Raw genomic sequence first — 72,089 nt, 5'->3', positions numbered from 1 at the left:
ATTGTAGACGTTGCCTTCGGTCCCTCCCATCCTCTCATTTTCCTTTGATTTTACAAAAGCGCCAACTCGTCATTGAAACAAGATGCAAGGGCCACTTGCAGTTGTCGGGGCATCGTTTTCTTCTGGACCGGAGTTTAGTATCGTTTCTTTGAGACTGGCTTTTCAGAATCTGGGATGTGAACCTACTTTTTCAAAAGTATGTTTGTGATCTATAAATATGTTTTAAAAATAGAAACACAAAATGAATGCAAAGGTGATCTCAAACATGTGCCCTGGACATGAGTTTCGTGACGAAAAAACCTTTTATTTTGCTTCGACAAAAAAGTGAAATTTTACAGGGCTATATATCAGACGTATTTTGTCTTTTTTTGATTCTGAAATAAAAAAAAGTGGTTTCTCCGCGAAAACTTTCTACGCACACATGGAACATGCATACGTACCTCGTTATTTTTATTTCAGAATTTTTTAATATTTGAAAAATGCATTTCCCACCTGGGTTCACGTGCACTCAGGTTCAACTGGGACTTTTCCCGTTTCTTTTCATTATCCACCGGTTCCTCCGCCAGCTAGGGACACGGAGAGGAAAAGAACCACGTCAACATCGCCGTGTCTTCGCTTCTCCTGCTACGGACGTTCTGCTTGGCTGAGGGCATCTCCAGCGGCGCGACGCATTTCGGACGTCCAAAAGTGGTCGGCAGCGTCCGTTTGTGTCGCCCAGCGGACATATTTTGACCGCGCGTCCGTTTGCGTCTGGGTGTGCTCCCACCGGGACGACCCATTTTTGAATTGCAACATAGTTTGATCTTCATACAATTCCTTTGGTTTTCTACCACGAGCGATTGATTCAAAAACCAAACATAGAAAGTACATAAAAACTATACAAGACCTAGACTAATTGGTTCCTGACGGGCCGGCACCGTCGTTGCGTCGCTCCGTGGCCTGCTTCTCCGCCGCCTCCCGCGCGGCCGCTATGGCTCGGTGCGCCGCCGCGTCCTCTTGCGGTGCCTGCTCCCGGCCTCGCGTTGGCGGCCTCGTCCTTGAGCGTCTCGAAAGACGCGACGAGGGCCCGTCGCTCCGCCGCCTTCTCCTCCGGCGTCGGCGCATCGGGGTCATCGGATGACCATGAAATCTCCGAGTCGAGTCCTCGGCTGCGGCGGCGGCCGCCGGCTGCGCTGTTCCGGCTCGGCGTCGACAGGCCGCATGGCCCGCCCGCTCCTCCTTTGCTTCCTTCTCCGCTTCGGCCCGGGGCCGCGGCGTCCCCGGCCGGGTGGAGGAGGTCGGTCGTTGTCGTCGGAGTCGAACCCGTCGTCGGAGCTCGAGGCCGGGGGAGGTGGAGTGGGAGGTGAAGGTGGAGGTGGAGGCGAGGCAGCCTGGCCGCGCCCGGCGCTGCTCATGGTGGATCTACTGAGTGGCGCTACGGCAGCGGCGGCTAGGGTTTAGTGCGGAGGAGATGAGATGCTGGTCCCCATGTTTATATAGGTCCGAGGCACGGCGACGGCCGCGCCACGCGGGGCATCGCCATTACTACGTGCGGCACGCGAGGCAGCCGCAGACTGCCGAAGCGACGCCTCGTCGCCGCGATCGCGGCGGAGAAGACGCATCGACGCTGCGTCCGCTAGCCGCCCACGTCTACTAGGCTGCGCACGCTCGCGGAAGCCGAGGCACGTCATTAACGCGGCCCTGCAAAGGCTGCAGCGCGCCGCCCGCAAGTAATGCCGCCGAAGACGAAGCAGTTGTGCCGCTGCCAGGCGGGCCCGTGCCAGGACCAAGCGGTCACTTTGCGCGTCCGCGCAGCGTTCGCCGAGACGCAAACCTGGCCCATTGCGTCTCTGCGGACGGCCCGGACACTTTGCGTCGCGCCGCTGGAGGTGGTGCACGACACATTTTCGGTCACGGCGGACACAAACGGTCGCTCAGCGTCCATTTGCGTCGCGCCGCTGGAGATGCCCTGAGTGCCAAGTTAAGTAGAGGGCGTGGTTCATGAGGGCAGCAGATTCAACTTTGCTTCGCGGTGCGGTGTTTGACTGTTACTCCCCTCCATCTAAAAATAAGTGTTCTAATTTTTTTAGATATTGATGTATCTAAAACTAAATTGTATCAAGATATATTCGTATATAGATAAAGTATAGAGATTTATTCTAGGAATGAGGTAGTATAATAATCGGGTGGCTGGATGACTCTGCATTTTATTCGAGAGCGACACTGCACCTACACCCAATGTCGATTGTATAGTGCAAGACGGCGATAATGGCAGCTCAACAAACCCACCCCTTTTTTTCTTTTCTTTGGGAAGAGCCTGAACTAATCCTAGCACCAGATTTGATCAATAATTGATGCTTGGCGATTTGAACAATGATTAATCATATGTTGACTAGATAAGGTCCATTCCAACTCGGTGTTTCCAATCTGTCTAGTTGTTCTATCTGGCGGCATATGGAGGTTGAATGTTGAATCAAACTATTATAAGCCTCCGAACTAGGACCAAGTTGGTGTTTCTGATGTCGTTGTTTTCCGTCGAATTTGAGTTTTGTCCATTCGATATTCCATCGACATGAGTAGCATTTCTAGTCCACACCTTTTGTTTCTGAAAAAGCCAGGCCCATCCATCCATGATGTAAAGGAAAATTCTTGATAGAAATGATTTAGATGCTCCACTAAGAATTGTCGAGCAACAAAGTGGAAATGATCTTTCGCACTACAATACACATCACCATGGCCATCCTCCTCCTAGCGATAACAACTATCTCGTGTAGCTTCATCTCGTCTTGTCCTGTTTTTCACCATCACTGGTTTAGATACTGTCTCGCGCGTTCATCGCTAAAATACAAAGAACTCTGAAAGGGAGTAGTAGCCCTAACACCACTTATAATAAACTTCTCTAAACTACTCCCTCCGTTTCGATTAGATCGACGCGAAGCGGAGGCAAGACTAGCATATCGGATTAGAGGTAGTAGTTCCTACATCTCATCTCTTTTCCAATCTCATCGCATCTCTTTTCCTTTGCCGTGGCGAGCTCTTGCCTGCCAACACGCTCTGCCCAAGATGTGGTCAGCTACATGTGCCACAAATCAATCTCAGCAAAAAACTGTTGTTCAACCACTAGTCTGTAATATCTAGACGACTGTTGTTTAATATTTTGTTGCAAATCATCGCGGTGACCAACACAAACCATACCTGCTGATAAACAGAAGCCTAAAAAACAATATTCATTACAACTACTGTAGTAGCGCATTTATGTCAAGTATGCTGAGCTGAAAACAAATACTCTTCAATGTCAAAATCATCAATCAAAATACGAAACAACCAGCGAAAGAAGATAATGCTGCAAATAGCTCTTCGCAAAACACATAACAGCATAATAAGAGATATACACACAAGAATTTCACAACAAGTTCAGGGCTCACTTATTACTTCATCACAGTTCATCCAAAGATGCTGCATCGCAGCACAAGTTTGTAGACGCAAGGTACCATAACACGACGAACACGGGCAACACACGACCAGACCACCCGAGACAGACACACCGAAGGAACCAGACTTGTGAACCCCAGAGACAGAAGCAGTGCCATGGTTAGGCACTTACTGACCACCACGGAGGCGGAGCACCAGGTGCAGGGTGGACTCCTTCTGGATGTTGTAGTCAGCGAGGGTACGGCCGTCCTCGAGCTGCTTGCCAGCAAAGATGAGGCGCTGCTGGTCCGGAGGGATGCCCTCCTTGTCCTGGATCTTGGCCTTGACATTGTCAATGGTGTCAGACGACTCCACCTCCAGGGTGATGGTCTTGCCAGTGAGGGTCTTGACGAAGATCTGCATGCCACCACGGAGCCTCAGCACCAGGTGGAGCGTGGACTCCTTCTGGATGTTGTAGTCAGCAAGGGTGCGGCCATCCTCAAGCTGCTTGCCAGCAAAGATGAGGCGCTGCTGGTCCGGGGGAATGCCCTCCTTGTCCTGGATCTTCGCCTTCACATTGTCGATGGTGTCCGAAGACTCCACCTCAAGCGTGATGGTCTTGCCGGTGAGGGTCTTGACGAAGATCTGCATGCCACCACGGAGCCTGAGCACCAGGTGGAGCGTGGACTCCTTCTGGATGTTGTAGTCGGCGAGGGTGCGGCCGTCCTCAAGCTGCTTGCCAGCAAAGATGAGGCGCTGCTGGTCCGGAGGGATGCCCTCCTTATCCTGAATCTTGGCCTTGACGTTGTCGATGGTGTCAGAGGACTCCACCTCAAGTGTAATTGTCTTGCCTGTGAGGGTCTTCACGAAGATCTGCATACCACCACGCAGGCGGAGCACCAGGTGGAGCGTGGACTCCTTCTGGATGTTGTAGTCAGCGAGAGTGCGGCCGTCCTCGAGCTGTTTGCCAGCGAAGATGAGGCGCTGCTGATCCGGAGGGATGCCCTCCTTGTCCTGGATCTTGGCCTTCACATTGTCAATGGTGTCCGAGGACTCCACCTCAAGTGTGATGGTCTTGCCAGTGAGAGTCTTCACGAAGATTTGCATGCCACCGCGGAGCCTCAGCACCAGGTGGAGGGTGGACTCCTTCTGGATGTTGTAGTCAGCCAGGGTGCGGCCGTCCTCGAGCTGCTTGCCAGCGAAGATGAGGCGCTGCTGGTCCGGAGGGATGCCCTCCTTGTCCTGGATCTTCGCCTTCACGTTGTCGATGGTGTCTGAGGACTCCACCTCGAGGGTGATGGTCTTGCCAGTGAGGGTCTTCACAAAGATCTGCATCTGTAAATACAAAGTAGACCAGAGTTACAGCAAGGTAAACGGATATCTTCAGAAGAGAAGCAATACATGAACCAATACGCCACGATCCAATAGGGAAATCGTAACTACGAACCAACAAACACGTCAATGTAAATATGAACAAGCCACTCATGTAACCATGTTGATCCAACTTCTAGCAGTTTTATGCTAAAATACACAACAAGCTTAGATGAATCAACAGTAGTATCATACAGCTCACATGACTTACAGAATAGAGTTGGATACACAACTACGGATTATACAAGCAGCTACAACCTGCTTATCAGTAAATTCCAGACCTACTAAGGCACAGTAAACGGATATCTTCAGAACAGAACCACTATGCCACGATACAGTAGAGAAATTGTAGTTACGAACAACCGAACATATCAACATAAAGAAGAAAAAAGCCACTCGTGTAACTAGTTTGATCCAACTTCTATCAGTTCTACACGGAAGTACACACCAAGCTTAGATGAATCAGCAGTAATATCATCCTACTCATATGACGTCCAGAATAGAGTCAGGTGCACAACTACGGATCCTACAAGCAACTACAAGCTGCCCATCAACAAATTCCAGGCTTATATCCCTTCACAAATCAGGCATGTAGGGAATTTAATTGCTACCTGAGCGCTACAAAAATCAAGAATCTACCGGAATACTGCAAATATAGAGCAGAATCGCCCATCTACACCTTAACAAATGAACAATTTCAGAGTTGATCGATGCACAGCTACAGATTCTACAAACAAGTACGAGGTGCACAAAGACTAGGCACGTAAATTAGTGAAAGTCAGGCATACTTGCAATATAACAGATAACCTGAGCGCTACAGAATCAGAAATCCACGAGAGCATCCCGCAAAAATACAATTCACGAAAACAGTACCGAATATTTGCCTACGAATCAGCCAGCCAAGTACACCAGGTATGTACAATAGAGCGACCCCAGCACCAATCGCGCCTCAAATCCGCAGATCTACTCGATAAAACAGGCAAAATCCAGAGGAAATTCACATCGACCCGAGCCGACTTGACCGCAATCGATCAGCAATAACAATACCTCCGCGGAACCGCCCGCCCGCGGATCTACTCCAAACGACTACGCAACCGATCGTAACCAGCAATAATCGAACGAAGATACTAGTACCAAACGGCCGCATAGCACGAACAGGAGAAGGACGGATCGGGAGCTCCCGTACCTTGAAAGGAGGAAGAGGGAGCCTTGGCTTCGATCGGGTGGGAGATTCTTGTGCGAGATCGGAGAGGGGAACTGGATTAGATTTGTGTGGAGAGGAGACGCGGAGAGGTGGGAATTTATAGGCAGCTCCGGTGGGAAGAAGAGTCCCGCGAGGCCACGGCACCGGTGACGACAACGGGTACGCACTTTTCTTTTCCGTGAAATCGTGACGCCTTAATTTTTTTTTTTTGATAACGTGACGCCTTAATTTGGTGCTTTACGCCGACGTGATCGGGAAAAAAAATGTCTATTCACAACCTCGTGTCCCCCACACATCGATGTGACCTACAATTCTCCTTGCAATGTGGAATTTTTTTTTTGACATTCTCTCGTGTTTACAATTCATAATTATAACTTTTTTTGTTGACATTCTCTCGTGTCCACACATCGATGTGCAGGCTGTCAGCAACATGGCAGAGGCAAGGCCTTTGCGCATGGGCTTTGGCGTGGCAAGCTTGGCTGTGAGCCACGATTCATGGAGCGAGGTCTCGCCTGCAGGTGGCCTGCACATCAGTCGTACCTAGGATAGCATCTTATGTCACACTTGCTTCGAGAAGGGGCAGGTGATGCGTCGTCTCTGGCTCCTAATCACACAGGACACACATAGTGTGTTGTGCTACGGACCGCGACGTTGCAAACGTTCGGCAGTACAACACATGTTCTTGTTGGCCAGCCAATGGAAGAATTTGACACGTGGAGTGCCTAGCTTTTCCAATTAGCTTCTATGCACTACGGGTGGTTGAGCAGGAGCGCGCTGACCGCCGAGTATGCGCCGCTAGGACTCCACTTCCAGATCAGCTCATCATGCAGGGTTGCTAGGGTGACCCCTTTTGTATTTGAGGTTATGATGAACATACAAGAAGTCATCAAATTACACACTTGTTAAAAAATGGGAGCCTCACATTTTTCTTTACAAAGTATAAGAGTACAAAAGAAGAAGTAAAGGGTATGTCAAACACAAAATAAACAATGTCTTCTATTTGTTCCTATCCAAACTATTCAACCGTAAATCATGGGATCAACTAAGAATATGATCTACATTATTGTAGTTCCTACCTACCGGAAGATCAGACCTCATGCAACTGACAAAGGGCGCTTGAAGAATTCCAATCTTCACCAAAAAGCTCACTAATGATACTTGAACCTCGTAGAGTGGGCTCACTTACACATGGATCTAATGTTAGATTGATTGAAATAACGGTCCTTCGGTTACTAAGTAAAATGGAAAAGAAATACTCCCTCCGTCCCAAAATGTAAGGTGTCTAAGGATTGGTCAAAAGTCAAATTTTACTAACTTTGACCGAATATTTAGGAAAAAATATTTACATCTACAATATCGAATGGATATATTAAGAAAATATACTTTATAGTGAATCTATTCATATTGATTTAGTATTGTAAAATAGACTTGGTCAAACTTTAAAAAAAGTTGACTTTTCACTAATCCTTAGACGCCTTACATTTTGGGATGGAGGGAGTAGCATACAAAAGCATGAGATGAAGCTAATATTGTTTGGCTATATTTAGGATATGAACTTATGTAGGAAGAAAAATTAGGTGCTTGAAAGCTTTGAAATAAAGGGTACCTTAAAAAGTTTCTGAGAATGCCCTTGCACACCATCAGATTTCTTGACTGTTTGAATATATTCATCGAGCGAACAATGTTTGAATGTATGGTATCTCTTTTGCCATGATTTATCGGTGAAAGCTCAACACAATTCCTAGTCATACAATAGAAACAAAACATAACAAAATATGTTGCAAGAAATGCATGATATAATGGCTAACAAGTTTTGTCGGTGAAACATCAACATAATTTCTAGCCAGACAAATAATGCATGATAAATTAGAGTAGTACAATCTTCAAAGGAAAAAATGTATCCTGAACTTACAGGATGTGTTGGCTTCCACCAACCAGCAGAACATCTGTACAAAAACATCAAATATTTTGAGGGAGTATAGGAAGTAACTAGCCATATCAGCTTCATGGAGGGCACTGTCGCTGGCAATCGGAGCTTCAATTGCCTTACATCACCCTTGTACCCTTCGAGGCGTTCGGGGCCTTATTAATGTAACGCTGAGCCTGGCCTTCTTTCTAGAAAAAAGTAGAAATTCAAAATATTTAACTCTGAGATGTCATATCAACTAACAACAAGAGTTGGTCTTCGATGGCGGAGAGAGCAGCGAAGCACAATACCAACTGCACCCCCTTTAGCGGGAGGAAAAGAAAGGAGTACGTGTCGCGGGCCAGAGTTCTCACCGGTGGCGGCGACGCGGTGCAGGTCTTCAATGGTGCGGCGGAGATGAAGAGCAGGCCTTCAATGATGCAGCGCTGGTAGCCAGGCACATGCAGAGAAGAATGATCCAACCGCGGGCCAGAAGCAAGAGGGAGGGGAGAGTTGCTGCACCGCCGCAGGAACTCCGGCCGCCACCGGGTGCGGCGACCCTAATTGTCGTGGTCATCGTCTTTCAATGTGCATCTTCTCACATCAATTTTGGTCATGGGCCCCAACCGCTCGTTTTGTGGAGTTGCAGCCCAGCAAGGAACGACGACTCCTCCAGGCTCCACCCAATCGAGCGAAGCATCAGTAACGACGTTTTGGGAGTACTCTGCTTGTGAAGGCCATTAGATTGGCTGATCGGACGGTTTAGGACTCAAAATCGCTGTGAAGGCTCCTAACTAAGTGAGTTTTACTTAATTAATCTATGCAGCCACACAAGATTTGCATGTTGCATCCAAAATAATTGTTGTGTTTTCTTTACATTTTTGTATCTTGTGTTTATTATAAAGGAAATCAAGCATATGTACCAGATTCTTTCGTCCATGTGGGTGAGCATAAAAATAAATATTGTTTGACAAAGTGAGGTATTAAATGTAGACGGAAAGATCGGGGTTAATCCTTTCATGGAACACAAACGTATATTAGGGAAAACAAACCAAACCATATCATTTTTACATCAAATTATTGACGTTCACACATTGCATACTTTTGCAGCGCTAAATCACCAATTCTGGGTAGAAGAGCCACGTTTTTTGCCCGAAAGATTTACACAATCGCGATGAGCTAGAAGTACCAGTCTTGAGGTTGAAAGCCTCACCGGTGTCTTCACGGGTGTCTGTGAAATAAATGACATCCTCCTCTACCTCTCCACAAGGTGCAGTTATAGACTTGGAGAAGTTGAGGCTGATAAAGAGTGCCTGACCGCCGCCTAGCCCACCAGTCACTGGCATCCAAGCACCGGCGTCAGTGTCCGCTTCAAAGATTTCCACTCCTGCAGTAAAACATGAACCATTTCGGCGCATTTGTTGATGATGCCTCACCATAAGAAGCTTCCCCCGTGATTCGATTAGATGGCGGCTAGTGATGTAATCATCACCATTTTGTGTCCAAAAATGACGTGACCTGTTGAGCCAAGTAACGTCATTTGGGTATGATGCCTGGTCATCCTCCTCTTCGTTTGGTGCGGCTGCCTCCTCCTCCTCCTCGTCATGGTCGTCCTCATTTGGTGCGGCTTCCACCTCCTCCGCCTCCTCTTCCTCATCATCATGATCACCATCATTGTCATCGTTGTCTTCATAATCACAATATGAAAGGGGCCACACACGGTGACCATCGTAATCCGGCGGTTGTTTGATGAGGTGTTTTCCCATGGTAACAACGGGTATTCCTTTGCCATCATCTAATGCGATATCAAAGGCGATGAGACCCTCTGCCCTGGTGATGGCATAGAGTTTTCCTTCGAGGAAAGCAAAGTCGATGATATAGATGTAGGGGCATGTGCGTGGTGGTGGCAACCACACGCCCTTCCCTGGGCTAATCACCATGAAAGCATGCATCAAGTTGTTGGTGATGACGGCGATGAGGTCATTGGCACCTGACCGCATGAGAAACTTGTTGATTTCAGATTTGTGGTGGCCGATTATGGCCTCCAGCTCGGGCAGTGGCACGGTGTGGTTGAGGAACGGGTTGTGCAAGAGATATTCCCTGGAGTGTCCGTCCTCGGTGACGCGCTTCTTCCTTACGCGGACTGCCAGCCAGTCGTCCGTGGAGCCGATGGTGTCGTTGCCCCGGAGAAAGAAATGCAGGTGGCGCCAGATCGAGTTTGAGATTGTGCTAGGCTGCTGCCATGGTTGGGGGCTGTGGCGGCGCACGGCGGCGTGCCATGAGCGGCAGACGGCGCGGGCGCGGGCGCGGTCAGCAGGGTCGTGGAGCCCAGCGATGACGATGTCTAGGAGTTCCGGCGGCAGGTCGGAGAGCTGGGCGATGTCGAGGTCTAGGAGTTCCGGCGGCAGGTCGGAGAGCTGGGCGATGTCTTCCGGCGGCAGGTCGAAGAGCTGGCCGATGCGGAGGTCTAGTTGTTCCGGCTTCAGGTCGTAGGACGGTCGTTTAGTCGGCGCCAAAGAGCTGCACAGTGCTCCCATTGTCGACCTGTTTGGCCCAGACCGTGTCCGCCGAGTAATTTCAGGGTACCGCCACGAAGACGATGATGTGGTCAAGCAATCCTCCGATATCCTACGGACGTGGGCAAGCTATCAATCGAGCGGCTTACGCGTGAATACTTATAGCAGGTAAACGAGCTGATTACCAAACAGATTAGGCTATGAAAACCGACTCGGATTACAACGTGGTCGGTGGATTTGATCTTATTGGTTGGAAACGAGTTCGATTAACGAGAGACGGAGAGTTCTACCGTGGCAAAGCAAGTTTCGGCTTTGCACGAGGTGATCCTTTTTGGGATCGGATTGCAATAGTATCGACCTTCTTACCTCAAGTGTTGACAAGCCGTAGTTCACAACAAGATTTTCCTCTTTCTTATTACGTGGACATATTAATATATATATTAATCTTTTTTTTGACAAAAAAATATATTAATATCCCGGAGATACCAACTACCCAGCCTCTGCAACAACATATTTCTCTAGCGACATTTCAGATGCACACAACAACAAAAAATCATTACAAAAAAAAAAGTTTCGCAACAGTGATCTATTCCTTGAAACAACGGTATTAACACGACCAAAATAGCACCAGAAGTCAACCTTCTCCAAAAGCGATGCCTTCAAGAAGGGAATAGTGCACAAGCTCCATCGTCGTCCGATCATAGATCTTAGGTTTTCACTCTGAAGAAAGTCATCACTCTCAAAACAATGTCGTTAACAAGACCATTCATGCACAACCAATTAAGGCTACAATTTGAATTTTCACCCTGAAAGGTTAGACTTTGAATTTCACTTGTGCAATTGCCTTTCCTTGCACACCAATGCTCCAAGTCAAGAAACACCAAGCCAGATCCTCATCGCCATAAAGCCTCGAACCACTATTGTTAGTTCTCAGATCTCGGCATCCCTGACATTCTCCGCCAGCACCATGGAACGAGAATATGCCCCATGATATTAACATCCAATAGATATTCGAATCGCTCCCTAAAACCAAACGGTCATAGAAAAACACGGGTGCGCACGACCGAATTCCACCCGATCCAGCAATCTCCAAGTCTGAAACGCCTAGTGGAGTTTGCTGGCGGAGTTTTTCGGAACACGACACTCCAGCCAGATCGATGTTGATTCACAATCAACAGATCTTCATCTTGATGGGAGTTGGGGCCCAAGGATAACCACCATTATTCAGCCGAGCCAGCATCGCCCTCACCGCCGGCTGGTTTCCGACGAACAAATGGAGCGGACCGACCCATTCTGTCCAAGATCGAGCCCAAGGTTGGCCCCAGATCGGGCCCACGTAACCGAGCTCTTAAACAACTTTATGTTTCATTCATATCATGCTCACTCATTTACGCAACCGAGCTCTTAAAAATATTTGTGCTGGAACATGTGGAGACTGGGCGTAATAATGGTTCACTTATAAAGCCTAGTGTAAAATTTAGCATTACTTAAATGCCTTTTTCATCAATTCTACAGTACATCAATATTTTCACCTTCATTTGTCCGCAACAGGGTTGTTCAGATGTCTCAAGTCACCTTGCGGGTGACCAATATATAGTACCAAAAAATGTAAAGTAAAACAAATACAGAAAAATACAATAGAAGGAGAAAAAAAAGAGAAAACTAACATGTTTTTGGGCCTGGCCCCAAGTGAGCCAGTGAAGGACCCTGCTTGAGGCGGTACGCAGGAAACAAGAGTGAATCCTATTCATGGCCCAAAGCGGGAGCTATCTAGTGCGCCGCACACGGCGCGTATGTCTTGGGCCTGGCCTATATACTCCCGACTTTTCTCTTTTCCTTTCTCATTTGTTGTGCTTCTTTACTTTTGTTTTCACTTGCGCTACGGTCTAACTCGAGTATGCATGGGTGAAACCACGTTTTTAATTTTTGGAAATGTGGAGTTACAACAGTAAGTTAATAGTAAGTACATAAAGGAAAATTGTCCATGTGTTGTACCGAGAGAGAAACGATTATGGTATCTATGTCACCTCAAAGAACTATGTCACGGTTGTTGTGAGAGCAGTGTGGGACTAAACCTTAGCCGTGGCACTTGTTTGGCCAATTTCTCTCGTGTGGGATCCGTCCAGGGTGTTGGGCTTTCTTGATGCGGGATCTGCGTGTTTATTTTTCCCTGACTTGACTTCAGAAAAATTGCGGTCCATGAAACATATTCACGTAGTAAAACCTGACTCCTGACCCAGCACGGATCAGCCTAACAGCGGAGCTACATGTCTCTGGAAGAGCGAGAACAGTCCAGAACACCACGTTTTTTTACTAAACGGTGGCATTTTCTGTAGTTTTGTCTATATATAAATAGGAGCAATTTTAAAACGAATGAAAAAGGAGAGAAACCCTACTTCCTTTATTAGTAGGTATAAAGATTTATTTCTCCTTAAGATAAAACTGAGGCATGATAGTAGCTGGTTCCAAATAAGTAATTATGGAACTAGGTACTCCCTCCGATCCAAAAAAAAACTGCAGGACAGTTAATAAAAAACATTTTACAAATAAATCCTTCTAAAATCAGAAAACCCGGTGGATCCTCTGGTTGTTATCGACGTGGTTGGTGAGAGAGCGGCGACCGTCGTACTAAGGGAGGAGGGGTGTTCAGGTCCGGCGCGGGCCACGTGGCACCGGAGAGGCCCAGCCGGAGCCGTTCCGCCTCCCGCCTCGTCGCCCTCGACGTGTTGCAGGAAGCCGAGTCGCCGGAGATTCATCGATGGATGAACTAAGGCGTGAGGAAGGAGGGCCCGATAGTAGGGAGGACAATCGGCGACGGTGGAGGGCTTAGGCGGCTGACGAGAAAGGGGCGGGGGGGGGGGGCAAGTCGGTCGGATTAGATCGGGATCTTGGTGGATTTGAGAGAGATAAGTGAGAATGGGGAACGAGAACGAGGGAGTGGGTCGTGTGTGTCTTCTTGCTTTTTTTCCAACCTCTGTTGTTGGTTGGAGACGAAGAGAGCATGGCCACAACCACTATCTAATGTAGGCAATTGTTATACTGTTAATTTTTTGTAATGGTCACTGGAGGGGGGGGGGGAGCGAATCCCCACCTGAATTTTTTCATTCATAGTTTCCTATGAGGCTTTGTGACCTCTACAAGATAGGGTTCAAATGAACCGGAGTTTACAGGGGGTACAAGAGGAGATAAAAGAAAAAATCACACACACACACCAACAAACTACAACAACTAGAAAAAAGGAGGTCACTCCGAGAATCCTCGGAGACGATTGATTGATGAGAAAACTCATCCCGACCCAAGCACAACAATCACACAGAAGAGTCCACATGATATGATAGCGGAGACTCAGCCGCGACACTGCATCGTCGAGTAATCGAAGGGCAACACGCATCCGAGGACACACAACGCGCCGACACCACTGTGTCATGAGTGTGGCCGAAAGGTCGCGCGCTACAGAGACGATGGCACGGCCCCTGCCACCAACATAAGTCAAAGGGCATCACACCCTCACCGCACGCGGGGGTCGCTGCCGTAGTCGAAAGGCATAGCACCGCCGAGGGCAACCCCAACCCCCGATGGGTTCGATATACCAGAAGGGTGGGCTAGCCGAGAGCACGCACGAAGACCACCCGCGCGGTCACACCATAGAGCTCTGACGAGGATCTGACGCATGAGCCTAGCAATCGGCAAGAAGATGCCACCACCCCGACTGCCATGGCTCGCTTCACATCGGAAAGGAGACCGGACCCATGGCCGCCATCTGCAAACCATGGGGCAAACCGATGGTGAGACAGAGGGGGCTCAATGCCCAGCCACGATGGGCCGCGTTGTACGTAGGGAGTGCGTCGCCACCATGGCCGTCATCCGCGGAACCACGACACCAGCCAGCCCCAGACGGCAACCTGCTGCAGGATGATGGCTGAGCAAAGAGGTAGAACTCTTGCAACCACCGGAGAGCACACCAACAACCACCATTGGTCACCACGGGCCATGCTACCACCGGCCGAACCACCGACGCCCAGCACCATGTTGCCACGGGAGCTCCACCCAGAGTCACCACCAAGGCCACATGACCAGGCCAAGAGGCGGAGAGACCGCCACCAGAGCCCGCCAAATCTACGAACAACACAAGGCTGAGACAGACCCGCCGTGCCACGCACGAGTACCGGGCGAGGCCAACCGGTGGTGGGGGTAGGAGAGACACGGCAGCACCGCCGCGACCGGAGATGAGGGACGGGGCAACCGCACGGGCAGGAGGGGGCGAACCTCACTAGATCGCGACGGCCGACACGGTTGATCTGGCCACCCCCACGCAGCAAGCCCACTCCCAACAGGACAGGAACCGGAGAGAGGACGGTGCCGAGGAGCAGCGCCAGCGAGCAGCGTCGACGCCGACACACGAAGCGGAGGAGCGCCGCCGCCATGGACGAGCGCGAGATCTCCCAGGTCGCAGGAAGAGCCACCACCACCTTAGGGGTAGGGCCCCGCCGCCACCGCGGCAAGGCGCCAGCGGCAGCGGCGGAGAGAGGGGCGCGGGTGGAGGGGGCCTCGCTGCCGGAGTTGGGGACGCCCCGGTGCCGCCCCTGGGAGCGGCACGGGAGCGGACTTCGTTCGAGCTTGTGCCTTGTTGTATTGTTATTGGATGTTGTGTCACAGCTCACAAGATCCTCTATGTTTTCACCAAGTTGCAGTGTGATGCAGGCACAATGTTTTCGTTAAGAACTTGTTTCAAACAAAATCACAACATCGTCTTCTTTCGACAAGATCCTTCTTTACTTTGTAGACATTTTTTTATTGTCATCTTGGTTAATTACAATGATGGATGCCACCTGGTACTTATGTCAAGCCCTATTATTTATGCAAGATAAACCATAATTGTGCAAGCTCAAGTCATTAACATCAAACACTTAGAAATGATGATAAACTCTAATTCATTCTGTCGCATCTTGTGGCCTTTTCAGTTGGATTGCTAGCCTGGTTCTCATGTCTTATACCTTAAATATTTCACAAAATTCAGAAATAAACGCAATAACCCTAGATATAAACCACGAGAAACAAACATTTTTCATTAAATTGTTAAATAGAAAGAACTGAATTGTCCTGGCAAAAGCAACTTTACTTGCTTCTGCAAGTGCTAACTGATCTACATTAACTTTATTTCTTTCTCCTTAAAATAAGACTGGGGCATAATAGTAGCTGGTTCTAAATAAGTAATTATACATGAGAAACTACTTAGCTTGTTGTGCTCTATATACTATTCTAGATCATTTATATCCAGACCATCAATTATAACCAAACAATTTGTGAATACGAGATTGTCAAATAGCAAAAGGACTCGGGAATCCGGTGTATTCAATGTTGCTTGTCCCACGACCGTTTTTGGTTGGTTAGAGATAGCACGTGTACCACGCGATGCTTGTCCAGTCGATCTTATTATGTACTTCCCTTTGAAAAATCAATTATCCTGCAGCTATATATAAGCAGTGTCATTGTTGTGAGACCATCACTGACAGCACATACATCTTTGAGGATGCAAGTTATAAGCTGACATTGTTGGGTCTAACAATAACCAAAACTGCACGCATATTTGTGCCGTAACATCTTTGCCCTTGCAAATAATTAGCTCGGCATGAGAGATATTGGGAAATGCAAATATACATCAGCTGTAGGTGGGCCACTCTGGTGCGACGGTCAGTGGGTGTGGAGAAGAAACATCGCCTCGCCTACACGAGCGCCATGGACATGATGTTCGAGGCGCCACCGGTTGGTGAGAGCACTATTGTAGTCATGCCCAGCGACTAACGCTGATGGCGGAGTAGGAGCTGTCAGCTTCTACGACGGGCAAGCTGCACTAGTTCATGGAGGTGAGCCGGCGCTGCTAGGCCTCCATGCTATTGCATGTACATGCAGAGGTGACCAAGGAGGACCGCCAGCACGCTGCGGTGGCAGGAGGTACACCATCGAGTTCCGTTTCAGTTCGTTTGCTGCTCGGAAACTGACAAAACTCGATCGGACTCATGAACTCGATCAGACTCATGATAAACGTCCAACGTAACACAAAATTGAAGGGAAAAGCAAGCTCCCAATTTCATTGGGGATGACTTTTTTAGATGATTTTCATTGCCGGAATTGAAAACGCATATTCAGGCTCTGAAGCAAAACTAGCGACCGGCGATTGCACTAAACTAAGGGCTCACTGGACCGTATGAAACAAATGGCACAACCAAACCAACACTGATAAACAGAAGACAGAACAATACCAAAGCTAGAAACAACAGAATAAAGTTGAGGTTCATGTTTAGTGCCTATCAACTCACCCGAGCTGACAACAAACTTAACTTCAATTATCAAAATGTAAAAGAACTGGAACCAGATAAGACTACAAACAAGTAGAACAAGACACAACAGAATTTGATACCAAGTTCAGGGTTCACTTATTCATTCATCACGGTTCCATCCATAGCTGCAGCACCACAGCAGAAGTCTGTAGACCCAAATAATATCACACTTACAACAAAACGGCAGGAAAAGATACACGACCAGAACAACAGTGGAGCGCACAGAGACCACGATTGTGAACCCTCAGAGCACATCCAAGACCAGACTTGTGAACCCTCAAGAGACAGAATCAGCTCCTTACTGGCCACCACGGAGGCGGAGCACCAAGTGAAGGGTGGACTCCTTCTGGATGTTGTAGTCCGCCAGGGTGCGGCCATCCTCCAGCTGCTTACCAGCAAATATCAGACGCTGCTGGTCCGGGGGGATACCCTCCTTGTCCTGGATCTTCGCCTTCACATTATCGATGGTGTCTGACGACTCCACCTCCAGCGTTATGGTCTTGCCAGTGAGGGTCTTGACAAAGATCTGCATACCACCACGGAGGCGGAGCACCAGGTGGAGGGTAGACTCCTTCTGGATGTTGTAGTCCGCCAGGGTGCGGCCGTCCTCCAGCTGCTTGCCAGCGAAGATGAGGCGCTGCTGGTCCGGAGGGATACCCTCCTTGTCCTGGATCTTCGCCTTCACGTTGTCAATGGTGTCCGAGGACTCCACCTCAAGTGTGATGGTCTTGCCGGTGAGGGTCTTGACAAAGATCTGCATGCCACCGCGGAGCCTGAGCACGAGGTGGAGCGTCGACTCCTTCTGGATGTTGTAGTCAGCAAGGGTGCGGCCATCCTCCAGCTGCTTGCCAGCGAAGATGAGGCGCTGCTGGTCCGGAGGGATACCCTCCTTGTCCTGGATCTTCGCCTTCACATTGTCGATGGTGTCCGAAGACTCCACCTCCAGGGTGATGGTCTTGCCGGTGAGGGTCTTGACAAAGATCTGCATGCCACCACGGAGCCTGAGCACCAGGTGGAGGGTGGACTCCTTCTGGATGTTGTAGTCAGCAAGGGTGCGGCCATCCTCGAGCTGCTTGCCAGCGAAGATGAGTCGCTGCTGGTCCGGAGGGATGCCCTCCTTGTCCTGGATCTTTGCCTTGACATTGTCGATTGTGTCAGATGACTCTACCTCCAGGGTGATGGTCTTGCCGGTGAGGGTCTTGACAAAGATCTGCATGCCACCACGGAGCCTCAGCACCAGGTGGAGCGTGGACTCCTTCTGGATGTTGTAGTCAGCAAGGGTGCGGCCGTCCTCAAGCTGCTTCCCAGCAAAGATGAGGCGCTGCTGGTCCGGAGGGATGCCCTCCTTGTCCTGGATCTTCGCCTTCACGTTGTCGATGGTGTCTGAGGACTCCACCTCGAGGGTGATGGTCTTGCCGGTGAGCGTCTTCACAAAGATCTGCATCTGTAAATACGAAGTAGACCAGAGTTACAGCAAGGTAAACGGATATCTTCAGAAGAGAAGCAATACATGAACCAATGCGCCATGATCCAATAGAGAAATCGTAACTACAAACCAACCAACACATGAATGAAAATGAGAACAAGCCACTCATGTAACCATGTTGATCCAACCTCTAGCAGTTTTATGCTTAAGTAAACAACAAGCTTAGATGAATCAACAGTAGTATCATCCAGCTCACATGGGTTCCAGATTAGAGTCGGATACACAACTACGGATTCTACAAGCAACTACAAGCTGCTTATCAGTAAATTCCAGGCCTACTAAGTCACGCTAAAAGGATATCTTCAGAACAGAAAAACTATGCCACGATCCAGTAGAGAAATTGTAACTAAACGAACAAACATATCAACATAAAGATGAAAAAGCCACTCGCATAACTATTTTGATCCAACTTCTAGCAGTTCTATACTGAAGTGCATACCAAGTTTAGATGAATCAACAGACATCATACAACTCACATGACTTCCAGAATAGAGTCGATGCATAACTACAGATCCTACAAGCAACTACAAGTAGCCCATCAGCAAATTCCAGGCATATATCCCTTCACATATCAGGTACGTGCTACAAGAAAAATCAGGAATCTACGGGAACACTGCGAATATTTAGCTCCAACCGAGCGGAATCAGCCATCTACACCGTAACAGATGAATAATTTTTCAGAGTTGATCGACGCACAGCTACAGATCCTACAAACAACTACAAGGTGCAAAGACTAAGCAAGTAAATTACTGGTAGTCAGGCATACTTGCAATATAACAGGCAACCTGAGCTCTACAGAATCAAAAATCCACGAGAACACTACGAATTTCTAGCTCCAACAGAACGGACTCGCCCATCTACACCTTAACAGATTAACAATTTTCAGAGTTGATCGATGCACAGCAATGGAAATACTGGTAGTCAGGCGTACTTGGAATATACAGACAACCTGAGCGCTACAGAATCAGCAATCCACGAGAAGGCTACGAATTTTAGCGCCAACGGAGCCGAATCAGGCAGCCAACTACACCTAGATATACTTACTATGGAGGGACCCAACATCAATCGCGCCTCAAATCGGCAGATCTACTCGATAAAATAGGCACGATCCAGAGGAAATTCGTGACAACCCGAGCCGACTTGACCGCAATCGATCAACAAAAACAGTACCACCGCGGAGCCGCCCGCCGGCGGATCTACTCCAAACGACTACGCAATCGATCGTAACCAGCAACAATCGATCGACGATCCTTCTACCAACGGCCGCATAGCATAGCACGAACAGGAGAAGGAGGGATCGGGGACTCGCGTACCTTGAACGGAACACGAGAGAGCCTTCGCTTCGATCTGGTCGGAGATTTTTCTTCTGCGAGATCGGTGAGGGGCTGGATTGGATTTGTGTGGAGAGGAGTCGGGGAGGGGGTGAGATTTTATAGGAAGAGTCCCCCGAGCCTACGGCACTCGGTGACGACGATGGGTACGGAATAGGGGAGATAAAAGCATACTGCGACCCAAACGGACGTCCGTTTTGAATCGTTTGGGTCGTCGCGCGGACACGCGGACAGCAGTACGCCCAACGTTTTGATCCAAATAATTATTTCTACTCCTTCTTCCTAGTAGTACTAGTTGCCACGCCGGAGGCCGCGCCTCGGCACGCCACGCCGGAGGTTGCCGCGCCACGCTGCACCACGCCACGCGGGAGGCCGCGCCGCGCGAACGGCCGAGGGAGTTCAGTGCGGCTGCTGGACGCCGGCGAGGGGGTGCCGGCCATCACACGCGGCGACGCTTCTCTGTGCTGTTCGCCCAGGCCGATTCCCTCCTTGGGCCGTTCACCATCCCGACGACGCAGGTCCAGGCCACCCCAGCGTCGCCGTGCGGGTGGAGATCTCCCGCTGCGCCTAGCGGCGCGGCTGTTGGGAGAGCGCTGCACGCCGGTGAGTGGCCGCCCTCCTTCCCCGCGTCCAGATGTGCCCGTGCCCACGCGTGCCCATCTGGAGCGGCGCTCACCTGGAGCTTCATCTGCGTCGTGGAGGGGATCGACGGGGCTCTCCCGTGGCCGCCGTGCCCAGGGATCGCCCATGGCCGCCGCCGTGCGCTGGGGCTCGCCCGTAGCCATCGTGCCCGGGGTTCGACGGGGCTCTCCCGTGGCCGCCGCCGTGCGCCGGGGCTCGCCCGTAGCCGCCCTGCCCGGGGCTCGAAGGGCCTCTCCAGTGGGCGCCGTGCCCGGGGCTCGCCCGTGGCCCCCGCCGTGCGCCGAGGCTCACCCGTGGCCGCCCTGCCCGGGGCTTGAAGGGGCTCTCCCGTGGCCGCCGTGCCCAGGGCTCGCCCGTGCCCGCGCGTGGCCGACTCCGCCACCGCACGGACAGCTCCGGCCCGCTACTCCCCCTGCTGCCGACGCCCGGGTTTCCCCGCCCTACCACACCCCGGCTTGCGCCGGCGACCTCCGCGCCCGCTCCAGCGGCACCACGACCATTGCGGCTCCGGCGACTTCTACTTGGAATGAAAAAAAGAGGAGGCGGCGGAGCCGGGAGTCTCCAGGCGAGGGCGACGACGAAGGTTAGCTAGGCGAGCTCCAGTCCGACGGGGAGAATGGAGGTATCCATGGCAAAAAAAGTAAAGAGAGAGAGATAGAGGAGAGAGATGATATGGGGACTTTTTTTGTCACTGACAAATGGGCCATGAACGGAGATGTGCGGATGAAAAAGGACGCACGCGCTTGTCCGGCTCGCCCCAAAAGCCACGCAAATTTGGTCCGGCTTTGGGTCGTTCCGGACGCGGCAGCTGTCCGTTATTAGTTTAGGTCCACGCGTTGGGAGCTGGTTTTACCCAAACGGACCAATCTGACATCCGTTTGTCCGTTTGGGTCTCTGCGTTGGAGATGCCCTAACGTCTGCTGCCGTTGCGGTCTGCCTGCTTGGTGGCCGTTTGGCCGTCTGCTTGCCTCCTAGCGGTTTCATTTTCGCCGCTCTGGCTCGGACATGCTCCTGCCTATCCTCCCATCGCTGCCCGTGTCGGCCATGTAGTTGCGGTGGAGGTCGAGGAAGTGGAGATGCGCACGGCGGAGGAAGAGGACGCGACGTTGGGCCCTTCCACGGCCTGTATATATACGGGTGAGCCTCACGTTTATCGGCCCCCAAGAAACTTTTACAGGCCAGCTCACTGATTCGGGCTCCGTTCTGCGACGCTTTCGCCTGAACCATAAATCCACCGAAAAAAATCAGTTTGGGCGGCATTTACAGGTTCGTTAGAGTTGCTCTTACATTGTGGTAGTTGGTTTGGGTCCTATCTTTTATTTTCCTTTGATTTTACAAAAGCGCCAACTCATCTTTCACAAAGGAAAAGAGAAACATGATCATCTGACAAACCGCTTCGTGCAAGGGCCATTTCCATTTCTTGGGCATCACCGTTACTTTCACATTATCTGCCGATTCCCTTGCCGGCAGTGGAACCGGTACTACTCTGGTATACTAGTTGTATTGTGTACTACACGCAGTTGCAACTCAACTGTATCAAGATGCTTACTTGTGCACCCAGTTCATCCCTCCAAAGCAAGGAAAGGATTTACGCCAGTCCTATTGACGGGCGAGCTTGGCGCGATGAGTGCGGCAGCGCCGTGTGTTTGACTTAGACTTTGTAGAATGTATCAGATCGATCGTATAGCTCGTCTGTGTTAATTAGATGATTAATCGGCGGCAAGATTGACGCTGCATTTAGGTTGGAAAAGAACTCTGCACCTAAACCTAATGTCGACCATACGATGCAAGACGGCGACATGGGCAGCTCAACTAATTCTATTATTTTGGAAGATGCTGAAACTAATCTTAGCACTAGCTTGAATGAATAGTTAATGATTGGCGATTACAACTACTTTTTCTTTCATGGTCTAGATACATCTAAATTTAGATTTAAAAAAATCCGCGACATCCTTTTCGAAATGAAGGAAGTAGTATGATTCGTCATATGGTGGCTTGATAAGATGAATTTGGTGGGCATAAGCTGACTAGCAAGTTAGGTGGTCTGGAACTCGGGAGACTGTCCCAATCAGTCCAATTGTTCTAAAATGAGTGATGATCAGAGGAGTACTATAACTCTCCAAACCGGGGCTAAGTTGATGTTTGCAATGTTGTTGCTCTCGGTCAAACTACGTTTCGTCCATTCAATACTCTATAATCATGTAGACTGTTCTAGGCCACAACTTGTGTTTCCTAAACAAAATATAGGTCCATGATTCTTTAGAAGGAAAATACTCAAACAGAGAGTTAGAGAAACTCCACAGGGTCTAAAAAGAAAATACCTTTCGCACTACAATACATAACAGCATGAGCATCATCCTTTTGTCTCTCTGCTCGGTCCTTTGACTATGGCCACAGCCACTATCTAATGTAGGCAATTGTTGTATTATTATTGGATGGTTTGTCACAGCTCACATGATCATCTATGTTTTGGCCAAGTCGCAGTCACAATGTTTTCGTTAAGAACTTGTTTCAAACAAAATCACAACATCTTCTTTCGACAAGATCCTTCTTTGCTTTGTTGACATTTTTTTATTGTCATGTTGGCTAATTACAATGATGGAAGCCACCTAGTACTTATGTCAAGACCTATTATTTATGCAAGATAAACCATAACATATTGTGCAAGCTCAAGTCATTAACATCAAAGATCAAACACTTAGAAATGATGATAAGCTTTTTTTTTCATTCTGTCGCATCTTGTGGCCTTTTCATTTGGATTGCTTGCCTGGTTATCATCTCTTATACACCTTAAATATTTCACAAAATTCAGAAATGAACATAATAACCCTAGATATAAACCACGAGAAACAGACACTTGCGTTTAACTAGTAAATAGAAAGAAATGAACTGTCCTTGCAAAAGCAACTTTACTTGCTTCTCTGCAAGTGCTTACTGATCTACATTAACTTTATTTCTTTCTCCTTAAAATAAGACCGAGGTAGAATAGTAGCCGGTTCTAAATAAGTAATTATGCATGAGAAACTATGTAGCTTGCTGTGCTCTATATACTATTCTAGATCATTTCTATCCGGACAATCAATTATAACCAAACACTGTGTGAATATGAGATTGTCAAATAGCAAAAGGACTCTGGAATCCGGCGTATTAAATGTTGCTTGTACCATCGACCATTTTGGTTGGTTTGAGATAGCTTATCACGTGTACCACGGATGCTTGTCCCATCGATCTCATTATGTACATCTAGTGCTTCTCTTTGAAATATCAATTAACCTGCAGCTATATATAAGCAGTGTCATTGTTGTGAGACCATCACGTGCAGCACATACATCTTTCAGGATCCATGTTATAAACTGATAGCCAAAATCAAAACCAAAACTGCACACATATTTGTGCTGTAACGTCTTTGCTCTTGGCAAATAATTAGCTCGGCATGAGAGATATTGGGAAATGCAAATATACAGCAGGTTCCGGTAAGGCACTTTGGTGCGACGGTCAGTGGCGTGGAGAAGAAACACCACCTCAGCTACGCGGCCGCCATGGACATGACGTTCGAGACACCACCAACTACTGAGAGCAGTATTGTAGTTCAGCTGTCAAGTGGTGCGGGACGGCCCGCTACGCCGCAAGGCCGCCCCGCGAAATTCGCCCGCGCAGCGCCACAACTTCGACCGCGTTGGTAGGTGCGGGATAAAGCGATCAGCCCGCTAGGCCTTGCACTGTCCCGTTAGGCCTGCACTGTCCCGCAAGGCATACGTAATCCAGGGAAAGAAGAAATCCAGGGAAAGCGCGACGGAAACTGGCGTAACACGCGCTTCCCGTTAGTAGTTAAATAATCGGAACATCAGCTTTAAGCAAAGAACATGCGTCTGAGATGGAATAATTAATAAATAAAAAATCACGCCCAGCCGACAACCCAATTTTAATTTGACGCCTGAGCGGTCCAACAAATTATCCGGCGCCCTCTTCCTAGCGCGTCGGATGGGCGCGAGTTGGCGGGAAGCAGGGTGAGAAGAGCGCGCGAACTCATCGATCATCATGAGCAACCTTAGTCAACAACTACGGACCGGTTGTCCTCCTCCAAACCTTCCACGCTGCGTCAATGTCCTCCGCACCTACTTGTCTCTAGCCTTCGCAGCGGCGGCATGCAATGACACGTTCCGTCGATGAGGCGCGCGCTATGGGAGGCGCAGTGCCTCGTCCCGACGGACATGGATGGGCCCTCAACACCGGAGGGCTGCCGGTGTCGCCCGTGCCTATCGGGGCGGTGCGGCAGAAAGCCATCTACGACCACTTCTGATTGGCGCTCAGCCCGGAGGAGCGCAACGGCCCGTGATGGGACCCGACAACAACATCTCGTGGACGACCTTCTTTAACCAGCACCACGACGACATGATCGCCGCGTACAACGACAACGGCCCGCCGCCGAAGAACTACAACTTCGAGGGGCGGCGGCGGTGGTGGAGCCCGCGTGGAAAGACCCTCCCCTGGGTCCTCGACCACATCGTGGATGGGAACAACCCGCCATTCATGATGCCTCCGTCGCAGCCACACCCACCAGCACGCCGCTAGGGAGGGAGGTGGGACGCGCGCTGCCAACATGCGTCATCTTCATCACACTCCTCTTCATCGCGCTCGCGCTCCCGCTCCTCCCCCGCCCGCTACTCGTCTTACTCGACATCGACTTCCCACCTCCTTGCGCCGGTGAAGCAGGAGCCCGACGAGCACCCTCGCAGACGTGCGGGCGGCTTTATCATCATCCGCGGTAGGCGCACACCTTCTCCTCCCCGTGGCCGCATGTAGCAGAAGCGCGAGGTGAGGGAGTGGACGCCGCCGCCGGAGTACAAATCGGCAGCCCTCCATATAATGGTGGAGGAGGACCAGGAGGAGTTCCCGGGCCAGCGGATCGCAGAGCGGGCCTCGTTCGAGGAAACAACCGAGTTCCTGTTATCACCAGAATTTGACCGGATCAGAGGTGGGCCGCGATGGTAGATGGGCTTGAAGATTATACATAGAAGAAAGACATGAATCGGCCTTATATGCAAAAGTTTGGGCTAGTTTGCCCGTGTATCTGTAACATAGTAGGATACGTGTCGTTTAGACAGAGTTGGGCTCGTGCCCGGTTGGGATTATCCCACGTTAGAAAGTCTACGGACTATAAATATGTATCTAGGGTTTATGAAATAAACAACAATCACGTTCACCACAAACCAATCTAGGCGCATCGCCAACTCCCTTGTCTCGAGGGTTTCTTCCGGGTAAGCACCATGCTGCCTAGATCGCATCTTGCGATCTAGGCAGCACACGTTTATTCGTTGTTCATGCGTTGCTCGTGCTGAAGCCTTTTTGATGGCGAGCAACGTAGTTATCATAGATGTGTTAGGGTTAGCATTGTTCATCGTATCATATGCTATCGTCGTGCAACCCTTAGACGTCTAGCCGTCCTTACACCTATCTTGGGTGTAAGGGCGGCACCCCGCTTGATCATAATTTAGTAGATCCGATCCGTTATGATTGCTCCTTGTTCTTCAAGGATTAGTTTAATATCTCGCATAGTTAGGCCTTACAAACGGGTTGAAGGATCCAAGTGGCGCGTAGGGTGTAGTTTACTAGCCCTAGACGAGGATGTTCCGAGGATCAACTTCGTGTTGGTTTTTAGGCCTTGTCTAGGGTCGGTTTACGGTCACCGTGCGTGGCCGCCGAGCTCAATCACGAGTAGGATGTTCCGATTATGCGGTGAAAACCCTAAATCGTAGTAGGTCGTTTTAGCTTTGTTTTGATCAAGCAGGACCACCATCCGATCGTACACCTCGTACGGATCATGGGTGGATCGGCTCCTTGAGCCGATTCACGGGACAACCCGAGAGCCGATCGAGGCTCGTATTTAATGTTTACGTGTATGCCATGCAGGAAACTAAGCGAGGCATCATCCAACACCTTCCTGACCAGGTATAGGTCAGGTGGCACGCCCTTGCATCAGCATCGGACGTGCGTGTCGAGTCTTTGCGGGCCGTCGCTCGGAGGGACCAGGGCCAGCCGCAGTCCTGGGAGCCTCCTGGCTCTACGGTGTTGCCCGTCGCTGCCCGCCGGTGGGTTTCTGACCGCAACACATTCTGGCACGCCCGGTGGGACCATCGTCGACATCAACCACATCGCCATCTACATCTGAGATGGCGGAAGATACTCCGGTCACGTACGAGGATCTGACCGAGGAGCTCAAGAAGAAGTATGACGAGGTCAAAGCTATCCTCGAAGCCGATCTCATCGGCTCTTTCCAAAGAACCCGCTCACACAGCATCAGGTGGAAGGGGTTCTCGCCTGAAGGCGCGCTCGATGGAGTGGACCTGTCCGCCCCTTCAGAAGAACGCTCCCGGTCTCTGCGTCAGGAGATTAACTTCATGGTAGCTCATTCGCTGCACCGCCATTCTGAGAGCCTGGTGAACACTTTGGAGCGTGTCGCTCTGCGCGTGATCCAGGAAATCATGAGCCATCAGTATTCTCCGTCAGTACCAGCCCTGGGGACTCACCAAGGAGAGATGCCACTCCAGTCCCGTCCACCGCTGCCGTTCGCGTTGGCAGCACCAGAAGTGCCGAACTCACCGGCATACGTCGTCTACAAGATCGGTGGTGACCCTAGTGACTACCAATTCTTGCATGAGGCGCCTAAGGAGATCCCCCACGGATACACGTGCACATACGTGCCAGACTGCAAGAATCGGGCACTCTCGAACCGAGCCGCAACGAGCAGGGACTTCCGGAACGGCAGGAGGAACTTCGGGAACGGATCTCGAGAAGCGTACGTGGCTAGCTAAGTATGCCACTCCGGCAAACCTCCAGAGCTCAGCTCCTGCAGTTGGCTCAGATTTGGAAAAGCAAGCATGGCTGGCTAAGTACGCCACTCCGGCGAATCTTCAGAGTTCGATTCCTACAGCCAGCACCGCGGATCAGATTAGTACCATCTTAAAAGACCAGTTCGGCATGGTGCCGAAAAGGAGGACAATCGGCTACTCCAAGCCGTACCCCAATGAGTACGAGTTGATCCCGTTACCACCCAAATATCGGCTCCCTGATTTCTCCAAGTTTAATGGATCAGATGGTTCCAGCTCCATCGAGCATGTGAGCCGATATTTGGCACAGCTGGGCACGATCTCGACATCGGATGAGCTGCGTGTGAGGTTCTTCGCACGATCCCTCACATGATCGGCTTTCGGGTGGTACACATCGCCGCCACCGGATTCAATCCGGACTTGGAAGCAGCTTGGAAGAGCAAGTTCCACATGCGGTATCACTCGGAGGCTTCCGAGGCCGGCATTGCCGATCTAGCACAAGTACGACGAAGCGCGGAGAAACAGTTTCGGAATACATCCAGCCGCTTCAGGACCGTTAGGAACCGATGCTATTCGGCTCGTGTGACCGAAAAGGAAGCGAGCCGAGTTGGCGGTGGTGGGTCTCGCATCACCGATCAAGGACGTGGCCTCCCAAGCAGACTACCCTTCACTGGCGCACATGGTGCAGAAGCTATCAGCATATGAACAGCGCCACCCAGATGTATACCAGGATAAATTCAAACGTGCGGTGGTCTTGGTTGAGGCAGATGAAGACGAAGGTTCTGCGGGAGATCAAGAGGTAGCAGTGGCTGAATGGACTCGGGGGGCAAGCCCCGTGTCCTGTAAGTGGGTTAAGCCACAGGGTCCTCCAAGAGGGTTTGACTTCGATGTCACCAAGGCTGAGCAAATTTTCGACCTCTTACTCAAGGAGAAGCAGCTAAAGGTACCCGAAGGCTACAAGATCCCCACGGCTCAGGAGCTGAACGGAAAGCCATACTGCAAGTGGCATAACACGTTCACCCATGCCACCAATGACTGCAGGGTGTGGCGCCAGCAGGTCCAAATGGCGATAGAACAAGGGCGTCTAATTTTCAGCCAGTACGCCATGAAGGTCGACACACACCCCTTCCCCGCCGTTAACATGGTGGAGTGCACCTACCTTGGAGGGTGCCAGCCGAGATTCTCGTTCAACATCAACATGGTAGGACCCGGGCACCACTCTGGTAAGGACGGAGACGAGGGCAGCTGCTCTCATAGCAAGGACACAGAGGAAGCCGCTCCACGCGATCGGCTCCGTCACGATGGCAAGCGCTACATCACAGAGGGAGAAGTGAGGAACGTAAGATATCAGCGACCTCTCTCTGATCACCTCCTCAACAAATATGTGAGTCAATACGACCAACGCCGGCGATACAACGACGATGATGAAAGAGATCGCCTGGCTAGGGACGCCAGGAGACATCGTCGGCATGATCGCGACGAGGAGAAATATGAGCGCCACGCCAAGGAAAAGTCGAGAGAGCAAGACGACGTGGATAGGCACTGGGACTGCCCCTTCTTCAGACACTGCTGGGATTCAGGAATGAGCCGATTGCCTACAATCGGCAACTGCCCAGAATGTAGACAGAAGAAGAAGGATGCAGCTAGCGTGTCCGTGTTCAAACGTCTAGGGCCTCTCCCGCCTCGGAACAAGCACGCTGAGTCCTCTCGGGTAGAAGATCTCGAGGAACTAGAGGACGATGATGAAGAAGACAAGTATCATCGGCCAAGGTGGTGCCCTGATGGGCTCAGCCGTTCCCAAAAGCGTAGGGTTCAGCGACTACGTGGGTTGGAGGAAGCCGAAAGGTTATACCCGCACACGTTGAGGAAGGCGCGGCCTGATCCGGCCGCTAAAATTCAGCGAACCCCGGACGAAGAAGGTCGGCCACAAAGAAAAGACTGGCGCCCCGGACAAAAGAAAGCCGATGATGAGACATCGGCCGGCACAAACATGGTGTTCATCCTTCCAACGGAGTTTAGTGCTCCAGGATTAGACGAAGCACCCGTGGCACAACTTGATCGCGGCCCACGGCCGGTTATCTTTGAGAAGCCACGAGAAAGAAGCTACGGACATCCGAAGGCCCTGTACTTGCGAGGCTACATCAATGGGCAGCCTGTCAACAAGATGCTGGTGGACACCGGAGCGACAGTCAACATTATGCCATACTCCATGCTACGTCGGTTGGGACGCTCTAGCTCGGACCTGATCAAGACCAACGTGACGCTGAGCGATTTCAACGGCCAAGCATCTGACGCACAAGGTGTTCTGAACGTGGATCTGACCGTAGGAAGGAAAACCGTCCCTACGACGTTCTTTATTGTCGACAGCAAGAGCACCTATGCTGTCCTACTAGGGAGAGATTGGATCCACGCCAATCGTTGCATTCCATCCACGATGCACCAATGCCTAATACAGTGGGATGGAGATGAAGTAGAAGTCGTCCACGCAGATGATTCAGCCGAGATTTCAACGGCTGGCATGAACGTTTGGGAGACATCAGGCCAAGAGCCACTCTCAGGCATCAATTTGGACGACTGCGAGCGCATCGACGTGACAAAGGACGGGGTTAGGCTGGTTTTATCTACCAGCCTGACCGTGTAACAAGAGCAACGTCTATGGACAAACGTGGCGATGCCGATCCATGTGATCGGCCCCAAGGATCTATGGAGGAACATTGCAAAACCTTCATTGAGCAATTCAGTCAACATGGAGGCCGATTCCAGCAATCGGCCAAAATTATCCTCACCATGCATTCTGCCTAGGTTCAACGTCGATCTAATGGGCAATGGGTTTACGTCGGCTGATGAGCTGGAAGAAGTCAACACTGGTCCTAACAGAGCCGACGTTCACATATAGTGCCTTGGCTAACCACAGAGCCGATATCAGCAGTTACCTGGCAGAATCGGCTCGGGGGGCACCTAATCAGATGAACATGTGCGATGCATGCGCAGTAAAACATTGGGGGCCGATAGAAAAATCGGCCCGTAAAAAAAAATTCTCATGATATACAGCCGATGCACGGACATCGACTCTAGAGCTAAGGAAACAAAAGCCGATGTACGGCCATCGACTCTAGTACAATTACTCTAGTACGCGTGTTCAAGACGCGGATGGCCTGCTGCTTCCTGGGGGGAGTGAACAGTGAGAGCTTCCTCAGCGGCAGTGAGCTGATTTGGTGCCAGAACCTTCTCTTCAAGGACTTCCAACCCTTTGTCGATTAAGCCGTTGATGTTTCGCCTTCAATATCGGTTTTCAACGGAAGAAAAGGTGACCGATGGTGGCAAGTTTAGCTGGTTCCGCGTGTTGGTTTGCCCAGATTCGCTCAAGTTCGGGCCCATTTGTCTGAACTGCATATCTTCACCGCCGTTCTCGCCTTGACTGAGGCTCGGGGGGCAGCTGTTTTGGTAGGCACTCTGTTTTTGGAAGCCGGTTGGAGTGTCATCGGCTGACCCTGCATCATAAACCTCGTCGGAAGTGCTGGGTTGTTGCAGAAGGAGATTGCCAGAGTTGCTGGAAGGAGACCATAGCATGGGCATTGGGCGATGTTACCCTTGGGTCCGCTGCAGTTGCAAACCTGCACGATTGACATCTGAGGTTCATATGGCCGTGGGTTGGATCTGTTCAAGCGGCGATTTGGGGATCTGAGTTTTGCTCTTTTGGACCAATCGCAGATTACCATTTGAAAAGACGATAGAGTTAGCCTTGCTTGCGTTTTATGGCAAGGGCCGATGCGCTGCCATCGGCTTTTGATGTGTTGACTCACTTCAATTCGGCAAAGTTGGAAAAGGGGACAAAATCAGCTGAGAAATGTCTTCTTCATTAATAAAAGAGGATTTTTACAATGAAGAGCCGATTGCTCAAGAAAGGAAGAACAAAAGAAGAGCCGATTGCTCAGGAACTACTAATCCTACATTGCTAATCCTCGCTGGCCCCATCATCGGCATCGGAGTTGCCGTCGGCGCTACTTCCGGAGAGTTCCTCGTCGCTGCTGCCCCAGCCCTCAGCCGGAGCCTCTTCTTCCTCGTCATCATCATCATCCTCGCTGTCCGCCCAAGCGCGGAAGCGCTTCGCCGGCGGATACCCAGCGGAAGAGGAGGAATCATCCTCCTCCTCTTCCTCTCCTTCCTCGTCATCATCATCGTCCTCGCTGTCCGCCCACGCGCGGGAGCGCTTCGCCGGCGGATACCCGGCGGAGGAGGAGGAATCATCCTCCTCCTCTTCCTCCTATACTTCTTCTTCTTCCTCCTCCTTGTCGGGGGAGGTGGGGTTCGCCCAGGAGTGGAGGTCGTCTTCGCTCTCGCTCTTCAGCTCCCCTTCGATGAGGAACTCGAGGTCGTCCTCCCCATCGGTCAGAGGTAAGTCACCATCTGACCCGACGAGTGCTTCGGGTGGGCCATCTGGTATGTGGTCGAAGTTCCACTCCTGCTCGCTCGAGGAGGAAGATTGGAGGGAGAGGCCTGAGGAGATAGAGGAAGAGGAAGACATTGCTACAGGGGAAGAGGGTTTTTTGGGTGCTGATGGGCAGAACAGAGCAAGGGGATGAAGTGGCGAACCGTTCGGCACAGATAAATAAAGAGGGGATAGTGGAGATTTAATGCCATGACGGTTCTCGAGGACATGATGCCGAATCTGTCAATTCACGCAGAGAAGCTGAGGAGGCGAGGCGACATGATGAAATACTCTGCAGCGGTTCTGCGCTGCCACGACATGACCCGACGAAGGAAAAACAGAGTGATTTTGGAATTATCATTTCCAAAACCAGGGGGGCATGTGTTATCACCAGAATTTGACCGGATCAGAGGTGGGCCGCGATGGTAGATGGGCTTGAAGATTATACATAGAAGAAAGACATGAATCAGCCTTATATGCAAAAGTTTGGGCTAGTTTGCCCGTGTATCTGTAACATAGTAGGATACGTGTCGTTTAGACAGAGTTGGGCTCGTGCCCGGTTGGGATTATCCCACGTTAGAAAGTCTACGGACTATAAATATGTATCTAGGGTTTATGAAATAAACAACAATCACGTTCACCACAAACCAATCTAGGCGCATCGCCAACTCCCTTGTCTCGAGGGTTTCTTCCGGGTAAGCACCATGCTGCCTAGATCGCATCTTGCGATCTAGGCAAGACACGTTTATTCGTTGTTCATGCGTTGCTCGTGCCGAAGCCTTTTTGATGGCGAGCAACGTAGTTATCATAGATGTGTTAGGGTTAGCATTGTTCATCGTATCATATGCTATCGTCGTGCAACCCTTAGACGTCTAGCCGTCCTTACACCTATCTTGGGTGTAAGGGCGGCACCCCGCTTGATCATAATTTAGTAGATCCGATCCGTTATGATTGCTCCTTGTTCTTCAAGGATTAGTTTAATATCTGCATAGTTAGGCCTTACAAACGGGTTGAAGGATCCAGTGGCGCGTAGGGTGTAGTTTGCTAGCCCTAGACGAGGATGTTCCGAGGATCAACTTCGTGTTGGTTTTTAGGCCTTGTCTAGGGTCGGTTTACGGTCACCGTGCGTGGCCGTCGAGCTCAATCACGAGTAGGATGTTCCGATTATGCGGTGAAAACCCTAAATCGTAGTAGGTCGTTTTAGCTTTGTTTTGATCAAGCAGGACCACCATCCGATCGTACACCTCGTACGGATCATGGGTGGATCGGCTCCTTGAGCCGATTCACGGGACAACCCGAGAGCCGATCGAGGCTCGTATTTAATGTTTACGTGTATGCCATGCAGGAAACTAAGCGAGGCATCATCCAACACCTTCCTGACCAGGTATAGGTCAGGTGGCACGCCCTTGCATCAGCATCGGACGTGCGTGCCGAGTCTTTGCGGGCCGTCGCTCGGAGGGACCAGGGCCAGCCTCAGTCCTGGGAGCCTCCCGGCTCTACGGTGTTGCCCGTCGCTGCCCGCCGGTGGGTTTCTGACCGCAACAGTTCCTCAAATAGTGGTCCGCAGCGGAGCATCTCCGCGAGGAGGCCGAGCACGCACGCCGCCTTGGCCTATTCATCGACCTAGACGATGACGGTGATGCCGGCCATGGTTACAACTACTACGCCCCGCCGAAGCAGGAGCTCGACGATGATAATGACGATGAGGACTATGTGGAGGGGATGTACCGGTGCCTAGTCCTCGGTCGTGGTTGCCATTAGATTTTTTAATTAGCCAAACTTTGCATGAAATCACCAAAATATCTAGAAAGAAGTCCACATAACCCCCACAACTTTCAGGATCCAGAAGCTAACCCCCCCTAACTTTTTACTGGGCCAAATCACACCCATAAGTTTGCAAAACCGGGCAATTAACCCCCCCCAGAGATGGTTAGCGGTTTTGACACTAGTTTGGAGCCACGTTGGACTGGTTTTGGGCCACGGTGGAGCCTGGTCAAGCCGAACCTGCACCTCCTAGTTGAGCCTGATCGTTGTTTAGTTCCATGTTCGTGGGAGAAAGAACAGGACTCGCTCCCGACCTGATCGAGTCATACCCTGCCCATTACGGCGCCTCGCCCCACGCCGCGCGTCACGGAGAGGGAACCCACGGCGCTACGCCATCGTCTGCTACCCGGCGACGCCAACGAGGTGACGAGGTGAGACATCCAACTGCGCTGGTCCGTTCGTCCTCTCTTCTGTCTGTGCAGCCTCCTGATGACATTGTCTTCTCTCCGGTACAGCCGCACCTCCACCTCCGAGACGGCGGCGATCGGTATCTTTTGTGGGGCGCCGACGATCAGGTACCATCTGCAACTGAACAAGATCCATTAGCAGCCATTCCATGAGAATTAAGGACTGAGTACCATCTTGTCATTACCCAGTATGTTGATCACCAGTCTTATTTTGATTCTTAAGTTTTGGGATGAAGTAAAATGCGTCTTCATTCAGAAGCGGTCAGAGAGTTTTGGCAAGTTGGATGCCGTGTTTCCATCATGCAGCTAGCTATCCATGTGGAGATCGAATAATGTGTACAGCGAACGCATCTGGTATATATATTATTTCAGGAACCATCCATGTCTGGCACCTGAATGTCAGCTTGAATGCACCTAATATGATCAGAATTCTCGCTGTCAGTCATAAGATAGTGTCTGTTCTAGATGGTCCTCGTGTGTGGTCTTTTTTTAGGTCTGCAACTCTAAAACTAAGCCTACACAATATCTTCTGAAACTAGGTCTACTTTACTATCTGATTGGGTTTTGCTTTTGGTTGTTGCATTTTTCATTATTCGAGAATATAACTTTTGACAAATTTGCAGCACATCAGTTCCTTTCAATCTTTCCCTCAAAGCATCTATCTTGTCATTAACCAGCAAGCTGATCACCCTTCTTACTTTGATTCTTAAGTATGTGAAGGAACTAAAATGCATCTTCATAGATGAGAGGAGGGTGCACAACTATTACTACTAACTTAAAAAACAGTAACATAGATGCAACATAGAGTAAATTCAGATAAGTTCGGTACCATGTGCAAATTCGTCTAAAGTTATAAATTTTGGTCTTTTTGTAGGATGGAGAATCTTTGTGTTCGATTCCATGTTCGTGGGAGGAGTGGAACTATATTGGAGGAAAGAGTGGCTGCTCATCCGTGCCCATTACAAACCTGTCGATAGAAGCCCTCAAGAGGCATCTGCATGATTATATGGCAATTTCTCATGAAGATTTGGAAGAGACCACTCTAAGTTGGAGACTGATTGAAAAGGAGAGAAATTTGAATTTCATGTGCAGCCTTGTTGACAGCACAAATGTCATAAACATGGTTCGGCATGTGAATAGAGTTGCAGATGGTTATGTTGACATATATGCAGTTAGTCCAAAAAGAACTGCATTTGCTAGTTCAGACGAAGAAGGTGGATTTGAGGAGCAAGGAGCAGTGACAAAAGAGCAGATAGAAGATGAGAAAGTTGAGCATGAGCGCCAGCTTGAGTTTTTACAGATTAAATTGGAGCATGCACACCAAGTTGAGTATGAGCAGGCAGAAGGGATGCAAATTGAGCAACTTGACCAGCAATTACTTAACCAATTTGTTCCAAATGTAGCAAAAAAAATGCCAGTTGTGAGGGCACCAATGAATCAGCAGGACAAAGGCAAAGGAATCCAAATTGACAGTGCACATGAAGGAGAGGATGCTGAGGACATATCAGATAGTGACTACGAGAATGTTCATGAAGTAGACAGTGGAGATAGTAGTGCCGACGATGATGAGGTCATATTCTACAGGAAGTATGTAGAAGAATTGAAGGAGAGTGTCAGAAGGCAAATGCTTGGAGAGGACAGGGCTAAAGTGAAAGAAGAGTTCATTGTTCCAGAGAATATTAAAGAAGAACAAGAAGAGGGAAGTGAGTGCTTTGACACGGATGATGACCTTTCGTTCGATGAAGATAGTGATGGAGAAGTGAGAACAAGGAAGACCAAACACAGAGTATATGATGAGAGTGCTCAGGTGAAAGAGTTTGAAGTTGGGCAAAGCTTCACTGATAGTAGACAGTTCAAACAAGCACTTATCAATTATGGATTGAAGGAGCACCATCATTTGAGATTTCCGAAAGATTAGAGGACAAGAGTTCTTGCGGAATGCAGTTGGGTCGGTTGTCCATGGAGCATATATGGATCACTTGTACCCAGCAGGTCACAGTGGTTCAAAGTCAGTAGGTACAACAATGTGCATCGCTGTGTAGAAAGGAGAAACAATAAGCTTGTTACTAGTGCAGTAATAGCAGAGAAGTATTTTAGGGAGATCAAGGATAATCCTAGTTGGAGGATTGATAAGATGCAGGAAGCAGTACTAGAAGATTTACTTGCTGATGTTAGTGCATCAAAGTGCAAAAGAGCTAAAAAAATTGTTATGGACAGGCTTATTGATAACACAAGTGGAGAATATGCCAGAGCGTTTGACTACCACATGGAATTGGTGAGAAGCAACCCCGGAAGCACAGTTGCTGTCACCTTGAACCCTGATGTGACTGACAAGCCTGTATTTGAAAGAATGTATGTCTGTTTGGAAGGTTGCAAAAGAGGTTTTCTTGCTGGATGTAGAAGAGTTGTTGGCCTGGATGGGTGTTTTCTGAAAGGTCCAGTCACTGGTCAGATCCTAAGTGCAGTTGGAAGAGATCCTAACAACCAAATGTACCCTATTGCTTGGGCGACAGTTGAAGGAGAAAACTATGACAGCTGGTACTGGTTTTTGTCACTCCTTCAAAAAGATATACAGATCAATAACCAAGGTGATGGATGGGTTGTTATATCTGATCAACAAAAAGGCCTTATCAAGGCAGTCAACGAGATTATTCCAAATGCAGAACACAGAATGTGTGCGAGGCACATCTATGCGAATTGGAGAAAGGAGCACAGAGACAAGGTTTTCCAAAAAATGTTTTGGGCTTGTGCTAAATCCAGTGGCATCATACAATTCAACTACAATAGGGCAAAGCTAGCAGAGAAAACACAAGCTGGTGCAAAAGATATGATGAAAACTACGCCTGAACATTGGTGTAGAGCCAATTTTAGGCTAGGTTCTTATTGCGATTCTGTTGACAATAATATGTGCGAGTCCTTCAACAATTCAATAATGAGAGCTAGATTTTACCCAGTTATCACCTCCATGGAGATCATCAGGAGGAAGGTCATGGTTCGAATAGCAGACTGGCATGGTACAATATGTCCCAACATATTCAAGAAACTGAAGTTAAATATCAAGAGATCCAACATATGCAATGTTTTATACAATGGAGATGAAGGTTTACTGTCAACTTGGACAGAAGAACTTGCAGCTGCAGATATTGGGACCTATCTGGATTGCCTTGTTGCCACGCTATCAGTGCTATTTACTGTCTTGGGAAAGAGGTTGATGAGTTTATTGCACCTTGTTACAATATCGAGCTATATGAGCAGGTGTACAGCCATGTGTTGCAACCTGTAGAGGGCAAAGCTCAATGGCCGTTAGCTCCAAATCCTAGGCCTTTTCCACCGCAGAAAAAGAAAATGCCTGGACGACCACAAACTGAGAGAAGAAGAGAAGAGCAAGAAAAACCAAAGGGTGATAAATTGTCGAGGAAAGGTTGCGTAATTAAATGCTCAGCATGTGGAGGTTTAAACCATAACAAAAGGAAGTGCACAGGTAACCCAGATGTTGTTAGGGATCATGCACACCAGAAAAAAACAGCCAGGAGTGCTAAGAGAAAGCAAACAAAAACAACAGCTAAGGTGTGTAATATTTTGCTGCTAGTATATTTTGTTGCTCCTATGAAATTTGTTCCATGTGTATATGTGATTACCTAAATTATTTACTGCAGGAGTCATCATCTACATCGCAGCAGCAACCTCAAGAGAGACATGTCTTGTATTATGAGAAGCCTACAAGACCAAGGAAGAAAGCAACTCCACAACCTGTTCCTGCTACAGAACCTGTTCATGCGCCACACCAAAGTTCTGCCCAGCATAAGGTTCCTGCGCATCGACAATCTGCTACTGCGTCACACGTGCCTTCTGCCAGTAGGCCTTTTATTCCTCCAAAACAGAAGCAAGTGCCATCATCTAGCCAACCATCAAGTCAAGCATCAGCTAGTCACTCATCTAGTTGTTGGGGCTACTATTAAGAGTTGCTGCTACTCACTCTTTGCACTTGGACACACACACTCTCAACTCAAATTGAAAGTGGACACAAGTAGTTTGGTGCAGCTCAAGACTGCTACATTTTCCTCTCTCTATTGCTTACTTCTTTTTTCCATATGGGGTGCCTCTCCTTATATAGAGGCTTTAGGTCGGTGCTACAGTAACCGACCTAGACAACTAATATCTAGTTGGCTTCTACTAAGCAAAACCAAACTTGGAGACAGCTAGTCAAATCCAACTTGGAGACTGCTAGTCAAAGCCAACTTGGAGACAGCTGCACACACCTCATGTGCCCTGTTCTCAGACACAGCAAGCACACAACCTATGTGTGCTATTCACACTACAGCCTGCACCACACCATGACAAGATTATATTTAGGCTAACAATCACCCCCCTAATCCTGTCATCTTCTTCCTCGTCTTCATCTTGAGACGCGCACTTGGCTGCTTGATCCGCACATACCGGCCGCACGCACAACGTGCTCCAACGCGCACAACGTTGCAGGCCTTAAACAGATCACCAACGCGCTCAGATGCACGACATGGACCGGACACATACAAGCTGGGCACACCCGCCACGGCCACGTACAACCTAGACGCGCACGAACACGCTGGTCGTCGACACCGCACGAAGTGGCTTATTCCCCCCCAAGCCGTGACCTGCCGTCACCGGAGATGTTGCAGCTCCCGTCATCGTCCTCGTCACCGTGGCCGCCGCTATGGCCTCACGGACGTGAACATCGCTGCATGCCTCATCTCCGCACGAACAAGGCCACCTTCTTCCTCGGTGACACACGCCGAGCTCCGTCTCCGCCGGCGACACACTCCTGACGTTTCGGCGACATACGCCGTTGATGCCATCGCGGTCAAACGCGAATCTCCCACTGAGCGGCCGTGAGCAGAAGCTGGCCAACACTCTATTCGCCGCCGCCCTTGGCTTGCGCGCGACACCGTGAGCGTTCCTCGAACGTCTTGAGCCTGCACAGCGCCTCTTCGAACGCCATCTCCTCCGGGTCACAGAACGGCGCCGATGAACCTTGTCTTGAGGCTATCCCACACCTCCTTCGCCGTCTTCTTCATCAACACCGACATGAGGATGTCCTCCGACAGCGCGCCAAGAAGTTGTGCCATCGCCGTCTTGTTCTTCGCCGCGTCCACCGCCACGCCATCTGCCGGAGACACCACCTCCCACACGCCCTAGGCATCAAGGATCGCCTCCACCTTGATAGCCCAGACGGTGTAGTTCGTCGGCGTGAGCACCGGGCAGGTCAGCGTCACCGAGCTCCCCCCGACACCGGCACCGTGCGGAACTAACGCCATGGCTCTGATACCAAATGTTGGGGCTACTATTAAGAGTTGCTGCTACTCACTCTTTGCACTTGGACACACACACTCTCAACTCAAATTGAAAGTGGACACAAGTAGTTTGGTGCAGCTCAAGACTGCTACATTTTCCTCTCTCTATTGCTTACTTCTTTTTTCCATATGGGGTGCCTCTCCTTATATAGAGGCTTTAGGTCGGTGCTACAGTAACCGACCTAGACAACTAATATCTAGTTGGCTTCTACTAAGCAAAACCAAACTTGGAGACAGCTAGTCAAATCCAACTTGGAGACTGCTAGTCAAAGCCAACTTGGAGACAGCTGCACACACCTCATGTGCCCTGTTCTCAGACACAGCAAGCACACAACCTATGTGTGCTATTCACACTACAGCCTGCACCACACCATGACAAGATTATATTTAGGCTAACACTAGTCAACCATCAAGTCAAGTAGCAACGAGAGAAACGATTTCCATGTCTGATGTTGTCACACAAGCAGTGCCAAAGGAAGGAAGACTTAAATGGTTCTTATTGGGGAATGAAAAGAGAGGTCAACAAGGAGGGGAAGAATAGTGCAATTTTCTGTTTTGGTCTTGGGTGTTACACCTCATAACAGTAACAGTTTCCTTTTTTGTACCCTGTCGTACTGCTCTGCTCATTTTTGCATTGTGTTCAAATAAAAATAGCAAAAGCACTAGTTTGGTTACATTCAGATACGTTTTGCTTTCATTGTACAAAGGCCTGGTACATGGTTTGGCCTGCACACTTCTGGAATTGTCAAACAAGGCTTTATGTCCTACAAACTGATTGGTCCATGGACTATGTTAATTATTTAGGTATCGGAGTTGGTACATGTCGTGAACCAGAAGAAACAACCACAGAACCACTCCTTGCCACTACTATCACCTGCTGTTCTTGACTTTTTGTTTACTCGGCATATAGTTGCAGGCTGCCAGGATCCATATCTTGTAAAAATAATTATAGTATCAACTTTGGTTCCAGTGTATTAGGGATATTTTGGAAGAAATGAAGGAAGAACTACTTTTGCTGACCTTAGCACATCATCATTTGCACAAGAGTAATGAGTCATGAAGCATACATTGAGTTACAGTTCCTCTAAATACCAACTAGCATACATGAAGCATACATTGAGTTACAGTTCCTCTAAATTCGCAGTATATACATTGAGTTACAGTATATACATTTCATGCAGTTCCTCTAAATACCAACTGCAGACATTGAGCAGTATATACAAATTCGAAGTATATACATTGAGCAGTCCAAGGTAAATAGACAGTACCTGATAGAAAAATTCCGATGGTTGTAGGAGACCTCAGCGACACAGACGCTGCTGGCAGCTCCGCGACACAAACGCTGCTGGCAGTGCCATCACCACCGGAATAGGAACCTGCGACATATATTCACACATCCAATGAAGCATGACCAAATTTATATCTCACATATCGATTTGGATACAGCTGTGACATATATTCACACCAAAAGGTGACAACATTTACATTGCTAGTCTAATTACAGAGTAGAACTTTGGTTCATTCACAAAAGAGAGATGAGCAATGCTACTAACTACACTACTCATCTGCTAATCTACCTCAACCATCTCCAAAAGCTGATCATTAGATAGTACTTTCCTAATACATACCTACAAACTGCACTACTCCTACTCACTCCAACCATCACCAAAAGCTGATCACTGGAAACTACTTTTCCTTGCCATTTACTTCTCCTTGCATCCAGGCAGTTGCTAGCTCGGTTCCCCTGCGCCTGCACTCCACACCCAGACGCTGCATATCCAGCCGGGGTCGAGGCGCAAATAGCTGCTGCTTCTCCTCCCCTGCAAGGTCCAGCAACGCCGCCGCCGCTTCTTCTATTTCCGCCGCTTCTTTCATCGCCGGCATCAGGTACCACCTCCCCAGGACCTAAGATCCCTCAGCCTCCATGCGGTCGGATTTGGGGAGGAGGAGGCGGTTGGTGGCCGAATTTGGAGACGAGGAGGACGCTCACGGCCGGGCTTGGGGACGAGCTGGAGGCTAGCGGCGGAATTTCGGGACGAGGTGGACGCTCGCGACTGGACAAGGCGGACGATGTGGAGGCTGGCGGCGAGATTTGGGACGAGGTGGACGCTCACGGCCGGACATGGGGACGTGATGGAGGCAGCCGGCCGAACATGGGGACGTGCTGGAGGCAGCCGGCCGGACATGGGGACGTGCTGGAGGCTGCCGGCCGGACTTGGGGACATGGTGGAGGCTGGCAGCGGGATTTGGGGATGAGGTGGAGACGAGGAGTGGTCTGGTGATTTGGGGACGAGGCGTACCTCCGGCTCGAGGAAGGGAAGAGTGCGTCCGGCTCGACCTGTCCTACGTGGACCAAAACCAGTGTCCACGTATGCAAATCCTGGCACAAAACAGCTAATTAGTTTCTAGGGGGTAATTTGCCCGGTTTTTTATATTTAGGGGGGTGATTTGCCCCAGTTTAAAGTTAAGGGTGGTTAGCGTCCGGATCCTCAAAGTTAGGGGGGTATTTGGACTTCTTTCAAAATATCTATGAAATATTTGTTTTTTAATCAAATTTGAATTAAATTTTTATGGGGGTTACGGGGAGTTAACCGGCCTCATTATCCGATTTCCGTCGACGACCCCCCATACGGCCCAAAATGTGCTGCCCAAGCTACGAGGAGAACGACCATGGCGGGCGGAGACGTCACCGAACAAACGTTGGCGGCGGCCCATCCTGAATTTTTGGAAAATGATTTATATTTAGTTATTTTGGTAATTTTTTTATCACACATGAGCAGTAAAAACTAAAAATTATGAAAGTATGCCCACCCTGCAGTATATTTGTGCGTCCGCACTGATAATACCTGGAAAAAATGCAGCTGCTATGGATCGATCGGCGTGGCAGGATAAAATTGGCCGGCCGCAAAATTCAGCGCATGGTTGGCCGACGAGCCACGGGAGAGTTTCGTTGCTCAAAGGATGCTCTGCCCAGAGCACATCGGTCACGAGAGTCAACTAGCTAGCTACTGCTCTAATCATGCTCATGCGGGATAAAGCGGGATGACACCGATTGCTGCAGTGCCCGCGCTATGTCTAGCGGTTACTTGCGGCAAGCCGCGTTCTTCCGCAAAGCTGCCATCCCGCGTTGCTCTTTCGCGGCTGGCCGCAACCCACCCCGCTTGCAACCTGAATTGTAGTCATGCCAGTCAGCTTCTGCGGCGGCCAACCTGCAGTAGAGCATTGTGGTGACGGTGAAGTGGGCGGTAGAGCATTGTGGTGACGGTGAAGTTGGCGCAGTTGGACGCTGCCTTCATGCTTCTATCTGTACAATCAGAGCGAGGAGGTTAAGTAGCGACACCATCTGTTTCAGTTCGCTTGTTGCTCTAGGCGCCGGAACTGACAGAACTCAGACCGATAATCGTCGAACGAACCACAAAATTTAAGGGAAAAGCAAGCCCCCAATTTCATTGGGGATGAACATTTTAAGATGATTTTCATTGAAAACGCATATTCAGGCTCCGAAGGTAAAGTAAAATTCAGAGCTAGCTCCTCCCAAGTCTAGCAACGCCGCAACGGGCAACTGCACCAGACTAAGAGCTCCCTAGACCGCACAGCACATATATGCAACAACAACAAAAAAAAGATAGAAACAACAGATTAAAGTTGAGGATCAGTATTCGTGCTTATCAGCTAAACCCCCGAGCTGGCAACAAACTAAACTTCACTGATAAAAATGCAAAAAAAAAAAACTGGATCCAGATATAAGACTACAAACAAGTAGATCAAGAACACATCAGCAACGGGATACGCAGACACCACAGAATTTGAAACTAAGTTCAGGGTTCACATATTCATTCATCACGGTTCAATTCATAGCTGGTGCACCACGGCAGAAGTCTGTAGACTAATATGATATCACACTAGACAACAAAACGGCAGGAAAAGAAGATACACGACCACTCGACCAGAACAACTAACATCCCCAGTGGAGGACACCGAAGACTCCACAATTGTGAACCCTCAGAGATAGAATCAGCTCCTTATTGGCCACCACGGAGGCGGAGCACCAAGTGAAGGGTGTACTCCTTCTGGATGTTGTAGTCCGCCAGGGTGCGGCCATCCTCCAGCTGCTTACCAGCAAAGATCAGACGCTGCTGGTCTAGGGGGATGCCTTCTTTGTCCTAGATCTTTGCCTTGACGTTGTCAATAGTGTCAGACGACTCAACCTCTAGGGAGCTTAGGCGTGCTGAGTGCCCGAGTTCAGTAAAAGTGTCGTCTCATGGGTGCAGCTCAACTAAAAGTGGCGACATCGGCAGCTCAACTAAATTTTTTTATTTTGGGAGATGCTGAACTAATCTTAGCACTAGCTTTAACGAATTGTTAATGATTGGGGATTATAAATACTCCCCCTCCCCCGTCATGGTCTAGATACATCCGAATTTTGATAAATTTGGAACATCCTTTTCAAAACGAAGAAAGTATGTTTCATCATATGGTGACTAAGATGAATTCGGTGGACATAAGCTGACTATCGAGGTAGGTGGTATGGAACTGAAACTAAGGAGACTGTCCCAATCAGTCCGGTTATTCTAGAATGATGTTTTTTTTTTTGACAAGATAGAATGATGATCTGGTGGCATATGGAGGTTGAGAGTGGCAAAGGACTGCTATAACCCTAACTTGGAGTAAACGATGTTTGCGATGTTGCTGCTCTTAGTCAAACTAAGTTTCATCCATTCAATATTCCATACTCATTTAAACTGTTCTAAGCCACAACTCGCGTTTCTAAAACAAAAAATAGGTCCATAATGCTTTATAGAAGAAAAATATTCAAGACTTCTTTGATTCATAGGATAGAAAAAACATAGGATTGAAATTTCATGCCTAATTGAATCCTATTTGAAATGTGTTTGATTGTAGCAAAGGAATTTTTCATGAGGTATGACCTAATGTTTTTTTCCTTTAGAATTCCCACTACAATATTTCTGTAGAATTACTTTCTATAGGATATGTTCCTATCAATCAAACAACCAATGTATAAATTTTTCTATAGGATCCAAATCCTACACAATTTCTTTTCAAATCCTAAGAATTTAAAGAGCCCTCAAACAGTGAGTTAGAGAAATTCTAGAGGGAGTTGTCCAGGAAGAAACTGGAAATTACCTTTCCCGTTAGAATACACATCAGCATGACCATCATCCTCGTTGTCTCTGTGCTTGGTCCTTTGACTATGGCCACACCCACTCTCTAATGTAGGCAATTGTTATATTGTTATTGAATGTTGTGTCACAACTCACAAGATCTTCTAGGTTTTGGCCAAATGGCAGTGTGATGCAATCACAATAATGTTTTAGTTAAGAACTTGTTTCAAACAAAATCACAACATCATTTCTTTTGATAAGATTCTTCTTTTCTTTGTTGGCACTTTTTTTATTGTCATCTTGGCTAATTACGATGATGGAAGCCACCCGGTACTTATGGCAAGACCTATTATTTATAGAAGATAAACCAAAACATATTGTGCAAGCTTAAGTCATTAACATATTGTCAAAATAAAAATTAAGTCATTAAAATCAAACACCTAGAAATGATGGTAAGAGCTATTCATTTTGTTGTATCTCATGGCATTTTTTGTTGGATCGCTTGCTTGGTTCTCATCTCGTATACCTTTACTATTTCAGATAATTCAGAGATGAGCACAATAGCCATTGAAATATATCACGAGAAACAGATCTTTAACTTTAAACTTTTAAGTAGAAAGAAATGTACTGTCGTTGCAAAAACAACTTCACTTGCTTCTCTACAAGTGCTAACTCTACATTAACTTTATTTCTTTCTCCTTAAAATAAAACCAAGGCATAATAGTAGCTGGTTCTAAATAAGTAATTATGCATGGGCAACCACATAGCTTGTTGGGCTCTATCCAAACCATCAATTATAACCAAACACTTGCTATTGTGAATTTGAGATTGTTAAATTTTTCGATAAAGGGAATATATTAATATCAAGAAGATACCAATTACACCCAGCCTCTGCAACAACGCACCACCCTAATGGCACTACGGATGCACACAGCCAAAAAAACAAGAAAAGAAAACTAAGAAATAAAAGTCCGGCTACAGTATCTCGGGCCTAACAACAGCAATACATCCACCGTCAAGACAACACCTGAATTACAGACTCTCCAAAAACGACGCCTCCAAGAAGGGAACAGTGCTCAAACACCATCGTCGCCCGATCAAAGATCTTAGGTTTTCACCCAGAAGATAGTCCCCGCTCTCAAAACAATGCCTCTACCAAGGTCATTGCCAGGCACAACCAATTAAGACCAGACCTTGGGTTTTCACCCTGAAAGGTAGGACTCTGCACTTCACCTGTGTTGTCGCCCCCACTTTCATACCGCTGCTGTGAAGCCCGGAACACTAAGCAAGTCCCTCAACAACGCAGAGACTTGAACCTCCCTTAGCTAGTCCTCCCCTCCGGCCTTCATGAAATTCTCTTCTTCCGACTTTCATCATGGATCCATAGTCACTTGATGTCAACACAGAAAAAGAGCTTCGCGCTGCTCCCTCTAGAACCAATCGGTCGGAATGAGTGCGCACGACCGAATACCTCTGATCCAGCAAACTCCAGGAAAAAGCACTGTTACATTCGTCGGCGGAGCTTTCCAGAACTCAACACTCCGGCCAGATCACGAGTCCAGGCCTCCGGTAGGTCCTCCTCTTCACGCAAGAGAGGCCCTAGGACCGCCGTCTTTATTCAGGTCGGACCCCCACGTCGGCGACCATCCTGGGCTGGTCACTCCAACCCTCCACCGGCGACACCATCGCCGGCTTCCAAGCTCCTCTATCTCGCCGCCGGAACGCGGTGATAGATCAAAAGATCCACCACCACCAACCTCAGGCCGATCCTCTCCGGCGAAGAAGAGGGTCACCTCCACCGTCGAACCCAAGGCTGCTGCCCCGGGCGTCCTCGTACCGCGGGAGAAGCCCAAGATCATCGCCCCTCACCGGCGAGAGGCGGAGGAAAAGGCGTTGTCCGCCTCCACCAGCCACCACCGCCGGCATGCCGCCGATGGGAGGCGGGGAGGCCGCAGCCCGCAGCTGGATCGTCCCCGGAGGACCGCCGCCGCCCCTCCATCCTCGTCCGACCGCCGCCGCCCCGGGAGGCGGAAGGGCCGCCGCCGCGTGAGAGACTCCTTGGCCGCCGTTCCCGACGCGTCACGAGGGAAGGCCCCCGCCGCCGCCACGCCCCGAGATCTTTGCCCCGGCGGCGTTGCCGGCGGGGGCGGCGGGAGGGTTGGGAGGCTGGGTGCGGGAGGCTAGGGTTGGGGGCTGGGTGCGGGAGACCCCCTGTAAGCTCTAGTTGTATGAACGAAACACATAATGTTTCCAGAATCATGCCATTTGAGATTGTTAAATAGCAAAAGGACTCTGGAATCCCATGTATTAAATGTTGCTTGTTCCATACACCTTTTTGAAATGTCATTATCCTGCAGCTATATATAAGCTAGTGGCATTGTTGCGAGACCATCACGGGCAACTTGTTGGGTCCTTGAGCTCAACTAACCATAACCAAAACTGCATGTATATTTGTGTTGTAAAATATTTGCTCGACCAATGGCAAATAATTAGTTAGGCATGAGAGATTTTGGGAAATGCAAATACACATAAGCTATGGGAGAGTCACTTTGGTGGAACGGTCAGTGGGCGCGGAGAAGAAACACCGCCTCGGCTATGCGGGCGTCATAGATATGACATTCGAGACACCACCGATTGGTCAGAGCACTACTCTAGTAATGCACGGTGACGATAACGCTGATGGCAGGATGTCGCAGAGGACTACGACCGGTCAGCTTCTAATGCATGGCAATGATACTGAAGTGGGCACTGTTGGACGCTGCCTTCATGCTTCTGCTTGTGCGCAGGGCTGCAAGCACGCTGCGGCGACACCGACACCATGGAGTTCTGTTTCACTTTGCTTTTGCTCACGCCGCGGAAACTGACGTAACTTGATCAGACTCAAACGTCCAACAGAACACAAAATTGAAGGGAAAAGAAAGCCCCCTATTTCATTGGGGATGAATATTTTTTAGATGTCATTGAAGGAATTGAAAACGCATATCAGGCTCCAAAGGTAAAGCAAAATTCAGAGCTAGCTCCTCCCAAGTCTAGCGACTAGCGATTGCACCAAACTAAGACTCTAAGAGCTCCCTGAACTGTATGAAACAATGGCACAACCAACATATCATGGTGATCAAGGGAACATCAAAACGAGACAGCACAGACATGCTGATTAACAGAAGTCAGAACCATAAACAAAACAACAGATTTAAGTTGAGAGGATCAGGACTAATGCCTCAGCTCACCCGAGCTGACAACAAACTAAACTTCAATGATCAAAATGCAAAACAACTGGCACCAGATAGGAGATAGGACTACAGACAAGTAGAACAAGAAGATAACAACAACTGAGGTATGCAGACAAAATAGAATGACACTAAGTTCAGGGTTCACTTATTCATTCTCATCACGGTTCCATCCATAGCTGCTACACCATAGCACAAGTATGTAGACGCATATAATATCACACTAGACAGCAAAAAGGCAGGAAAAGATACACGACCAGAGCAACTGACAGCCCCAGTGGAGCACACTCACAATTGTGAACCCTAAGAGATAGAATCAGCTCCTTACTGGCCACCATGGAGGCGGAGCACCAAGTGAAGGGTGGACTCCTTCTGGATGTTGTAGTCCGCCAGGGTGCGGCCATCCTCCAGCTGCTTACCAGCAAAGATCAGACGCTGCTGGTCCGGGGGGATACGCTCCTTGTCCTAGATGTTCGCCTTCACGTTGTCAATGGTGTCTGAGGACTCCACCTCAACTGTGATGGTCTTACCGGTGAGGGTCTTCACGAAAATCTGCATGCCACCGCGGAGCCTGAGCACCAGGTGGAGCGTCGACTCCTTCCGGTGGGAGAGCGTGGGGAAGAAGAGTGCCGCTGAGGCTAGGTGACGACGACGGGGTACGGATAACATTGGGATAAGGGAAAATTGGCTAGGAGACACCGTTATTTCTAGTCCTTTGTCTAAACACACCACTAAAACTTGTGTTTGCTGAGTACCATTATAAAATTGAGGTACATTTGCCAAAAAAACACCATGTAGCCTAAAATGGAAAAGTTTGACTTTCTCAGCAGAAATTACCATTTGCCCCCTTGGAAAAGTTTGACTTTCTCAGCTGAAATTATGCTAAATCTGTTTGGTCAACAATTATTGCCTGTTAAACCTGGTTCAGGTTGTCGTCCGGTTTTCTTTTTTTCCTTTGGTATGTCACTGTCCGACTTTGATGCATATGGCCTTTATTGGCTCCAAAAGTTGAATTATAGAGACTCTGATACGTATGGCCTTTGGCTCAAAAAGTTGAATTAGAGAAAAACGTTGGTTATTGATACGTACAACCGCTTTCGACGCACAATCAGAGAAAAAGGATGGAAATCTCTTTTGATGCCCAATCAAAGAAAAAAATATTCTAAACCAGAGTATGTTTTGGCAAATGTACCACTAAATTGAGCAAAATATTAAACTTTCCGTTTTAGGCTACATGGTGTGTTTTGGCAAATGTACCTCAATTTTGTAATGGTACTCAGCAAACACAAGTTTTAGTGGTGTGTTTAGGCAAAGGACTAGAAATAACGGTGTCTCCTGGCCAATTTTCCCGTGGGATAATGTTGGCGGCTATGCCCAAGAAATAATCAATGAAGATGCCTATTGGCACAGTAAGTACATGTTGTTTCATGCATGTCATCCTCCTGAATGATGTACATGTGCTATACATCGACGTGATCGGGAAAACATATATATTCACATCCTCATGTCCCCCACACATCGATGTGACCTACAATTATCCTTGAAATGTGAAAATTTCTTTTAAAGACATTCTCTCGTGTTTACATTTTATAATTATAACTTATTTTTTGTTCACTAAAAATGGGAAGGCATGTCTCTTGTTTGTTGATATTCTGCAACAAGACAATTAGAAGAGTTTTTCTTAGTACAATGATGGAATCAAGAAAACCTAGCAATTATGATAGTTTTATTATGTATGCATGATAAAACAAATCAGATTCTACAACATCAAGCACTTACACAAGGAAGTTCCGTTCATTCTATCATATTTTGTGTCCTTTTGGATATTTGACTTGTTCTTATCTCATATACCTTAATTATTTCAAATAGTTTAGAGAACAAATATAATATATGGAGAAGTAAAAAAACACAAGGAAGTTGATCTCTAATGTTGAACTTCAACCAACAAAGGAAGGAGATGTCCTTGAAAAGGTAACTTAATTTGCTTATCTGCAAGCGTAAAATGTTACCTTAAATGTATTTCTCTCCTATACAATAATTGAACCATAACACACGATGGTGCTGAAAATAAGTATGCATGACCAACTACGTGTACCTTGTTTGTAAGTCTATTTCCTACTATTTTATATCATATCTATCAAGGTAGTACATTATGACCAGACACACTTTCTATTGGGAGTTTTCATTGTTAAATGGCAATAGGTTCCTCTGAATCAATATTACTAATATTTTGTTGTTCCATCCACCTATTTTTTACCTTTCTAGTATTTTATTTTGAACTAGAGCAGTACGCTCGCTAAGGTGATGGAAATGTTCCCACTGAATATGTTGTTCAAACGGAGTCCCATTGGTCCGAGGGAATTTTGGAATGATTTGTTACAGTGTCTAGATTCGATCTATTTCACGGAAGGATCCGATGCATGTCGTTGCAATCTCAACAAGATTGGAACATTCTTGGTAGATTCTATCTAAAAAACATTAATACAACCTAATCTGCCAATTGATAATAATAAGACGATTAGGAAGATGGAGATCTCGCTTAAAACTATGATTTTTGTCTGGTACCTTCATTGAGGGATAACTCTTATCAAAGAAAATCTTGCGAAACGCAAATGGCAGGGAAGTAAAGCATGTCCTTTGTCACAGACTATCAAGGACTTATTTTTTCAGTGTAAATTTGCTATATCTATTTGGTCAGCTATCTAGGTAGGTTCTACGTTATATCCACCATGTAGCATTGCAAATTTGTTCGGCAACTGGCTAAATAGTATGGATTTTAGGTTTAAGCTACTTATTAGGGTGGGACTAATTGTCGTTATTTGGTCGCTTTGGCTATGTAGATATGATAAGGTTTATGACAACAAAAATGCTTCTCTCATGCAGATCATCTACTGTTGTAAAGCTATGCACCGTTTGTAGTCGTCTCTACAACGTGTGGAACATCGCGACCTATTTACGGAAGTGTCTACACGGTTAGAGGATACGGTGATGGATATTTTTTTTCCAACATGAATGGTAGCGTGATTAGAGGATTGGGCCTCCCTTGTCTTGGGCTCTCTTATAAGTTTCTTCCATTTGTTCTTTATGTTTGTACCTTTGGTATTAGTTCGGCTGTGTGCATCTTAGTTATGCAGGCCAGGTGTAATATTTAAAAAATTTAGTAATAATGCACCTATTATAATTTTTAAAAATATCCCGATTTTGGCATTTACATTAAAGAAACATTTTCATGTCCTGTTTTATGCTCTCTTAATTTGAAGAGTTGTTTTGTACTTATTACCTCCTCCCTTATCTACAAGCCTTCTTCTTGCCCTATTTATACATGTCATTCTTCCTCTCCTTCGCTTTAAGCGCCATCTATATACTATATTGTCTGAACTCAAGTTTGATATCGTAGTTTGGATACTATGATTCATATACATAAACATCTCAGCGTCTCAACCAATTAAGAGCAGCAATTTCTGATAAAGATGGTCTATATACCTCCACGATAGATTCAAATTGAAGTTTGAAATCTTGGTTTGGGATGAGAGGTGTCGGGATAAGTAAAGGCATGAATCTGACGCAAGCAGGAAATACCAAACAATGTATCATTTCCTCATCCTGAAGTGCCTGGAGTTTCGCCACCTGATACATGATCTACTACAGCTTGATCGCAGGAGCATGGTGGTTCATTAGGGGATTCAACTTGCAAGTTTGTACAAGCACCAATGTCACCTCTTCTATGCCTTATCTTCCAACTTGTTGCATTGACATCCCAAGCAACTATTCCGACATGGACGAGCTAGATTTTGGGTGTTTTAGAAAAAGGAGCTATAGACATGCCACTACAATAGCTCTCTACCCAACTCATTTTTACTTCAGCACAAAGATGATATTGGTTGCTAGAGTATTTGTTTTCTACTCCGTACATAGCGCAATTGACCATTCTACATTTCGATTAACTAGTAAGGTGGCCCTCACAAATGCGAGGACATCATCTTTAGTAGGTTAAAGCTCATGATGATATAAATTTATGGCGTCATAGATAATAGAAATTTGAAGTTCTCCCACAAAATTATATGAGATAAAACATCACATTTGTGATATTATTTTTGAAACATTTTTTTTGTGAATAATAGATACCATGACATCTCCATTAATACCATGTCACATATTCTAAAATTTCTATTTTTTGTTAACTAAAAGGTCACCAATTTTTTAAGTTAATGTTGAAGGTGTAACCTTGCATTAGTGGATTTTTATCATGAGAATCCAGCATACTGTTATTGCTCCTCTTACACTTGCATCATTGTTCTCTCTAATGATAGACCGACGAACAATCTAAATGTATATATAGTTCTTACTCTATTTTCTGTTTAATCCAACTATGCTAACCGATTACTTATGTATCACTGAGTTCGATTCCAAATAAGAACTCCAACGTTGTTCACATGATCTTTCTAAAACTAACTCTTGATATGTGTGGAGCAATCTTCTCTTGATTCCATATCATTATGCCGGTGTGGAAATTTTGATAAAACAACTTAAATCCATGCAGAACAGTATTAAAATACTAAAAAATTAGAAATATGAATATAATTATTGTTTATTTTACTGCATCATATGCTCTCACCCAAAGTCCAAATCAATATAACCATAAATTTGTGTGGACCGGGCTTAGAAGTTGGACATGTCTGTTTTGAAATTACCATTTGAAAATTTTCGTAAACAAATGTAGCCAAACATAGTGGTGAGTTTGAAATCCAAAATCATATAATAAATTATTTATTATCATTTACAGAGATTTCTTCTAACATGTTTCTTTGAAACATTGCAGTCTACCGAATATAATTTATCTAACACATGGCTTATACACTCTTCGAAACCAATTGCACACTTCCTTCATAATAACTGATTAACAATGAGGTGTGATAAGCTCCGTGGCATGTATTGTGTGATATACACACGGTATCATGGACTCACCATCCATGAGTATGTGCGCTTAGGGAAATGACCGATCATATACTACCTGAAATTGTGAAGAATCACTCGTATATTAACTAAAATGCACAGTATCCAACGCTTCGAGCTAAATAATTGTGGAGCAAGATTCGCGTGCAATATTTACGGATAATATTATTTTTTATATCATACATATATGTGCTCTACTTTGCACTACCTCTATCCCGGAAAGGTTGTTCTAAGTTTTTCTAATTTTAAATAATATGTACACTATTTAATATAAAAATATATTCGAGTTTAGAAAAATCTTCTACATCCTTCTCAAGAGGGGGAGCAATTTTTTTCACTTCTGATTGTTTAAATATACTCAATTTATGTATAGTATAAATCACTTCACACTATTTATCATAATGTCCACCATGGTCTTCTCTGGACTTCGTAATCAAATGTAGCCAAACATAGCGGTGAGTTTGAAATCCAAAATCATATAATAAATTATTTATTATCATTTACAAAGCTTTCTTCTAACATGTTTCTTTGAAACATTGCAGTCTACCGAATATAATTTATCTAACACAGGGCTTATACACTCTTCGAACCTAAGTGCACACTTTCTTCACAATAACTGATTAACAATGTGGTGTGATAAGCTCCGTGGCATGTATTGTGTGATGTACACATGGTATCATGGAGTCACCATCCATGAGTGTGTGCGCTTAGGGAAATGACCGATCATATACTACCTGAAATTGTGAAGAATCACTCGTATATTAACTAAAATGCACGGTATCCAACGCTTCGAGCTAAATAATTGTGAAGCAAGATTCGTGTGCAATATTTACGGATAATATTATTTTTTATATCATACATACATGTGCTCTACTTTGCACTACCTCTATCCCGGAAAGGTTGTTCTAAGTTTTTCTGATTTTAATAATATCTACACTATTTAATGTAAAAATATATTAGAGTTAAAAAATATATTCTATATCCTTCTCAAGAGAGAGGGAGTAATTTTTTCCTTCCAATTGTTTAAATATACTCAATTTATGTATAGTACAAATCACTTCACACTATTTATCATAATGTCCACTATGGTCTTCTCTGGGCTGTCGGGCTCGACAGTGGGACGACGGCACCAATTCGACACACAACACGTTCTTCTCGCCGGAACTCTCGCTCAGCTCCTACGGGGGTGGCCTATGGCGCATGTGGTTACTAAAAAAACTGAATATTATGATTTAGTATGTTTCACGTCCTAGTCTAGATATTTTTACCATGCAGCGTGTCGTTTCAGAAATTTGGACGCGACACCTCCAACTCTTGCATAGTACACGGACAACTCATCTAAACTTTTTAGAAAATTGGTCTAGACGGGATAAGCAAATAGGTACTCATAGAGGTAGGGTATGCGTATATGCATTCATAGGGATGAGTGTATGTACATGTATGTGAGCGTCTACGTTTATACTGTATTTCTAGAAAAAAAATAGGTACGTACGTATATATAGGGATTACTCACACGTGATCAAATAGGACTCCTACAGTTAAAAAAAAAAAGCGATACCCTTTACTCGTACATAAAAGTGACTTAGGTTTCCATTTTTTCCTTAAACTACAATTTTACGTGCCTTGACTTCCTATGTCAAATAGGAAAAATGGCACTACTTTTTTTTCCATAAAACCCCAGCCGTAAGTTATAGACCTAATTATGGTGGTCTGGATATTTTGCCAAGAAAAAAATAGATCGTGTCAAGTTCACATTCGTGTTACACATGTGTATGTTTACGTTAATATTCATCCGTTATTAAATCCTGACCACGCATTACAGATCCAATGATAAATAGTGGATTAACCTCATGTCTCCATTTGAAAGCTCTTATTTTGCTTTTACTATATAATAGATAGATAGATATTACCTCTAAATTATAGCTATACAATTAGTTAGTGAAATCATATTCTAAAGACACAATTTCAAATTTTTCCTTCTATATGCAATAAACGTGACGTGCTGGTGCTTAGAATATTAAAAGAAAGGCTAGCTAATGCTAATTTTCCTTCATTGTAGAATTCACGTGGGACATTTTTTTGTGTGGAACAGGTGATGGGTGTAAATGTACGTAATGTCTACAGAATGTAACTTTTGTTTTCCTTTCCCATGGAAGGTGACACGTGGCATATCGCGTATGTCTATAGAATATATGCTTGTATGTATTACGTAAAATATTTAAATCTCGTCCATTTAAATTACAGATCTAACAGTTAAAATAATTCTGATGATGTGGACCATTGTAGTGTCTCTATTTTAGATCCCGTATTATGCTTTTAGTATATAATAGATAGATGCTAAATACTTCATCTTTATTTATATGCTATTTTCATTGTGGTTATACCATCCCGGGGAGCACATATTTGGAGGACCAATCCAATGACAAGATATTGTTGGATCCACGTGCTCAATCCATGATAAGAAAAAAACTATATACATGCATAGTTCATGTTGGATTATTCTTTCGCTTTTGCTCAATCATTTGTCCAAAACTTAGTTAGGCATGGGAGACATTGGGAAAAGAAAATACACGAAAGGTGATGGTAGTGGAACATACTAGCCATGAAAAGCCTAGTCTTTCCTCTTCTTTTGAGCGGATACAACATCGACTTGTTTCGCTATTTTTAGTCATTTGATATTTATGTGAATATTAGTCACATAAAGTACATCTTCCATAGGCTAAACTTAAACCTTTCAAACTGATGAAATTTGAAGTCTAACCGTATAGGAACTTTGTAGCTATACTTTATATATGAAGTTGGATGTGAATGTTTTGATATTTATCGGATGGATTAGAAAAGTTAGTGATTTAGAAAATATTTTAGGCAACTCACAAATAGTCACTCCAATTTAATTGGTTGAACAAAATTCCAGTTGCGTGGACCAGGATGCGAAGGTCGGAAGGTTTTGACCTCCGTTTAAAATTATTGATTTCAGTTCATGTTTCTGAGATTGAAGAGATAAGCATATGGCATCGCAAGTACACGGATATTTGAATCCATTCTAGATAAATGAACATCCCAATAGTTAGTATAATTAATATACCAAACTACTATTTGAATCACAAGTTTTTTTTCCTTTACCAAATCATATCATCACATATTTCTTTGCTCCGTCAATTATTGATTTGGTTATTTGCCCTTTGCTAGAAAAAATAATTTGGCTTTTACACACCTTTAGGGGTTTGGGGAAAGGGGTTCTGCATGCCCCGTACTATTATGGTGGTGGGGTCATCTACGAGTGTACCTTATGGATGATTTGACACTCGAAGAAGACAAATAAGTTATTGAAACTGGAACCTAAAGAATACAAATAAAGAACCAATGCCAAGTCATGGGAGGTGAGGAGTAAGACGAAGACACGTGAGAAAGAGGATTTAGAGGTGGAAGCAACAAAGGAGAAAAAGAATTGATAAAATATGGCACATGAATTGGCACTATAAAGTTAAGAAATCAAATACTATGGCTCAATCGATATAAATATTCTAGAGTTATTAGACATTTGTCCAATGTTACTTCATAACTTGAAAGTTCTTAAACTAAAATAGCCTCAATAGATATGCAAGAAAATAACGATGAACATCATTAGGCACGCACAGAGGAGATTAGGAGGAAAGCAACACACTTCCAATCCCACACAATTGCATGGCGTCGGTGTCTACTTCCTTCGCCCATTGCCGTCCTTACATTGTGGATGTTGCTTTCGGCCCCATCCTCTATTTTTCCTTTAATTTTACAAAAAAAGCCAAATCATCTTTCTGGATGGAAAAAAAACATGATCATCTGACTAAACGCTTCATGCAAGGACTCATTGGGCATCATCGTTTCTTTCACATTATCTGCCGATTAGTGGCCAGGCTACTACAAGAAACAAACTTCGAGTCTTGCTTCTCCATGCTGTGTTATGGTTGTATACCGAGCATTGTACTACACGTAGTTGCAAATCAACTGCATCAAGGTGCTTTACTTGGGTCACCCTGTTCATCTCTCCAATGCAAGGAAAGGATTTACGCTAGCCCTATTGACGGACTGCTTAGGCGTGCTGAGTGCCCAAGTTCGGTAAAAGTGGCGGTTCACGAGTGCAGCACATTGAAGTTAGCTTCGCATTGCTTGTTTGACTTGGACTTTGTAGGATGTATCACATTGATCGTACAACTCCGTGTTAATAAGATTTATTAATCGGCGGCAAGATTGACGCTGCATTTGGTTCGAGAAAACTCTGCACCTAAACCCAATGTGGACCGTACAATGCAAGACGGCGACATGGGCAGATCAACTAATTCTATTACTTGGAAGGTGGTGAGCTAATTTTAGCAGTAGCTTTAATGAAAAATTAGAACTTATTTCAAACAAAATCACAACATCATTTTCTTTTGACAAGATCCTTCTTTGCTTTGTTGAAACTTTTTTTTATTGTCATCTTGGCTAATTACAATGATGGAAGCCACATGGTAGGCTGGTACTTATGTCAGGACCTATTATTTATGCAAGATAAACTAAAAAATAATGTGCAATCTCAAGTCATTAACATCAAACACTTAGAAATGATGGTAAGCTCTATTCATTCTGCCGTATGTCTTGGCCTTTTCAGTTGGATTACTTGCCTAGTTCTCATCTCTTATACCTTTAAAATTTTAAATAATTCAGAAATGAACACAATATCCGTAGAAATATATCACGAGAAACAGATCATAGGGTTAAACTTTTAAATAGAAAAAAATAATTGTCGTTGCAAAAGAAACTTAACTTGCTTCTCTGCGAGTGCTAAACTCTACATTAACTTTATTTTCTTTCTTCTCAGAAAAATACTAAGACATAATAGTAGCTGGTTCTAAATAAATAATTATGCATCAGCAACTATAGCTTGTTGGGCTCTATATAGTATTCTAGATCATCAATTACAACCAAACACTTGCAATTGTGAATATGAGATTGCCAAATAGCAAAAGGACTCTCGAATCCCATGTATTAAATGTTGTGTTATCCATCCACCTTATTATGTACATTTTGTACTTATCTTTGAAATATCAATTATCCTGCAGCTATATACAAGCAGTGTCATTGTTGTGAGACCATCACGGGCAGCACATACATCTCTGAGGATCCATGTTATATACTGACATTGCTGGGTCTAACCATAACCGAAACTGCACATATATTTGTGTTGTAACATATTTGCTCTTGGCAAATAATTAGCTCGGCGTGAGAGGTATTGGGAAATGCAATTATACATCAGCTTTAGGGCAGCCACTTTGGTGCGACGGTTAGAGGGCGTGGAGAAGAAACACCGCCTCACCTACACGAGCGCCATGGACATGATGTTCGAGACGTCACCGGTTGGTGAGAGAACTACAAATGCCCAGAGACTAATGCTGATGGCGGACTAGGACCTATCAGCTTCTGCGGCGGGTAAGCTGCAGTAGCTCATCGCGATGAGGCGGTGACGGTGAGTGACGGTGAAATGGGCGATGCTAGGCCTCCATGCTTCTGCATGTACAAGCAGAGGTAATCAAGGAGGACCGCGAGCACGCTGCGGTGGCAGGAGGTACACCACTGAGTTGCATTTCAGTTCGCTTGCTGCTCGGAAACTGACGGAACTCGATAAGACTCAAGATAAACGTCTAACATAACACAAAATTAAAGGGAAAAGCAAGCTTGACTATTAATAAGTAATTCTACCTTATACTAAGCATGGTTAGAGATTAAACTATTAATAATTCAAAAAATTGAAAATGTTTTTTGAAAAAAAATCAAACTGACAAACGGCCGCTAACCTCTATGTCGATGGCTTTTTCTATGCTGCCAGCCAGCCTGATGCTACACCGACGGTAAATTCACCTATCCGCACGCCTTGAGATGCCGACGGGGCTAAGTAATTTGACCTGATATTAAGCATGCTTAGAGATTAAACTATCAAATAATTTAAAAAATTAGAATATTTTTGAAAAAAAATTAAACTGACAAACGGTTGCTAACCTCTATGGCTAGCCTGATGCTACGCTGATAGCTTTTTCTATTGCAACAGTAAATTCACATGTCCTGATGCCGTGAGATGCTGACGGAGCTACGCCAACGGCTATCGTCGGCGGGGAGTGCTCCGGTGTCCCCCCCCCCCCCGGCTTCATGCTTCTAAAAAGTTGGAGCTGCTCCAGTTTTTTTTTTTTTTTATATGTGGAGTTGCTCCAACTTTTGATACAAAAATGTAGAGTTGCTTCCGTGAAACAGAAAAATATGGAGCGACTGTTTATTTACGTCCTACTGCCACCGATAAGTGACCAAAACGTTATGTAAGTCTTATCTTTCTGCCCCTCCTCGTCCAGACTCTCTCCCGATTTGACTTCACCGCAGCATGATTCACGCCTGCCGTCACTGGCCTCCGGCAAACAAATCGTCAAACTTGTCTGATCTGTTCTTGTTGCCACGCAAATCAAGTTGTCGCTTGTTGTCGCCGCCAAAAGCTTATTGTGGCCGCCTCAACCAACTTTGTCCTGGGTGAGGCGGCGTGAGACGTAGTGGCGGCGACAGCAAGCTCCTGGCGGCGGCGAGCTACAACTCGATTTGCGTGGCGACGAGAACGAATCAGAGAAGTTTGACTTCAGCGGAAGGTACGTCGACTCGTTCGCTGGAGGCCATGAACCAGTGGCGACAAATGTAAATCGTTTTGCGGTGAAGCTAAATCGGAAAAGAGTCTGGGCGCGGGAGGAGGGAGGAGAGAGATAACGCGTGTGTAACGTTTCGGTCATTTATCAGTAGTAGTGGGATGTAAATTAAGAGTCACTTGTCGGTGGCAGTAGGACGTAAATAAATAGCCGCTCCATGTTTTTCTGTTTCATGGAACCAACTCTATATTTTTTTATCAAAAGCTGGAGCAACTTCATAGATCAAAAATAAAACTGGAGCAGTTTCAACTTTTCAGAAACATGGAGCCCAGGGGGACACCGGAGCACTCACCATCTTCGGCATAGGCTACACCGATGGCTTCTAGCCGTTGGCACCTTACTATTTCTTGTAGTGAATATCTATGAGCATTATCGCCATGTCGGTCCTTCCAAGTAGACAACCGGCATACTTCATGTCCCCATGGTTGCATGGCGTCCGTGTGAGATATATGCCGATGTGGTATCGATCACGGCGAGCAATGGAAAGAAACGCCTTATCTTCCTCTCACGTTGATGTGGCCCATAAACGTCGTTACACCGTGGACGTTGCTTTTGGTACCATGCTCTCATTTTCCTTTGATTTTACAAAAGCGCTGAATCACCTTCCATAAATAAAAATACAAAGTAAACAGAAACAGGATCATTTGATGGCTTCGTGCAAAGGCCACTTCCATCTCTTGGGGCGTCCTTTTCCTCTGTGCCGGAGTTCAGTATCCGTCGTTTCCTTCGGCGTGGTCAGGGGACTAGGGGCAGGCAGAAGAAACTAACAACTCTACATCACCATGACAATTTCCCTGGACTCGTCTTTATAAGTCATGTCTTACTTCTTGTGCTCTGTGATGGTTGTATTCTAAAATATACGTAGTTGCAACTCAACTGCACGGTGGTGCTTTGCTTCTGTCGCCTGGTCATCCCTCCTTTGCTAGGAACGATTTATGCTAGGCGTGCTGAGTGTCCGATCGAGGTAGGTAGATATGGCAGTTGATGAGGTCAGCAGATTGAAGTTAGCTTCGCCGTAGGACAAATCAGACAGATAATAGAGCTTAGCTCGTTTCTGTTTGATTAATGGGACAAAGGCATCAGATTGAAGTTAGCTCTACGTTCGATCTGATGACTATGCACCTAAACCCCATGTCGACCTTGTATAACATGCAAAAACCGGGACATGAAGAGGCGGAAGGAATCTTAGCATTAGATTAATGATATTAACTAATGCTTGGCGATTGGAAGTACTTCATCCATCTAAAAAAGGATTTAGTGTATAGATACATTTGAATTCTCTGTTTTCTTTTCTCCCTTTTTACGCCTATGGTCTTTTAGATAGTTTCCCGTTGCTATAGTACTCTAGCAACAGCCCTTTGTACTATATGACTTTCTGAAATTTTAAAAATATACATAGTGGGAAAACCCACTGACTTTCCAAAAACATACATTTGAATTTAGATAAATCTTTAACGTAAGGAAGTATGATTAATCCTAGCTAGAGTATGGTGAGCGGATAAGATGAATTCGCTGGGCATAAGCTGACTACAAAAAGGCAGGTGGAGGTGGAGACCGTTCCAATCAGTTCCGTTCCAGAATGACTGATGATCTGACGGCATATGGTGGCTGAGAGCCGCATAATTAAGACTATTCCATAAACATCTAGAATGTTCTCGGTCAAACTAGAAGTAAGTTGATGTTTCTGATGTTGTAGTTCTCGTCAAACTGAGTTTCATCTATTCTATTCCATAAGACCATAAACATCTTTTCTAGGCCACAGCTTGTGTTTCTGAACAAAAAACAAGTTACGATTCGTAGTTGCAACTCAACTGCATCAAGGTGCTTTATTTGTGTGTCACCATGTTCATCTCTCCAATGCAAGGAAATGATTTACGCTACTCCTATTGACGGGCAGCTTAGGCGTGCTGAGCGCCCGAGTTTAGTAAAAGTGGCGGCTCATGAGTGTAACTGAACTAATGCTTCGCCTTGCTTGTTTCACTTCGGTAGGATGTATCAGATCAATAGTACAGCTCGTCTGTGCTAATTAGATTGATTAATTGGCAGCAAGATTGACGGTACATGTGGTTGGAGAAGAACTTTGCACCTAAACCTAATGTTGACCATACAATGCAAGATGGCAACATGGGAAGCTCAACTAATTCTTTTATTTTGGAAAGATGTTGAACTAATCTTAGCACTAGCTCTAATGAATAGTTAATGATTGGGGATTACAACTACTCCCTTTGTCGGGGTCTAGATAAATCCGATACATAAATATTCCCTTTTAAAGCGAAGGAAGTATGATTCAACTAAATAACATGAATTCAGTGAGCATAAGTTGACTGGCCAGGTAGGTGGTTTCGAACTCAGGGGACTGTCCCAATCAGTCCGGTTGTTCTAGAATGAATGATGATCTGGTGGCATATCCTCCGAACTAGGACTAAGTTGATGTTTGCGGTGTTGTTGCTCTCGGTCAAACTAAATTTCGTCCATTCAATATTCCATAATCATCTAGACTGTAAAATAGGTCTATAAACTTTAGAAGAGGTAAAATACTCAAACAGAGTTAGAGAAACTCCACAGGGAGTTGTCATTCTGTCAAGCAAGAAACTGGAATTACCTTTCCCGTTACAATACACATCAGAATGAGCATCATTCTCGTTGTCGTCCTTTGACTATGGCCACAACCACTATCTAATGTAAGCAATTGTTGTAATGTTATTCGATGTTGTCTCGCAACTCCCGAGATCTTCTAAATTTTGGCCAAGTGGAAGTGTGATGCAATCACAATTAATGTTTTAGTTAAGAACTTGTTTCCAACAAAATCACAACATCATTTTCTTTGGACAAGATCCTCCTTTGCTTTGTTGTCACTTTTTTATTGCCATCTTGGCTAATTACAATGATGGAAGCCTTGTACTTATGTCAGGACCTATTATTTATGCAAGATAAATCAAAACATATTGTGCAAACTCAAGTCATTAATGATGGTAAAATCTGTTCATTCTGTCGTATCTCGGGGCCTTTTCAGTTGGATTGCTTGCCTAGTTCTCGTCTCCTATATCTTAAATGTTTCAAATGATTCATAAATGAACACAAATAACCCTAGATATAAATCACGAGAAAAAGATCTTTGGCGCCAAATTTTGAAAAAAGAGAAAAATGAACTGTCATTACAAAAGCAACTTTACTTGCTTCTCTACAAGTGCTAACTCTACATTAAATTTATTTTTTTTCTCCTTAAAATAAGGCTGATGCATAATAGTAGCTGGTTCTAAATAAGTAATTATGCATGAGCAACTACGCAGCTTGTTGGGCTTTATATCTTGCTATATTCTAGATCATTTCTATCCAGACCATCAATTTTTTCGATAAAGAGCTCTTTATTACTTTAAAGGATCCGGCCTCTACATAGCTAAGATGCACACAGCCGCAACAATATAATCATTACAATTACGAACTAGGAAGTATTAAACGAAAGGTACACACTGTGCCAAATACAAAACGGACATAATGACTAAACCGGGGCCCGTATCCTTGCAATTGTGAATACGAGATTGGCAAATAGCAGCAGGACTCCCGAATCCCATGTATTAACTTGTCCCATCCACCTTATTATGTACATCTAGTACTTCTCTTTGAAATATCAATTATCCTGCAGCTATATATAAGCTAGTGTCATTGCCGCGAGACCTTCACAGGAAGCACATACATCTTTGGTGGATCCATGTTATGAACTGATAGTGTTGTAAAATATTTGCTCGACCATTGGCAAATAATTAGTTGGGCATGAGAGATTTTGGGAAATGCAAATATACATATGCATTCCGAGAGCCACTTTGGTGCGACGGTCAGTGGTCGTGGAGAAGAAACAGTGCCTCTGCTACAGTAGTGCTATGGACATGGCGTTGGAGATGCCACCGGTTGGTGAGAACACTACTCTTGTCATTCCCAACGACGATAAGGCTGATGGCGTGGTGCAGCGGCGGACTTCGACCCACCAGTAGAGGCTTGTGCTGTTTTGTCTCGATATTGACCTGAATCCAGGTCTGAAGCAAGTAGTTGCTGTGAGACACCATCGAGTTCTGTTTCAGTCGGCTTGTTGCTCTCGGCGCAGAAACTGACGTAACTCGATCAGACTTACATTAAACGTCCAACTAACACAAAATGAAAGGGAAAAAACCAAGCCACCAATTTCATTGGGGGTGAACTTTTCTACTCCTAGATGAGTTTTATTGCGGGAATTGAAAACACATATTCAGGCTCTGAAGGTAAGCAAAATTCAGAGTTAGGTCCTCCCAAGCCGACTGCCGACTGCACCAGACTAAGAGCCCCCTCGACCGTATGAACCAAGGGCACAGCCAAACTATGGTGATCAACCATACATCAAAACGACACAGCATAGACATGCAACAAAAAACAGGAAATAGAAGATAGAAACAACATAGTACTACCTCTGTCCATAAATATATATCTTAGATTTATCAAATTTTGGATGTATATAGACACATAAATATATGTCTTAGATTTATCAAATTTTGGATGTATATAGACACTATCACTATTTAGTGTATAGATTCATCCAAATTTAGACCAAATATAAGACATCTATTTATGGACAGAGTATTAAAGTTGAGGATCAGGATTTCGTGCCTGTCAGCTCACCCCGAGCTCACAACAAACTTGACTTCAATCCCTCAAAAAAAACAAAACTTGACTTCAATCAATTATAAAAAGTGCAAAAGAAAAACTGGAACCAGATAAGACTACAAACAAGTAGAAAAAGAACAAAGCAGCAACGAGATATGCAGAAACAGCAGAATTTACACTAGAGTAAGGGTTCACTTATTCATTCATCAAGGTTCCATTCATAGCTGCTGCACCACAGCAGAAATCTGTAGACACACATAATATCACACTAGACAATAAAACGGCAGGAAAAGAAGATACACGATCACTTGACCAGAACTGACATCCCCAGTGGAGCACACCGTAGACATAACAATTGTAGAACCAGCTCCTTACTGGCCACCACGGAGGCGGAGCACCAAGTGAAGGGTAGACTCCTTCTGGATGTTGTAGTCCGCCAGGGTGCGGCCATCCTCCAGCTGCTTACCAGCAAAGATCAGACGCTGCTGGTCCGGGGGGATACCCTCCTTGTCCTGGATCTTCGCCTTCACGTTGTCAATGGTGTCCGAGGACTCCACCTCAAGTGTGATGGTCTTGCCAGTGAGGGTCTTGACGAAGATCTGCATACCACCACGCAGGCGGAGCACCAGGTGGAGGGTGGACTCCTTCTGGATGTTGTAGTCAGCGAGAGTGCGGCCGTCCTCGAGCTGCTTGCCAGCGAAGATGAGGCGCTGCTGATCCGGAGGGATGCCCTCCTTGTCCTGGATCTTTGCCTTCACATTGTCAATGGTGTCCGAGGACTCCACTTCAAGTGTGATGGTCTTGCCGGTGAGGGTCTTGACAAAGATCTGCATGCCTCCACGGAGGCGGAGCACCAGGTGGAGGGTGGACTCCTTCTGGATGTTGTAATCAGCAAGGGTGCGGCCGTCCTCGAGCTGTTTGCCAGCGAAGATGAGGCGCTGCTGGTCCGGAGGGATGCCCTCCTTGTCCTGGATCTTGGCCTTGACGTTGTCAATGGTGTCCGAGGACTCCACCTCCAGTGTGATGGTCTTGCCAGTGAGGGTCTTGACGAAGATCTGCATACCACCACGGAGGCGGAGCACCAGGTGGAGGGTGGACTCCTTCTGGATGTTGTAGTCTGCGAGGGTGCGGCCATCCTCCAGCTGCTTGCCGGCGAAGATGAGGCGCTGCTGGTCCGGAGGGATACCCTCCTTGTCCTGGATCTTGGCCTTCACATTGTCGATGGTGTCCGACGACTCAACCTCCAGGGTGATGGTCTTGCCGGTGAGGGTCTTGACGAAGATCTGCATACCACCACGGAGGCGGAGCACCAGGTGGAGGGTGGATTCCTTCTGGATGTTGTAGTCCGCGAGGGTGCGGCCATCCTCGAGCTGCTTGCCAGCGAAGATGAGGCGCTGCTGGTCCGGAGGGATGCCCTCCTTGTCCTGGATCTTGGCCTTCACGTTGTCGATGGTGTCCGAGGACTCCACCTCAAGGGTGATGGTCTTGCCGGTGAGGGTCTTCACGAAGATCTGCATCTGTAAATACAAAGTAGACCAAAATTTAGGCACTGGAGTTTTCAGGACACAAGCAATACACAAACCACTACTTCACGCTGCAATAGAGACGAAATCGTAACTATGAACCAACGAACATATCAATATAAGGATGCACAAACGACCACTGTAACCATGTTGATCCAACAGCCAGCAGGTCTAGGATTAAGCACGAAAAATGAACAGAAAGATGAACAAACGTCTACTGTAACCATGTTGATCCAACTCTAGATAATCTAGGATTAAGCACTAAACAGTCTATGCTGGATCAACAAGAATATATAATTAAACCCAAGATTTTAATCGATGCACATCTAAGGATCCTACAAGGAGCTACGAGGCTCATGAGTAAATTTCAGGGGTATATCTTCACATATCAGGCATAGGGCAATTTAATCACAACCTCTAGGAATATTTAGCTCCTTCCTGGCGGGAATCAGCCAACCACACCAAGACATATGAACCGAATCAACATCAACCGCGCCTCAAATCAGCAGATCTACTCGATAACCAAGGCACAACCGAAGGGATTTAACTGCAACCCGAGCCGAATCAACAGCAATCGATCAGCAATAATAATACCGCCGCACGCAGATCTACTCCAGACTACTAAGCAATCGAGCGGAACCAACAATGATCGATCTACGATACTGCTACCAACGATCAGGGAACACGAACAGGAGGAAAAGGGCGGGGCGATCGGGAACTCCCGTACCTTGGGAAGGAGGACGAGGGAGGCTTCGCTTCGATCGGGTCGGAGATTTTCTTGGGCGAGATCGGAGAGGGGATTTGTGTGGAGAGGAGACGGGGAGGGGGCAGGAATTTATAGGCGGCTCCGGTGGGGAAGAAGAGTTTCCGCGAGCCTACGGACGACGGGTACGGATAGGGAAGAGGTAGGAATCCGTCCCTACCACGCAATTCCGCGGAAATACCGACGTGACATAATGTATAATATTTATGTTGTATAATGAAATAAATTGTAACAATGTATGACCTTATAATTGCTTTTCTTCTTATAATTGCTTTCCGTATGCGATGTTCCCGCAAAGGAGCCTTCCTCAGAAGCACCGCACATGAAAAAAACCTTTCGATCGAGGGCATTTAAAAGCCCATTTAAAACTAGTCAAATCGATGGTAGAGATTTCCCTTTTTTTAAGAACACACGCGAGCATCACATGTCTTCAGTCATTAAGGAAGAGAAGGGTTTTGATTTACAGAAACGAGCATCAGATCACAAGCGACCTATCCCATACACCTCCACACTCACCCACTAGAAGGAGTAAAAAAAAACTAAATGATTCCTCCTTGTGACTCGCTTTTCCATAGTTTTCCTCATTTCCATTGTTCAAACTCCGCCTTTATGCGCCGACATAGCTCCGTTGGCAAGGTTGCCAACTTGTCAAAAAGCCTGGCATTTCTTTCTAGCCATAGTTCCATGGGTACGATGGTAACTAAGGCATTGATCGCCTTTCTCTGGTTTGCAGGGACAACATCAGATAGCTCCGGCCACCAGGTATCCAAAGTAGCAGTGGTTGTTGGCGTGAAACGGTGTAATCTTCTCGGCAAGAGCAGGTGGTACCAAACTTCCCTTGCGTAAGAGCACTACTACAAGGTTAGATGATGTGCAGTCTCGGCTTCTTAGCAACAAAGGGAGCAAAATTGCGGCCGTTGCAGCCCTCTTCTCTCAAGTATGTCCACCGTTCACATGCGATTCTTCAGAACTAACCACATATGTAGCTTGTGCTTCAAGGGTGCCCTAGCGCTCCAGAGCTCTTTATACACAGACTTCACAGAGTATGAACCAGTGTCGGCGTGCCTCCAAGTAAACTTGTCAGGCACCTCCTCCCTTGTTGTATGTCCTTGAATGATTCCCCATAGCTGCAGGTATTCAATGATTGCTGGGACAGACGAAGCTCCTCTGATTGATCTGATCCAAGCCTGATCATGCAAAGAAGTCGCCACATTATCAGATAAGCAAGCAGGCTTGACAAACTTGATAACATTAGGCGCCATATTTCCCCAATACTTCTATCATTAAGCCAATTATCGCTCCAGAACACCAGGTTCCTCCCATCGCCCAGAGTGCATTTTGTTGCCTACTTGAATAGATCTTCCGCAATGGGCGCCAACTTGAACTTCAGGCCTTTCCACAGCTTTTCCTCCTCGTCTCGCTCCAACCAGCGCCATCTGAGCCTTAGGGCATTGATGGCGCGTGAGACACACGTCCGTTGGGAACCCCAAGAGGAAGGTGTGATGCGTACAGCAGCAAGTTTTCCCTCAGTAAGAAACCAAGGTTATCGAACCAGTAGGAGTCAAGGAGCACGTGAAGGTTGTTAGTGGCGGAGTGTAGTGCGGCGCAACACCAGGGATTCCGGCGCCAATGTGGAACCTGCACAACACAATCAAATTACTTTGCCCCAACGTAACAGTGAGGTTGTCAATCTCACCGGCTTGTCAGTAAACAAAGGATTAGATGTATAGTGTGGATGATGATGTTTGTTTGCGAAGAACAGTAAAGAACAATTGCAGTAGATTGTATTTCAGATGTAAAGAATTGGACCGGGGTCCACAGTTCACTAGTGGTGTCTCTCCCATAAGATAAATAGCATGTTGGGTGAACGAATTACATTTGGGTGATACGTCCAAAACGTATTTACTTTCCCGAACACTTTTGCTATTGTTTTGCCTCTAATTTGTGTATTTTGGATACAACTAACACGGACTAACGCTGTTTTTAGCGAAGCTGCTCCGGTGTCTCGTTTTTGTGCGGAAATCCAACTTTCGGGAAAATCCTCGGAATTTATGCCAAAGGTCTTATTTTTCCGGAAGATTGACGGAGCCGGAAGGGCAAGCCAGGTGGAGGCCCGAGGCCCCCACACACTAGGCCGGCGCGGCCCAGGAGGGGGGCGCGCCGCCCTACTGTGTGGCCCCCTCGGCCGGCCTCCGACGCCCTCCTTTGGACTACTTAACGCCTTCGACCTAAAAACGCACGGGGGGTTAGAAGAAATCGCTAGAAACCATCCAGTACGCCGCCACCATCGCGAAACTCCGTCTCGGGACCAGAAACTCCGTTCTGGCACTCCGCCGGGACGGGGAATTGGAGGAGATCATCGCCATCATCACCACCGACGCCTCTCCATCGACCAGCCATGTTTCCCCCATCCATGTGTGAGTAATTCCCCCGTCGTAGGCTGAAGGGGATGGTAGGAATTGGATGAGATTGGTCATGTAATAGCATAAGATTGTTAGGGCATAGTGCCTAGTGTCCGTAATTGGTACTTTTATGATATTGTTGCAACTTGTTATGCTTAATGCTTGTCACTAGGGCCCGAGTGCCATGATCTCAGATCTGAACATGTTATCAATTCATGATGATATTCATTGCTTTATGATCTTACCCGCAAGTTGTATACACGTATTGTTGTCCGGAACCCGAGGCCCCAAAGTGACGAAATTGGAACAACCGAAGGGGAAGGCGGTGATATGAGGATCACATGTGTTCACGGAGTGTTAATGCTTTGCTCCGGTGCTCTATTAAAAGGAGTACCTTAATTTCCGAGTAGATTCCCTAGAGGCCCGGCTGCCACCGGCTGGTAGGACAAAAGATGTTGTGCAAGTTTCTCATTGCGAGCACGTACGACTAAATATGGAACACATGCCTATGGATTGATTAGTACTTGGATACTGTTTTATTATTATCTGCAAATGCCCTACCTTGATTGTTACATGAGTTTCTCTGATCCATGCAACGCCCGTTCATCCATCCCTGTTCCTACTGTATTTTAATCTTGTTGTTTACTATAATCACTACTGCTGTCTTTGTTACTCTGCTGCTCGTTATTTCATTACTGCTATCGCTATAAAACTGTTACTACTGATAAACTCTTGCGAGCAAGTCTGTTTCCAGGTGCAGCTGAATTGACAACTCCGCTGTTAAGGCTTACAAGTATTCTTTTGCTCCCCTTGTGTCGAATCAATAAATTGGGTTTTACTTCCCTCGAAGACTGTTGCGATCCCCTATACTTGTGGGTCATCAAGACTATTTTCTGGCGCCGTTGCCGGGAGCATAGCTTTATTTGCAAGTTCACTTGGATTGATATTGTTCGCTGCAAATTCTCCATCATGGGTAAACCTCGCGATCCTAAAGTCGCCATATTACCATCCACTACAAGAAAAGGTACAACTCTGAGTACCTCTGCTGCTCTTGATTCACCATCCGTGATAGATAAACTTGTTTCACCACCACAAGCTTCACATGCTTGGTACTTCGCTAGATCTGAAAATTCCTCTCATAATTTTGATGATGCTTCTGCTGTGCTTGATAATGATGGTTCATTGGGATCTTTTCTAGATGCTACAATTGCTAGGTCTAGACAAATTGAAAGTACTTGAAACTCCTAATGAAAATGCTACTACACTCGTTAATTCACCCGAGTCCGTTGAATACTCTAGTGATGATCTTGATGAGGATTATGTAGAACTTGATGATGATTTTATTGATAAATGCAATGCTACTACTGATGCAAGAAAAATTAAAAAGTTGCTTGCACAACATACCGTTAGATATAAAGCTGTCTCCCGATCCTAAATTTGCCACATCTCCTATAAACATTAAGGATAAGGATTATGATTTTTCTCTTGATTTGTCTCATATATCTATTGTTGAGAAAACACCTTTTTGTGGTACTGAAAAAGAAAGTGCTTGTAGAACACATGATTGAGCTATCTACTCTGAGTAGCTTGTTTTCCGATGATGTTAAGAAGCGTACTTATTTCGTTGCTAAAATTTTCCCTTTCTCATTAAAGGATGATGCTAAAACTTGGTATAATAGTTTGCCACCTGATTCTATTAATAGTCCAAAAGAATTGCTTGATGTTTTCTTCCGGAAATACTTTCCTGCTAGTGCTCAACATATTGCTTTGCGAGAGAATTTATAACTTTGATCGGGAAGATGGAGAGAAATTGCTCGAGGCTTGGGCTAGATTTTGCTCTCTTATTAGAGCTCGGCTTCGAACATGATTTGGAAAAGCATGATTTACTTGATATATTTTATAGTGGACTAACCGTTGAGTCTAGGGCATACCTGGATAGTTGTGCTTGGTTGTGTTTTCAGGAAAAGAACTCCGGACGACGTCGAAGAATTATTGGCTAGAATAGGCCGGAATCATGATGATTGGTCTACACCTGAACCAACCCCGACACCAATATTGAAGAAGAGGGGTACGATTAAATTAAATGATGAAGATATAAGGGAAGCCAAGAAATCTCTTAAAGAGAAGGGTATTAAATCCGAAGATGTGAAGAATTTACCTCCCATAGAAGATTTATGCAAGATAACTACCCCTTCATCCATGATTGAGGTACACTCCCTTGAACGCTTTACTAGAGAAGATATTCCAGATTCAAACTCCTGCTCAATGCTTAGATGAGTTTGATAATTATATTGTTAAGCAAAATAATTTCAATATGAGAGTAGAGAATCATTTAATGGAAAATTCTCGAGCTATTGGTGAATTGCAAGGTATTGTGGAGAGAACCTCCAATGATGTTAAGATGCTTGTTAAACATTTTCAAATGGTTCAAACTCAAATTGATCAACTCACTAAAGTGCAAAATGACTTGTTAAAAAATAATTCTAAAGAAAAACACGCTTATGAAGTAACAACTAGAGGCGGTGTTTCTACCCAGGATCCTCTATATCCCGAAGGGCATCCCAAAAGAGTTGAACAAGATTCTCAACGAACCGAAACTAGTGCTCCATCTAAGAAAAAGAAAAAGAAACATAAAGCTGTTGTAGAATCCTCCGAACACTGTTAATGATCCTAATAGTATTTCTATTTACGATGCTTTGAAACTGAAAGTGGTAATGAACATGATAAAGATAATGATAAGAATGATGCTTCTGATAAAGAAGAGGTTGAAGAAGAACCTGAAAAGCATGCTAAAAATAAAAAGTATATATACTAAAGAAGATTTTATTGCTAAGAAACATGGTAATGAAAGAGAACCTTGGGTTCAAAAGCAAATGCCTTTTCCTGCTAAGAAACTAAAATCAAAGGAAGAAGAACACTATAATAAATTTTGTGATTGGATGAAACCTTTATTCCTGCAAATACCTTTGATCGATGCTATTAAATTGCCTCCTTATTCAAAGTATATGAAAGATATTGTCTCTAACAAAAGGAAAATTCCTAATGAGGAGATTTCCACTATGCTTGCTAATTACTCTTTCAATGGTAAGGTTCCAAAGAAGCTTGGCGATCCAGGTATACCGACTATTCCCTGTTCTATCAAGAATAATTATGTTAGAACTGCTCTATGTGATTTGGGAGCGGGTGTTAGTGTTATGCCTTTCTCTCTTTATAAGAGACTTTATTTAGATAAGTTGATACCGACTGATATATCTTTGCAAATGGCTGATAAATCTACTGCTATTCCTGTCGGTATATGTGAGGACGTTCCTGTTCAAGTTACTAATAACTGCTTGATATTAACTGATTTTGTTATGTTCGAAATGTCTGAAGATGATAATATGTCTATTATTCTTGGGAGACCTTTTTCTTAACACCGCAGGGGCTGTTATTGATTGCAATAAAGGAAAAGTTACTTTCAATGTCGATGACAAGGAGCATACCGTTTATTTTCCCAAGAGGATTGAGAAAGCATGTGGAGTTAATACAATTTCTAATGTGAGAACTATCAAAGTGGGAACTATTGATTGTCCAATATATGAGCATAAAGAAGAATATCAAACTCTTGTGATTGGATCCATATCAATACAATTCAAGGTAACATGATTGATTTGAGGTTTATTTCTTCTTATGCTATGTAAAATTTATTTGGTGGCAAGACTTGATCAACCTTGTTAACAAATTCATTTTATATGCATAGAAGAGCTAAACAACATCTCTTTCTTTCT

The 72,089-nt window shown here is 46.2% G+C and overlaps 2 protein-coding genes across 5 annotated transcripts in view; both read right to left on the bottom strand.

The window, feature by feature from the left end:
* The window catches only part of LOC124700597 (polyubiquitin), a 34,805-nt gene extending 15,156 nt beyond the window's left edge, over positions 1 to 19,649 (bottom strand). Inside the window, exons 1-4 of one of the 3 annotated variants that reach the window (XM_047232691.1) lie at positions 19,525 to 19,649; positions 17,666 to 18,169; positions 3,588 to 4,677; positions 1,567 to 1,568 (exon numbers count right to left, since the gene is read on the bottom strand). In XM_047232691.1, coding sequence (XP_047088647.1) covers positions 1,567 to 1,568; positions 3,588 to 4,677; positions 17,666 to 18,169 — 1,596 coding nt within the window. In that variant the 5' untranslated portion in view covers positions 19,525 to 19,649. Of the gene's footprint in view, positions 1 to 1,566; positions 1,569 to 3,380; positions 4,726 to 17,665; positions 18,170 to 19,524 lie in introns of those variants that run through there. The other 2 variants (XM_047232698.1, XM_047232706.1) reach the window with 2 other exon arrangements.
* Positions 19,650 to 42,806: 23,157 nt separating this feature from the next.
* LOC124700632 (polyubiquitin) lies at positions 42,807 to 66,013 on the bottom strand. Of its 2 annotated transcripts, none has more exons than XM_047232734.1 (3): positions 65,885 to 66,013; positions 63,999 to 65,151; positions 42,807 to 43,016 (listed from the first exon to the last, which is right to left on the bottom strand). In XM_047232734.1, the coding sequence occupies exon 2, from the start codon at positions 65,149 to 65,151 to the stop codon at positions 64,006 to 64,008; it is 1,146 nt and encodes a 381-aa protein (XP_047088690.1). In that variant the 5' UTR covers positions 65,885 to 66,013; the 3' UTR covers positions 42,807 to 43,016; positions 63,999 to 64,005. The 2 variants fall into 2 exon arrangements, with proteins under 2 accessions (XP_047088690.1, XP_047088684.1); XM_047232728.1 differs by lacking the exon at positions 42,807 to 43,016 and adding an exon at positions 47,479 to 47,948 and having other exon boundaries at positions 64,051 to 65,151.
* Positions 66,014 to 72,089: the final 6,076 nt, after the last annotated feature.

This window comes from Lolium rigidum, chromosome 1 (assembly GCF_022539505.1).
Source record: "Lolium rigidum isolate FL_2022 chromosome 1, APGP_CSIRO_Lrig_0.1, whole genome shotgun sequence".
NCBI lineage: Eukaryota > Viridiplantae > Streptophyta > Magnoliopsida > Poales > Poaceae > Lolium > Lolium rigidum.
The sequence above is the reverse complement of the archived record's forward strand: the minus strand, read 5'-3'. Positions and strand labels throughout refer to the sequence as shown.

Bases quoted from the DNA above. Each gene is read 5' to 3' on its own strand.
- LOC124700632 (XM_047232728.1), bottom strand. From the start codon at position 65,151: ATGCAGATCTTCGTGAAGACCCTCACCGGCAAGACCATCACCCTTGAG. The intron at 47,949-64,050 runs GAGTCTACCCTT...TCCCACCGGAAG, and splicing joins CGGACTACAACATCCAGAAG to GAGTCGACGCTCCACCTGGT.